Source organism: Pleurodeles waltl, chromosome 11, assembly GCF_031143425.1.
Source record: "Pleurodeles waltl isolate 20211129_DDA chromosome 11, aPleWal1.hap1.20221129, whole genome shotgun sequence".
Lineage (NCBI taxonomy): Eukaryota > Metazoa > Chordata > Amphibia > Caudata > Salamandridae > Pleurodeles > Pleurodeles waltl.
In genome coordinates, this window is record NC_090450.1 from 342,264,332 (window position 1) to 342,336,420 (window position 72,089).

Below are 72,089 nucleotides of genomic sequence, written 5' to 3' on the forward strand. Positions count from 1 at the left end.
CACCCAGACACCTCCACTGCGCGCAAAGATTGCAGAATGTGCTTGTACTCACCCCCTTGTGTCTGCTGTGATGTCCTCATGCACCCATCCAAATCGGGGTAGGCCACCGCCAGGATCCGGGACATCAGGGGGTCAAAGTACGACTGGCACCCCTCCTAAGTTTGGAGGCCATCCCCAGCTGAGCCTCCGCGGACTTCCTGCTCCAGCGTCCGATGTCCTCTCACCTCTTCCGGCAGTGGGTGCCCTGTCTGTTGTGGACCCCCAGGGTCCGGACATCCTTGGCGATGGCACGCCAAATAGCGACTTTCTGGTGGGCGCTGACCTATATGACATGTACAGGGGGAGAAAAAAATCATCACCTTCTGCATGCTCGATGTGAGTGGCCCCCGATCCCCACCCTTGCCATGTGGCTCATGCTCTCATCTGTCGTTTGATGCATGCCTCAATCGCTCCCCTCTCCCCCATCTTTCATTCACCACACTCAACACAGGCATTGGCCACAAAGCATGCTCCCAGTGTACTTACCTGTTGGTCTGGAGGACCGTAGAGTAGCGCATACTGGGGGAGGACCCCATTTACGAGTTTCTCCAATTCTTCAGAAGTGAAGGCAGGGGCCCTTTCCCCAGTCGCAGCAGCCATTGTCCCTTCCAGACCGAGGTCACAGCAGCACTTGCAGTATAGGTCCTCTCCTGTGGAAGATCAGGTATCGAGTGATTAAGCAGATAGAAAATGGCGGTCACGCCCGCTGCGGTGCATACCGCGACCGCCGACGCACATCGTCATTGGCTCCTGAAACCCATAGGGTTCAATGTTAACCAATGCGGCTTTGCGCCGCGGTCTTCGACCGCCTACCGCCACGGTGTGCCACGCCAGCGCATTGACCTCACATCCCACTGTCGCACTTCACAGGTCAGGCAGCCGCCATTTCAAGGGCCCACATGGCTTAATTTCTACTGCGTCACACATACCTAGGCCTTGCATCGACATCTCATACAAGCCATTCAATGCATTGAGAATCGTGTACTGTGCAAGCTGTGGGAACGTACCTGTGGGTTGATTGACTCTGTGCTCCATGTTGTCCTTCCTAGGCTCCGTCCACTGGGACATGCGAGGAGATGGAGGAATCTTACTGTGTACAGACCGCTGGTGGACCTGTCGACAATGGAGGAAGGACATGTCATACTGACATACAGGCTTGACCGAGCCACTGTACGGGAACTATGTACCCAGTTGGAGCCAGACCTGATGTCACCCATCCGCCAACACACAGGGATCCCCCCTCTAGTGCAGGTGCTGTCAGTGCTCCATTTCCTAGCAAGTGGGTCATTTCAAACAACAGTGGCCATATCATCAGGGATGTCCCAGCCTATGTTTTCCAAGGTGTTGTCCAGAGTGTTGTCTGCCCTGCTCAAACACATGCAGAGCTACATAGTTTTCCTTGAGGTGGTGGATTTGCCTACCGTGAAGGAACAGGAAGAGTTATTATTCCATGAATATCCAGGTGGTCTGTTTGGCAGACCATTACATCTCCCATGTTAATGCCAAGTTCCCTGGCTCAGTGCATGACGCCTACATCCTGCGGAATAGCAGCATCCCGTATGTGATGGGTCAACTCCAGAGGCACCGGGTGTGGCTATTAGGGGACTCTGGTTACCCCAACCTTCGCTGGCTATTGACCCCAGTGAGGAATCCCAGGACCAGGGCAGAGGAACGGTACAATGAGGCCCATGGGAGAACTAGGAGGGTGATTGAGCGAACCTTTGGCCTCCTGAAGGCCAGGTTTAGGTGCCTCCATATGACAGGTGGATCCCTAATGTACTCACCAAAGAAGGTGTGCCAGATCATCGTGGCCTGCTGTATGCTTCACAACCTGGCTTTGCGACGCCAGGTGCCTTTTCTGCAGGAGGATGGTCCAGATGGTGGTGTTGTAGCAGCTGTGGAGCCTGTGGAGAGTGAAGAGGAGGAAGGCGAAGAGGACGACATAGAGAACAGGAACACAGTAATACAGCAGTATTTTCAGTGGCCCACAGGTAAGAGTCCAACCCGTCATATTACATTTACTTAAACACTCCTACCTCTCTACTGTCTGACTTTTTCCCCCAGTGTATGGTAACTGTGTTGTGACTTTCCCTTCCGTTTTCAGATATGTGGGCCCCACTGCGTGACATCTGCTTTGTTTCCCCATGGACTACAGCTGTGTGACAGCGGTTTGTTGGCATCACAATGTGAATGAACATTTTGGCACAGTCATGTCTAACACATTTGTTCAAAATCACAGCCAGACTCCAGATTGTTTTGTGCAACAAGTGTGTTTATTCAAGTGCTCTAAATTGGATGGGTGGTTGCAAATCGTTGAGGGGTGATGGTGGAGGATTGTCCATGGCAGAGTCCAGACTATCAGTATCACAGGTGCATTATCCAAATGCCTGTGGGAAGTGGAGCAGGGTCAATTTAAGGTTGGATAGGGTGACAATGTGGGACAGTGGGATGACAATCAGGGGGGTATCCTTTGATGGCGGGGGTCTTGACATCTTACTCTGTCTTCTTCCTGGATCTCAGGGCCCGCTTGCGGGGTGGTTCTCCTTCTGCAGGGGGTGGGGTTCTGGTGGCCTGTTGGTCTTGTGTCGGGGCCTCCTGTCCACTAGCACCGGCGGAGGTGGTAGGCATTTCTTGGTCCATGCTAGTGTCAGGGGCCCTTTGTGGTGCCACAGTGTCCCGCAATGTGGTGACTACCTGATTCAGGGCCACTATGATGGTACCCATTGCGGAACTGATGTTTCTTAGTTCCTCCCTGAACCCCATATACTGTTGCTCCTGCAGAAGTTGGATCTCCTGAAACCTGGCCAGGACCGTCGCCATCGTCCCCTGGGAGTGGTGGTATGCTCCCATGATGGAGGAGAGGGCCTCGTGGAGAGTGGGTTCCCTGGGCCTGTCCCCCCCCTGTCGCACAGCAGCCCTCCCAGTTCCCCTGTTTCCCTGGGCCTCTCTCCCCTGGACCGTGTGCCCACTACCACTGCCCCCAGGTCCCTGTTGTTGTTGGGGTGGTGGGTTAGCCTGGGTTCCCTGTAGTGGTGGACACACAGCTGATTGACGTGTCCTGGGGACAGAGGTATGGGCCCGCTGGGTGGGTGCTGTGCTGGTGTTCCCAGAGGGGGGAAGGTCTGCTGTGGCCTGTGACTGCCTGAGGGGAACCGACTGTGGACCGGGCTGGTCATCTAGATCCAGGTCGACAGAGCTGCTGTCCTCACTGTGTGCCTCTTCTGGGGGTGGAGTGGACATTTGTGGACCCTCCTGCGCGGTGACGTGGCGTTCGGGTCCTGCAGGGGTACAAAAGTATGATTATTGCATCTGTGTGTGCCATAGTGTGCAATGGGTGGGTGCCCGTGTACCCCAGGGCTGGCATTCCTTTGTGGGGGCTGTTGTGACGGTGCTTTGGGAGGGGGGGATGGGTATGTGCAGTGGGCATGCTTTGGTGATGGGTGTCCATGGTTTGTGGTCGGATGCAGGGCCAGGTTTTGGGATGGGTGGGTTGTGATGGTGAGACATTTGCAAGGAGTAGGTGTGATGGGGGTGGGGGTGTCGGTGGGGGTATGAGTTGGCATGCTGGTGGGGTGGGGGGATGAAGTATTGAAGATTTGACTTACCAGAGTCCATTCCTCCAGATACTCCTGCGAGGCCCTCAGGATGCAGGATGTTCAAGACTTGCTCCTCCCATGCTGTAAATTCTGGGGGAGGAGGTGGGGGTCCGCCGCCAGTCTTCTGCACCGCGATGTTGTGCCTGGATACCATGGAACGCACCTTCCCCCGTAGGTCGTTCCACCTCTTCCTGATGTCGTCCCTATTTCTTGGGTGCTGTCCCACAGCGTTGACCCTGTCGACTATTCTGCTCCATAGCTCCATCTTCCTGGCAATGGTGGTGTGCTGCACCTGTGTCCCGAACAGCTGGGGCTCTACTCGTACAATTTCCTCCACCATGACCCTGAGTTCATCATCTGAGAACCTGGGGTGTCTTTGAGGTGCCATGGGGTGGTGTGGGTGATGTGTGGGGTGGTGTGTCTGGTGATAAGTGTGGTGATATGTAGTGGTGTGTGGTGTTTTGTGCGTGGAAGTTGTGTGGGTGATGGTGTTGTGTGCCTGTGGCTGCTAGTTTATAGATGGTGGGGTCTCTCTCTGGCCTTCTGTCGCAATTGTGGTCGTAAGGGTTTTTGGGTGATGTGGGTGTGTGTTTTATATTGTAATGGGTGTGTGGGTGTGGTGTGTGTATGTGTATCAGGTGTGCGTATTTTGAATTGTCCAATGTGGCTGTGTTTTGTAAATGTGTGTGTATTTCGAGCGTGGCGGTGTGTACCGCCAATGAAATACCGCGGTTGAAAGACCGCTGCGTGGATTCGTGTGTCGTGATAGTGTGGGCGTATTTCTGTTGCCGTGACGGTGGAGGTTTGGTCATCGCCAGTTTATCGCTGGCCTTTGGTGTGGCGGACTTTTGTGGATGTCGGGATTTTGGCGGTTTGCCTTTTGTGGGTCAGAATGACCGTGGCGGTTTACCGCGACCGCGGCGGTGTTATGGCGGTCTTCTGTCTGGCGGTAAGCGCCTTTTACCGCCGAGGTTGGAATGACCTCCTCAATTATGCCATATACAATGAGATCTGGAAGCTTTCTCAAATAGAAACAGCTGCGCATTTAAGGCATACTGATAAGGAAAATTTGGAAAAGGTGTTAGCTATTGTCGATAATGGCATGAACAATCTGTCAAACAGAATATACTCCCTTAATAACACAGTGTCATCTGTAATAGACATCATTCATAATGACATGTCCTTTTTACACCATGGACAAAGTCAACTGCGTTCCATCATGCAGTTAGGTTGGATACTGCAGATTCTGAAAAATGGCCATGTTCCCTGGAAATATATTAACAGTAGTGACCTTTTTGCTGCTTTTAATTTATCCAGGGAACCACAGACAATGACTTAAAGGGAAGCATGTTTCCCCATGCTTCATATAGAAAAATTGCCTTTCATGGTTGCAGAAAATCGATTGACGGTATGGCTTGTCCATGGTATTATAAATCTGCTTATTTCCACCTTTCGTTTTTCTCAGTGCTTGAAACATCTTGCCGTGGGCAGATGTGGGCAGCTAGGCGCTAGCTATATATTAAAGAAGAGAGGGAGTTGCCCTTTGAATATAAATGTCTGAAAGGCGAAACAGAGGTCTTTCTCAGCGGAAGCAAATGTGAGATTACTGTTAGTCATTCAATGATTTGCAAACAGGTGCCCCTTCATATCCTTTGCAATGCAGGAATCACAAACTTGGCCTGTTTTCTGGAGGGTACTGCCGTCCCTTTGATTCGTCCAGCATTTCATATACCTTCGAATGGAAGTTATGTGGTCCTGAACGAACAGAGCTGTTGCGGTATGAGACCAGGAATTGCCTACGCAATTTCAGTCTCCAAGATTGTAACTTGTTACGGACATGTTCTATTCCCTCCACCCCACACAAGAGATAAGAGTGCCTCCTGTGGACCAAGAACTGTTGATGTTCCTGATGAGGGTTCATTCACGGTCATGCTCCATGAGACTGAGGTTGATTAGTGAGGCCACTTACAAGCAGCCCTTGATGGACTATCTGGCTCCCTCATGCACTTTGGATGGTGCTGCCCTCGCCGGTGATCCTGCCCTTGAGGCTGCTGCACACTACTGCTCCGTGGATCCATCTGCCAATCCTGCCATTAATCTGACATCTGACTGTGTATTCATTCCTGGATGCCCTTCATTTTGATGACTTTGGAGACATTCTTAAAGATCATGAATATTGTTCGATTAATTTGACCATTGGCTTTATTCTACAATTCCAAAGTCATGCCAAAAAGCCCTTTTTGATCGAATTAACTTTGGCCTGCTGCTGTCATGTTTGACATTTTGTCTCTTTGTATGTTTTAGCTATTTTTAACTGTTTTCTAATTAGATTGTGCTTTTAGTTCACAGCATTTTAGCTTGGGTTCAGGCTCCTTCTCTGGCGTCATCATTATGGCATCATACTTCTCTTGGCAATGGGGAGGGTATAGTGGATCCTATTTAGTTTTTAATGGAATCAGGAGTTTAGCTTAGCTTTCTGTCTTGGAGGCCTGTGCCCCCGTCACCTAGTGACTTTTAACCTATTCTCTGTTTTAGCGCATTTATTTAGTTATTTCTTCTAAGATGGCTGCTGTGTGTATTGTTAGGAAGATGTTTTGATTTCACGATATAAGGGCCACCCTGTGAAGGCGTCACTATCAGCGTCAAAGACAAGAAATATACGTAGGTATTCACATCATGTCCCTTTCCCACTTGTATAAGGAACATAATGTACTTTTGGAAAGAATTGTTTATGTAATTGCCGCTCCAAGCATGCTTTCCTATCTATTGTTTGGGAACATACCTGCGTCAGGAGTCCTACAAGATCTGTATAAATACACCTCACACAGACAGGTTTATCAGAGGGATTCTTACCAGATGTTATCAATCCTATCTATGCTACACATCGCCTTGATGCAGACCTAGCCTTCATGTCCCCACGGAGTCTGATCTAGAGACCTCATTCCAAGGGTTGGGGGGCTCTTCTCATGGAAATGGTACTGGCAGATTAGGTTTAACACACCTATCTCTCTTTAGGTTAGAGATTAAGTTCATCATGCTAGGATATTAGGGCCTATTTCACATCTCATGTTATTGCAAGATGGTGGGGATCTTCATATTCACGACTCTCCTTTTTACATTTCTTGCAGTGCTCATTATCCTAATCATTGCAGCTCATGCATTTTACAGTAGATTGCAGTCTTGTTAATAAAAACGATTGAAAACTTTACTGCATCTTCTTCATTGCCTGCATGTGACTGAGACTTGTTGCTCATGTGAGATAAGGGTAATCTCTGTTTAGCCACAACTTCCCTGAGATGTCTCACTCTTGAGCCCGTGCATAAAGGAGGGTTGGGTCGACAGTTGCGATTTGTTGCAGGATTGGCCTAGTAACTGTAGTAGGCTGGCTTGGTTTGTAGTGGGTACCCAAGGTACTTACACCCTATTCCAGGTCCAATTATCCCTTATTAGAGAAATGTAGGCAGTGTTCTAGAAGCTTAGGCTGTCTAGGGGTAGCTGTAGCAGAGCAGCCAAGGCCGAACTAGGAGACATGCAAAGCTCCTGCAATACCACTATAGTTACACAGTACTTATACACAATAAAAGACAATACTCAGTCTTACTAAAAATAAAGGTACTTTATTTTAGTGACACAAGGCCAAAAATATCTTACAGGCAATACTCCTTCTGGAGGTAAGTATTATACACAATATATACACTAATAACCAAAATCAGGTAAGTAAACAGTTACAGAATAGTGCAAATAGTAGAAAATACAATAGATTACAATGGGCCTGGGGTAACACAAACCATATACTAAAATAGTGGAATGCAAATGTTGAATTTCCCCCTAGGCAGGTGTAGTGTGTAGAGGGGTGCTGGGAGTGTAAGAAAACACAAAAGGTAAGTAAAGTGCCCCACCCCAGAGCCCAGGAAAGCAGGAGTAAAGTACAGCAAGTTTCTGCAGAACACACTACAAATTGTGATGAAGAATTATGCAAGAACCAAGCAACACTGCAAGCAACAACCAATGGGATTCCTGGACCTGAAGACCTGCGGGTAGAGGAGACCAAGTCCAGAAGTCGAAGAAGAGTCCAGGAAGAACAGGAGCCCCTGCCAACCTAGAAGAAGGTGCAAAAGTGGATTCTCCGATTAGAAGAAAAGTACAGAAGTGCACCAAAGAAGATGGCTGCGGGTATGTGCTTGGTGCAAGAGATGTCCCACGTCGAGATGTTGGATGCAGGCTGTTTGCGTCACTGGATTCCGCCATCAAGCCTTGGTTCAAGCAAGTACGCATTTTGCGTCAAAGAGGAGCTGCTTAGACCCAGGAGGGACCTGTGGGTCTCAACTCAGACCGAGGAGAGGGCTCTCACCACTTCAGAGAGTCCTCAGAAGACCAGACAGCACCCACGGGAGTCCCAGAACATGGGACAAAGAAGATGCAAAGTGCTGTCGTCACAGCACTACACTGGAGGGTCTCACGCCGCTGGGGAACATATAAGTGTGTCGCAGGATGGAGTGCTGGGGACCTGGGCTACGCTGTGCACGAAGAACTCTTATGAAGTGCACAGAGGCCCAAGAAGCTTCAGAAGACGCAGTGCACAGGGTTACTGTCGCAGCACGGGGGTCAAGCCAAATTTGGACAGCTGGACCTTTGGACAGTCTGGGTCACTTAGGTCCACCACCTGTGTTCCAGTGAGCACGCTCATCATCAGGAGAGGAGTACCAGAGTACCGCTCGTCGTTGCAGAAGGGTGCCTGCTGAAGCAGGGTAGTGACTCCGTCACTCCACGGGAGATTCCTTTGGTTTCTATGGTGCAGGGTGAAGACAGACAGTCCTCAGAGCGTGCACACCTTGGAAACTGTTGCAAATGCTCGCTGGAGCTGAAGTTGCAGGTCACAGAAGTTGTCCTGGATACTTTGTTGCATATACAGCGGTTCCCGGAGCAGTCTGTGGTTGATCTGATGGTCAGAAGCTGAAGCAGATGATGCAGAGGAGTCCTGGAGGAATCTTGCAAACCGAATCTGAGGAAACACACAGAGGAGAGGCCCTAAATAGCCCTGAGAGGGGGATTGGCTACCTACCCAGGTATGCACCTATCAGGAGGGGTCTCTGATGTCACCTGTTGGCACTGGCCACTCCAAGGTCTCCAGAGGGTCCCCACACCTTGGAATCCAAGATGGCTAATGCCAGGGACACTCTGGAGGAGCTCTGGGCACCCCCCTGGGGTGATGATGGACAGGGGAGTGGTCACTCCCCTTTCCTTTGTCCAGTTTCGCGCCAGAGCAGGGACTGGGGGTCCCTGAACCGGTGTACACTGGATTATGCAAGGAGGGCACTGTTTGTGCCCTTCAAAGCATTTCCAGAGGCTCTGGGAGGATACCCCTCCCATGCCTGTAACACCTATTTCCAATGAGAAAGGGTGTAACACCCCTCTCAAAAAGGAAATGCTTTGTTCTGCCTTCCTGGGATTGAGCTGCTGGGATTGGCCCCCCCAATACCAGATTTGGATTGGGGGTCAATTCCATGTTTTTAGACACCCACATGTCCATATTCGGAATTATCATTGTGAATCTACATATATGTATTGACATACATGTAGTGCACACTTATAATGGTGTCCCCGCACTCACAGGATCCGGAGAATTGGCCCTGGACAACGTGGGGGCACCTTTGCTAGAGCAACGGTGCCCTCACACACAGTAACTTTGCACCTAGCCTTCAGTAAATGAAGGTTAGACATATAGGTGACTTATAAGTTACTTAGTGCAGTCAAAAATGGCTGTGAAATAGTGTGTGCACTATTTCACTCAGGCTGCAGTGGCAGTCCTGAAGAAAGGTTTGTCTGACCTCTTTCTGGGCAGCAAAAGAAATGCTGCAGCTTGTAAGGATCTCCTGGAACCCCAATGCCCTCGATACCTAGGTATCATATAGTAGGGACTTATAAGGGGGGTCCGGTGTGCCAATCAGAATTGGAATATGGAGTCACTAAACTGTAGTGACTAATTTGGTAAGTAGAGAGAGCATAAGCACTGGAGTTCTGGTTAGCAGAACTTTAGTGACATGGTTAAGCATACTGACAACACACATAGACCACAAACTATGAGCACTGGGGTTCTGGCTAGCAGGATCCCAGTGTGACAGGCAAAACACACTGGCAAATAGGTTTTAAACTATGAGCACTGGGGGTTCTGGCCAGCAGGATCCCAGTGAGACAGTAAAAACACACTGACAAACAGGCCAAAATTGGGGGTAACCATGCTAGAAAGAGGATATGTCCTCACAGTTGCCTACAAACAAAAGTGCTGTCATCCCTAAACCAACAGTCTTGCCTAGAGCAAGAGTCCAACTATGACAAAGATGGAGTAATTGCTTAATTTTGGTAGTTTCGCATTACAAGACTCAGGGCATGATTATGGAAATTACTCCGTCGTAATAAAAATTTTGCCCAGACCTAGTTAAAGTCTGTCCTATTGGCTTTGCCAGAGGTGGGGGAAGTACCAAAAAAAGATTACTTTCTGTATAGAATACCTGCAGGAAATAAAGAATTGAATGCGAGAAATTGCACAATTAGTTTACTTTTCGCATGTTAAGTAGTTCTTTCTGTATTCCAATGGATGCACTTTTTGGAAGGAAGAATGATACACCAATTAGCCAATATAATTAGGTGAGAGAGCCACAGTTCTCTAAATGGAGCAACCTCTATATATACCTAAAATAACTGGTAACAGGTTGTCCCGGAGTCTGCTTGTATGTCAAGTCAAACCTAAAAAGGGATGTTTTGGATGCTCATATCTGATTTGATGTGGTTTGGGATTTCTATTTATGACCTTCATCTATAAGTTTGCGTGTGTCTTGCATTTTACGTGTGGTATAAGCTATTAGATCATCAATTATTTGCACAGCAAAGAACCATTCTGCTGATGACTAGTAGCCTTCCTGCGGCCAAGACCTCTTCATCACAAGCCCACCCAAGAAACATTCTAACTTACTTTTTTTTAAATGAAATTTAATCAGTTCATGTAACGTGCATATATGGTCCTGGTTTCCATTTTATTGTTGCTGCTAGTTCTTGTAAGAAAGAAAAATAGCCACCATTCCTGAAAAATACTAATAACACCTAGCCTTAACTCCTCATTATATCTCTTTAGCTTGCTTTTTTGCATGTTTATCTCTCCTCAGTTTATTTGTCAGCATTTTCCTTTCTTTTGCTTCCTCCTTTTTTCTACTTTTATGTATTTTCTCTCATGCTGTGGACAAAGATGGGTAATAAAAAAATCAGTCACAGTCCCCAAAAAGGAATGCTGATGATCACCACCTGCGACCACTGACACCAGTAAGCACTGCACATTTCGATTCTTTGCCCTAGAAGTTAAGGGCCAGATGTATCAAGCTCCCGGTTTGCATTTCTTAAATAACAAATTTTAAGAAATCACTATATAAGAAATGCAAAATGGGATGTATCAAAACTTCGAGTCGGTAATAGCGATTTCTTAAAATTCGCAAAAGCAATTTGCGAGTTGCACATACCGGATCACAAAAAAATAGCTAATTGGTATTTGAAAATCGCAAATTGCAAAAACGGCAAACGGGAACAGGCTGATGACACCACAACCAGGAAGTGAGTCAGCCCATGCTGTTTCCAGGAACCACAGCCACAGGAGCAGGCAGAGAAACACAGCCCAGCACCAGGGAGGCAGCCCTGAGAGCAACGCAGGACCAAACAGCAACATGGTCACTGATGGGAATGTGAAGGAGAAAGGTGACAGGAAGCACTAGCTCAAATTCAGTAAGCAGGAATTGGAGATGCTCACTGAGTAGGTGGTCAGGAACCACGACAAACTCTTCGGGAAGAACTCACTCCAGGTACCTGAAAGTGAGAAGAGGAAACTGTGGTCAGACATCCAGACCAAAATATGTGCAGTGGGTGTTGCGCAGCACACCGTGGAGGAGATATGCAAGCGGTGGTACGACTTGCGTTCCCGTCCCAAAGAGACGGTGGCCAGCAGGCTAAAGAGGCAAGAAACACCAGAGGAGGACCACCTACCCAGACACCATCCACACCAATGGAAGACATGATGGAATCCACACTGCTTCCTGAAGCACCTCAGGGACACCCAGCACCACCAAAGGTAAGAGCAGCAATGATGTGTATTCCCCATATGGGCATGTACAAATGCCCCCTAGAAAAAAGCTATTAGCTCGATGCAGTGTGATAAATAGTCCATGCCACATCTTACATACAATGCAACAATGCCTTATGGGAGTGGTAGTCCACACCCCTAAAGTGCAACTACCACATAAATAGCATGATAGTACTCAGACAAAGAGAAACAACATAAATGACTCTTAGTGATACGATGTTAGTGTACATTTAATACAATTATGCAACTATTTGTGCAATATTTAAAAATGACATGCTGCACATTGTCGTTGTAGATGTCCCGGGTCCTGACGCAGCAGAAGGTGGAAATGCAGGGGGTAGTGAAACACAGCCGCAGTCCGTCTCAAACACCAGTGAGTCCTTCATTATTGCACCAACTAGACACAGTTCAAGAGTGTTCTCTCTCCCAGAGTATAACCAGGACTCAGACGAAATGCCGGATGAAGTACCCACAACACCCCCAGAGGCTAGAAGCACACACAGACAGCAGTCCCTCGCCCCCAGCGTCAGTCCACTCTGCTCAGGAGGTGTCACAATGCAGGCAGATAGTGCACTGATGCAGGAGAGGGCCCATCACTCTTTGACAGCCTTGAAGCTGCCATCTGGAAAGCTTAGCACCTGCAATGTAAACACATGAGGTCAATGCACAGGCAGTTGGTGTCTTACAATGACAACATGGGAGTACTGCACAAGCAGTTGGAGTCTCTTAATGAAAACATGTGCAAGCTGCAGGAGGGACAGAAAACAGCAGCAGAAAACACAAAGAAGATGACAAACACCATTAGGGAACTCTGCACTGTGATTCAGCAGGAGCGTGTCAGCCACTATATGTGCCATCACCAATTGATGGGCAGGTTGGATGGGTTCTGCAGATTGGTCAATCGGCTCGCTACCTCAACTGCCTTGATATCACAACATGCTGTGGGCATACAAGTGGAGTTGGCACATTGCAGTCGGGACGTTGCACAGGGATTGGTGCAAACCACCAATGTTTTGGATACAATGCAGACAGCACGGAGTGCTACAAACAGCGAACTGGGTGGTTGGGAAGGTGAGGAGCTCTCTAGCCTCAGCATTCTCACAGCCCCTGTGATGGATCCTAGGCGTCGCAGTACCGGACACATTACTGTCTTTGAACCTGCTAAAAGAGGTGCCACTGAGGCCACTAAGCACTCAAGTGGAGTGCATGGACGTAGGAAGTAATGATGAGGGGTATAGGGGGCTAGCTTAACATGTAGCAAAACTATTATACTATAATGCTAATAGTGCGACACTGTTACTCGCACCCGTTTGCGTCTAGTGCATAGCTATGTCCTATTCACACATATGTTACCTGAAGTCAAGGCAATAAAGATGCTACCTACAGCAATACATATAATAGACGTAGTATTGTCATTACTTACATCAGTAATGGTTGCGCGTGATGTCAGCACGTCTTTGTCTGCCCTCTGCTGCACTGCTTCTGTCTAGTGAGTGAAGGGGTGGTAAGGGATCATCATCCCCATCGGAGTTTGGCTCAGTGGGTTCCACAGGTATGCCCCTCATTGTAGCAATGTTGTGCAATATAGCACATGTAGCCACGATTTTGCAGGTTGTTTCAGGGCTGTATTGTAGTGCACCACCACTCTTGTGGAAGCATCTGAAGCGGCTCTTCAGCAGTCCGAAGGTCCTCTCCACAACACCGGGTTGTCCTGTGAGCAGCATTAAATCTCCTTTCGGCTGGCGTTGCGGGACTCAGGTAGGATGTCAGTATGAAGGACCACATAGCGTAGGCACTGTCTCCTGGAATGACATGTGAGAATAATGAGTACTTGTTATACATTACGTCTTATTTACATCAATGCAACATTGTCAACTATTACATTACCCAGTAGATATCCTTCTCCAAACTCCCCAGGTAGTAGCCTTGTGTAAATTCCACTGTGGCGAAAGATGTAGGAGTCATGTGTGCTATCTGGATATCTGGCCACGAGATTGGTTATGATGTTGGAGGCATTGCTAATTACTTGTATGTTCATGGAATGTGAATTTTTACGGTTCCAATAAACATACTCTGTGGCCGATGCCAGACAGATAGCTACATGTGTGCCATCAATGGTGCCTATTACATGTGGGAATCGGGCAATCTGGTAGAAATCAAATTTTGTCTGTAGAAATTCCTGTGGGGTGCTGGGGAATCTTATGTGCTGTTGAATTTTGCTCAGCATGGCATTGAGAAATGCATTGAAAAATCATGAGAGGGCACTCTGAGACCCCTCCAGCTGCTGCTATAACCCCTTGATAGCTGTCTGAGGCTAATAGGTGCAGGGAGCATAATACCCACACCTGGGTGGGTATACTATTGGTCCTGTGTGTTGTGCGCTGCAATATGGGTTGTCAATCAGCTATCAGGTCAAGTATCATGGCTGAGCTTAACGTGTACTTCTCATATATCTCCTCCTCTGTCTGGTCAAAAAGGGTTATGCGCACTCTGAAAATGCACTCCTGTCTCCTCCTCCCTCTCCACAAACCTGCCAGATTCCTCATCCTCCTCGCCATGACGTAGAGTGCGGCCATTGTGGAAAAGGGGCTGAGTCATTCTGGGTTTCTTTACATAGGTTATTTGCGAATTTTTGATGCATAGCATTGCGAGACAAATTTGCGTGTCGCAATCTGGGTTTCGCAAATAGTGACATGATTTTGCAGATCGCTATCTGAGAATCGCAAATCTAGGTCACAATTTGCGTTATGCAGATAGCAATTTGCTAAATCATGTCGTTATTTGCGATACCTAGATTGCGACACGCAAATTCATGTTGCAGTTGCATGGAATCACAATTTTAGCGATTCCTTATATTTGCACTGCAAATGCCTTTCATACATTCTGAAAGGCATTTTTGCATTTGCAAACAGCTGAAATTTGCGATTTGCACCATTTGCGAATGGAAAAGAGTTCAAACTCCATGTCCAGCCTGGTGTTGCCTTATAGTGTCTGACTCTATACCTCATAACTGCAATATCTGTATTCAACTTTATTTGGTTTAGTTACAATGAGTGCAGATATGCTTACTACAGTAGAGTTATTAAGGTATAAATGTTATAGAAATCTACAAGAATCTTTTCCACTTTTGACAGGTTTTGAGTAATCAGATGTTAAAAGAAATGCAAGATAAGCTTATTCCATTCATTAAAAAGAGGTGGTTTTGAGGAATGAAACACATGTTTTGAACTACTTGTTTAAAGAGATAATGGTTCACTAAGTGTTGAAGATGCAATGAAAGGTTTTCATCAAATTTAATTTGCTGTGAAGGCCAGGAAAGTGGCTCTGGAGCATACTATAGGGCGTCTAAAGAGCTCTTAGGGTTGCTGAATAAAATTGAAGTGGGGAGCTCTTCATACTTGGGCCTTAAAATGAGAGTCTGAGGTTCAGCAGACATTCATGGATGTCTGATATTCTAATAGGTCAGCATTCAAAGGAAGCAACAGGGTAAGTATGTTTGACATATATTTATGGTAAACTGGAAACAGTGCTACCACCGTCCACTCAGCAGCTTTCTCCTAGCAATCTCTGGAACTTTTCTCTGAATCTATGTTTCCACACAATTGTCAGTCACACAGCTGACTTGCCCCACCTGAGATCATATTCAACACAGGGACATCAAATTACACCGATGTCTTTATAACTAAAAATTAACACAACACTGGCGTTTCATAATCATAGTACAATCCAGATACATTTTTGTTCGAACAGTTGAACCATAACTCAATTACTCTAATTTCCAGGCATTACACTTCTTCCTTCACAAGCCTTGCCTGAAATTCTTTCTTACCTCTTCATCATTCAAAAGTACAGTGAAGTTCTTCTCTGTCTACAGAAACAACTAATTCTCCAAAAAGCAATGCTGAATCCTGATTCAGCATGTTTCCATCCTGAGACCTCCTGGTTGTACTTATCTCTTACGTCCTCCACATGAACCGGCTTGAGCAATTTGGACTTCTGCACACAATCTTCAGTCATTCACATTCACCCTAAACTACCTGAATATTTTCCTGCATTTGCAAAAAAGCAAAACTCACTTTGCCTCACTAGCCATCTTGATTAAATGCTTGACCACTGCCTGCCACACAATACCTTCTTGTCTATCTTCCTCGTCCCAGTATTTATATCATGAGCTTTAGCCTCCCAGAAACTCTGAAGTCCAAAAAGTTAGCACACTGGTTAATCATCCCTCCAACATGGCTGACTTCCCGCTCCCCCTCACTGTGCATAAAGATCACATCCTGTTTTTTAGTTTCTGGATCATGAAACTTTTAGTCAAGTACTGGAAGAGCCAGGTAAAGATGATACAGGTTGCGGTAGCGGCTGCTTTTTAGGAAAGGGAACTAGGTTCTTCCCCTAAAAAGCTTCGTCTTGAGCCTGTGACCCCTGCAGATTGTGAGGCAGAGGAGGAGGAGGAAGAATTTAAGGGGCAATATGTGCAGGGTCAGGAATTGAAAGGAGTCCTGCAGCATAGCAGGCACAACTTGGAATTCCCTGAGTTGGTTATGCAGGAGGACAGTGAGGATTTTTTCACCCATTATCAGCAGAAGGAACCTGAGTCCCTGCTGCTCCACTCTTCTGTTAAAAGGGTGAGGGAAAATGAATGGAAGGAGGTGGACAAGCATGCTTTTCCTAGATTATTGGCAAAGAGGTATCTGTTGCAGGGCATTGCAGAGCTGTTTTCAGAATCCATCAAGGTGGATTCTTTGATGGCAGGTCTGGTGTCCCAGGGGGCTGTTATTTCTGAAGACACTGCCCTCACAGATCCAGTGGATAGGAGGGTTGATGTAGCGGTTAAATGTTCCTTTGCTGTTAGGGTGACTGCTTATTCCTCCTATGCCATTCAGTCCTTATGAAGGACTTCAGACTCTGGCAGAATTAATGGATCAGGGGAAGATGTTACTCCTACTTTGGCTCGTATGGAGCAGCAGGTGCGTCTGTTGTCAGATATTTGCTTTGATTTCCTGGGGGTCGGCAGCATCCTTAGCTGGTTCTTCCATTGCGATCCAACAACAGTTGTGGTCACCTTCTTGGAAAGCAGATGCTGCACAGAAGGTGTTATTGATGGAAATTTCCCTTTTTGGGGTTAATCTCTGTGGACCCCTTTGGAGGAAATGATCCAAAAAGTTGGCGGTAGACCTCAAGCTGAAGGCCCCAGAAAAAGTGGGTAAACAGAAATTTTTTCACTCATAAAAGGGCGTTCGGGACATCCAGGCAGGGTAAAGTCCAAGAGCCCCTTTGTAGTAGAGGGTATGGCCAGGGTGCCCCTTACACTGACAAATCGGCAGCCGCCTCTCAGCCTTCCTCCAAGCCCTGACTATATGATTGATATTCATGCCTGATGAAGAGACGACTGGCTTGGTTCTCCAAGATTTGGGAGGAGACAGTGTTGGATCAGTGGGTCCTTCAAATTGTGAAGGAAGGTTTCCGGTCTGGGTTCCCATCTTTCCCACCAGATGTATTTCAGCCTACCCCTTGTCCAAGAGACGGAATAAAAAAGCAAACTTTGCAAGATGGAGTTTAAATACTTCTGGAAAAAGCACTCAAGCAACCAAGGCCTGTGATCAATCTAAAATGGTTGAAACAGTTCATCCCTCATCTGAAGTTCAATATGATGGCACTGCAGAAAATTCTTCCCTTCATCAATCAGGGGGATTTTCTGGCATCCTTAGACTTCCAGAATGCTTACCTTAATGTCACTGTCTACCCACAGTAACAACGTTTTCTCTGGTTTTCTGTAAGGAACAGCATTATCAGTTCAGGGTATTACCCTTTGGTTTGAGTTCTTCCCCTAGGGTTTTCACTAAAGTACCTCCCCCCCCTTATTGGTGTCATGCATATGAGGGTGATTAAGGTGTTTCCATATCTTGATGATATGATGATATTTGCCTCTTCTTTCTCCAAGACGGAGCTTCAGGTGCAGGAGATGTGCAGTGTGTTGCAAGTTCACAGACTCTTGATCAATCACAGAAAATCAAGTCTCACTCCAGCACAGGACCTAACTTTCATCAGGCCACATTTCCAGACATTGGTTTGGTGGAAGGGTGTTTCTACCTGTGGACAGGAAACAAACTTCGGTGGCAGAAGTCCAAGGTTTACTGGTGCAGCACTGCCCCCCTGTGAAACAGTGCTGAGGGTACAGGGCCTGATGTCAGCCTCTCTTATGGTCCTTCCCTAGGCATGTCTGAATATGTACTCCATGATCAATCATTTGCTGTCCCACTGGGTGACGAGCACTTTGGATTATGCCCAGGTGGTTCCCATGACATCAGTTGTGAGGGAGGCTCTGAGCTGGTGGTCAGACAATATGAATCTGTCAAAAGGCCAATTTATTCCAGGTAGTGCCATACAGAGCAGTGGTCACAGATGCCAGCAAGCAGGGTTGGGGTGTGATGCTGGGGGACCTGTCAGCTCAAGGAAGATGGTCAAAAGTTCAGGCGGGTTGTTTTTCAAATTACAGGGAGTTGAAGGCAGTTCAGTTGGGTCTCCTGGATTTTTCCCCTTAACTTTGACGGGTCATCATGTGCAAGTCCCGACAGACAACAAGGTGTCATGTGGTATGTGAATCACCAGTGGGGTTGCAGGGTTCCCTCCCTCAATCGCCTGAGTCTGGATATTTGCAACAGGGCAGAGAGGGAACTAGAATCTCTGACTGACATCTACTTACCTGGGAAAGAGAATGGGGTGGTAGGTTCCCATCCATAAGCTCATTGTCTTTGATGATGGAGGTGTTTTGTCTACTGCAGAAGAGGTTTGGGACAAGAAGAATAGACCTGTTCACCTTGAAAGACAATGCCAAACTAACACGTTTTTGCACAATTATTCCTTGCCGTGAGGCATGGTAAGTGGATGCAATGCCGTTCCAGTGGCCGGAAAGGCTGCTTATTTTGTTTCCACAATCCCTATGATTCCCAGGATATTGCAGACAATCAGGTAGGACAAGGCTATGGTAGTTCTGGTAGTTCCAGGTTGGCACCAGCGATCTTGGTTTCCCCTTTTATTGGGATTGGTGATTCGGCCACAGTGGGAGATTCCATGTCACCCCTACCCCCAATGGGTCCCGGTCTCCTGGTCACAGTCCTTCTCATTCTGCATCTTTAAGCCTGGTTGTTGAGAGGTTAGGGCTGATGGATAGGGACTGTTCTGCAGTAGTGGTGAACTTGATTCAATAGTCTCACCAGCCTTGTACCTTGTAGGCTTATGCTATGCATTGGGCGCACTTTGTTACATGGTGTGTTGGGTGGTGTTGAAGTAAGCCTCAGCAAGGCCTACTAGTGCAAGGGGTTCACCCTTCTCTGCACAAAGTCCTCAGACCATATAGGAAGAAGTTGGCACAGAAACTGAAATAAAAGACAAAGTTTATTAAACCTCATGAGGTAGTACTACAGTTCAAACAGCACCCTTCGGTAATGTTTGAAGTAGCACACTGAACTGAGAGAGCATGGTCCTTTTATACCCACGCAGGGGCTAAAAGGAGGTGGTACAATTATAGAAGCAAGACTTGCATACATGTAAGGTCATGTGGAAATGCGCAGTCGACAGGTAGAAGGGGCTAACAGTTTTCAAGGACTAACAGCTGCAGACCTTACTGGGCATGTGCGAAAGTGGGAGATGCTAAATATAACTTGTCACTAGGCAGATTTTCAAGAGTAGTTAACAGAAAGGTAGGACAGAGCACATGGTGAGCACATGGCAGCATGTGGCAGAGAAAATGGCTGCCATGAATACAAAATGGATTCCGCGAAATATTCACAATAGTTACTAAATACAAGATGTCTTCAGCTAATGCTTAATCTAATCGCTATTAAGTTACAACAGTGGGGTCTTGACATGGACAATGTTGATCCTGACTTTTGATGGATTTGATGTAGGTCTGTCCTCTTCGACTCTGAGAGAACAGTGGGCAGCACTACTGGCCTTGCTACTCCTCGGTTTGATCCTTTGGAGCAGCTAGTAGCGCAGCTCTTAAAATCCTGTTCTTTGAAGAGACCTAGACCTATAGCAACAGCCCCTTCATGGGAGTTGCCTTCTGTTTCAAAAGCCTGCAAGGGGAGCCCTTTGAACCTCTAGACTTGGTGAAGATTTCCTCAGCTAGGAGGATTGGTGAACGGGGTGCCTTTTTAAGGTCTGAACCATTTTTGAGAATTTTGGCAGACAGGGTGATTTTGAGGGCTCTCCCTACCTCTTTCCCTAAGGTCTCTTCCTATTTCCACAGGTTGGCAGGGGTGGTCCACCCTGTTTTTCCCCCAATCCTACATCCGATGAAGAGGCTTTGTTACACCTCTTGGATGTTAAAAGGGCATTGTTGATTTACTTGGCTTGGATAAAGTGTTTCAGGAAGGTGGAGAGTCTGTTCATATGCTTTAATCCAGTGAGGAATGGTTTGAAGCCCTCTAATTCCATGCTTAGCTGATGAATCAAGCTGGCATTTCAGTTGGCTTATGAGCCTCGGAGACAGGTGCTACAGTGTAGGGTGCAGGAAGATCCACTAGGGCCTTGTCCACTTCCTGGGCTGCTTTTGATGGAGTCTCTAAGGAGGAGATTGCCAATTTAACCATCAGGGCTACTTCTCATCCTTTTATGGAACTCTATTGGTTTGAAATCTGGGCGGTGCCACTGTGTCTTTCGCCATTTCTATACTAACTTCTAGTATGATTTTATGTGCTGTCATACATTATTTTGTGTGCTATTTCTATATTAAAACATCCTGTTTCTGATTCTGGCAGGTTGGTCTTTGTTCTCTTTTGTCAATGCAGACGATTCTGGCTTGGGTATCAGCTCATGATGTAAATATTGAGGTGAGGAAAACGGATGAGAAGGTAACGCCTTCGTTACTTACCAGTAATCGTCATTACTTCAAGTCCTTGTCGTCCCTGCCCCAGTATGCTTCCCCATTCCTCCCTGCCCTTTGGGAACTGACTTCATTGGGTTTTGTGGCATTGGGATGCAGGATGTGATATGGGTCAACTTCCTCTTTAAGCACGCTGACGGGCAAGGGGAAGTCAGCCATGTTGGAGGGATAGAAACTAGTGTGCCAACTTTATTGACTTTGGAGTTTCTGGGAGGCTAAAGCTAATTATGTAGATACTGGGGTGAGGAAGACCATGACTCGGAGTAATAAAGATTACCAGTAAGTAAGCGTGGCAAGTTTCAACAAACAAGGCACCTTCTTTCCCTTCAATACTTATGTATTTGACAAAACCATTTTCACAGAGTTAAAATCTTTGAAAAACAGTTGTGGAATGTGGTCCACATGTGAGCAAGGAGCACCTGGCACAGGAAAGTACAGGCAGGTAGTCTTCTCTTAATCTCTTATCAACCTGCAAAAGTCCACCATTCTGCAAAAAGTATCAAGTTCCCCAAAAGCAGTGGCAACAATCAAGTACATGCAACACAGGTTTAGTATATAAAATCTAAAAGCAGGTAAATTAAAATAAAATAAAAATGTTTTGCAAAGCAATACCCTACCAAGCCGGAGCCCAACTTTCCATGCATCCATGCAAAGTATGTTCCTTTTTAGGTTGAGCCTGGGCACGGCGCATGCCCTGTCTGTTCAAGACATGTTGTGTTCAGTTTGTGAGGTTTTAGCCCACACTTTACTTGTGATTGGTTATATATTTTATATGTAAAGGGCTTGCTTATATGTAGTTGTTTCAGCTGTAATGTTCCTCCTTTTGTTGTGTTGTTTCCACCCATGGAGCACGCCTGCATTTCTTGTATCCTTTCACTTGAGTGTGTTTATGTTTGTTGTACACACTTTTTTTTTTATGGATTTTGTGTGCCATCCTTGGAGCATGCAGAATTGTTTCTGCCTTCCATGGATCACACCAGTATTACTTGTCTTCTCTTTTCAATTGAGTATATGAGTCTATTTATTTCTAATGGATTCTGTCGGCCGTCCAGTGACCATATCTGCATCACTTGTCTTCTTTGCAATTCGGGGTATTTTTGTTTTTTGTGTGCCTTATTTTTTTTAACGAATGTTATCTTTGTTTTGGCTAGGGGGTGTTATGTTTTTTGTCATATTTGTAATATGGCAAGGGTTGCTGTTTGTTTTGTCATTATGTTTATGCTATGTGGTGTTGTGTTATATAGTATCAGGTTGTTTTTGTTGTTGCAGAATATTTTATATAGCTAGCTATGGGTGTTTAATTAATTTTTCCGTGTGGTTGGAGTAATGTATATTTTTGGGGCAGAGAGTGTTTGGTAGTGACTTATAGAGACTTGAGGCTTATTTAAAACTATGAACCCTTGTTGGTGCTGCGATATTTATATCGCTAGGCAGGGGTGTTTAATATATTCATCCATGTGGTTGGAGTTATGTGTATATTTTTGGCAGACTGTGTGTGATAGTGATTTAAATATTTCTGAGGTTGATGTAAGATTGTGTACCCTGTTTGTGCTCTGATATTTTATACCACCAGCGACAGGTGTTTAATGGCTTTATCCGTGCTGTTGAAGCACTACGTATTGTCGCCAAGGGGGTTTAATGCATTTAAACATGTGATTAGAGTTATGGTTTTTTTGGGGAGGCATAGAGTGTGCAGTAGTTACTTAAAGAGACTCGAGGCTGATTTAAAACTATGCATTGTTGTTGTTTGTGCTCCTATATTTCTCACCGCCAGCCATGGGGGTTTAATACAATTATCTGTGCAGCTGGAGTTATGTATTTTCTGGGGCAGAGAGTGTCTGGCAGTGATTTAAAGAGACTTCAGTCTGATTTAAAACTATGCACCCTCGCTTTTTGTGCTGTCATATTTCACAGTGCCAGCCATGGGTGTTTAATGCATTTAAACGTGTGGTTTGAGTTATGGTTTTTTTGGAGCAGAGAGTGTCTGGCTGTGACTTAAACACACCTGATGCTGATTGAAAACTACGCACTGTCGCTTTTTTGTGCTCCAATATTTCACAGTTCCAACCACAGGTGTATCATGCATTTTTTGTGCAGACGGAGTTATGTTATTTTAGGGCATAGAGTATGTGGTAGTCACTTAAAGAAACTTGAGACTGATTTTCATGTTGTTTGTGTTAGCGTGTCTGTCCTCATTCGGTCTTTTATTGTTTAATTTATAAGGGGACGCGTAAGAGTTTCAATAGACCTTTTGACTACACTTAAAGTGATTCCACCATAAGTCCTCAATTCAATGCAATTATAACATCATAATCAATAAACATCATCAAATACTCTTTGGAGCCAGTAACCTTCACACACCATGACCCATTTAGCCACAAATAACCATACCTTTATGTAGCACAAAGGGTTACAAAGTTGCGCAATGCATACATTGTGCCACTTTTTAAATTTGCCACTGCGATTTTTGCCTTGTTGGGCCACATTAGCATCAAAGGAAATGATGCTAAGATCACTCAAGGATGTGCTAGGGGCTCTTAAATCTGCCCCCATGTGTTTCCGAGGGGTTATCGTTCATTGACCTTTGTTGAGTATTCTTTTCCATTCCCCTATATCAGGGTAACCAATTCCATTGAAGTTTCTGATTTTGGGGGAAAATCCTTGTGTAATGTTAGCCTCATGTGAGTATAATGAGAGTCCCTCTAGCTGTAATCAGATACTGAAGAAAAATCTGGAGACCTTACTGCTGCCTTGCAGTTCAGTTCTGGTCCAGTGCATTGACAACCCACAGGTGAAGTCAGTAACTTGAGAAACACGTAAGCAGGATGACATTGCTTTGTTGAAAAACCTTGCAGAGGATGGAAACAAGGTATCCCCTACAAAACTACAGCAAAGTCAGAGGGAATTTCTTTACTTGGGACACCACATTGAGAAGTGAGTTAGGAGAGTGTCCCAAGAATGTACCTCCACAGTTTTGAGAATGAATGCTCCCATGGCACAGAGAGAGAAGTCAGGATGCTTCTGGAAATGATAGGTTACTGTCGTCGGTGTATTCCCAACTTTTCCCTAGAGGCAAAGCCCTGCAGAGACTTACACACAATGATGTGACTGATCTGCTACCCTAGGACAAAGAATGCATGAGTGACTTCTTAGTGCTCAGAGAAAACCTCTGCCATGCTTCAGCACTAGGAATGCCTGATTGCAAGACTTTTGTTTTGTACTACCTCAAGCATACAGGAAGCATACGATCTGTGTTGACACAGACCTATGGGAAAGCAATACGGCCAATGGGTTACTTCTGTGCTTCACTTGATCCAGTGACTGCAGCACTTCCTGAGTGCCTAAAAACCAAAGCCACTGTTGGTGTTAGCATCCAGCAGTCTGAGGGCATAGTAATGGGCTATTCACTTACTATGATGGCACATTCATTGGAGATCTTACACATGCAAACTCAGCACATGACAAGCAGCAGACTTTGGGAGCAGAAAATGTTTTTCTTAGGAGGTACAATTTTTTTTAACTCTGCTACTCTTTTGCCTCTTCTGGAGAGTGGTTCACTTCACTATGCCTTGTTTGCCTGATTGCCTTGTTGTTGCCGAGTGGTGCACAAAGTCAAGATATGACATTTGAGATGGTCCTCTGGAAGAGCCCAATTTTACTTTGTTTGTGGACAGCTCTTGTTGAACAGATGGGCGAGGGATTTTGAAAGCAGCTTAAGCTGTTTTCCCCAGTGAAAGTGTGGTGGAAGCCTCCTATTTGTGCAATGTAACATCCACATGGGGGCTGAACTAATCATACTTACTAGAGCATCCAGTGGTTCCAATAGTTTGAGTAGTCCACCACATCGGGTAGTTATCATAGTGGGGTTTCCTGACCTCTTCTGCTTCCTCAATCAGGAATCTGAAATGTACCATGGACTTGCTTGAAGCACTGCAGCAATAGCAGTTGTGAAATGTGTAGCAGCCAAGAGTGGGCCAGAAAACGCTATGCAGGAGAAATGGCTATGTATTGTACTTTTGAGCCCTGTACATTTAGCCAGAATGGGCAATGAGAAACTGACAATGACACTGTTTCTAACAATACTGAATTCTGCAAATACATATCTGAAGTTGGGAGAGTTACAGAATGAAATGCCAGAACCTGAGAAAGAAAAGTGAGTGAGCACTGGCGGGTAGAGCATCAGAATGAGATTTCGGTTTCATGGGTTGGATGACCTGTTTTACCTGATGCTATTCTGTCCCCAGTGGCCAGGGATTTCCATGGCTCTACCCATGAAGGAAGAGACACCATGGCTCTAACTCTGTAATTACTGGTATGATTCACATTTCCATGCCATCGCTGAGAATTTGTCTCATAGTTGCATTACTTGCCAGTAGCTAAATGCCGGCAAAAGAACAGTTGTGACCATGAGTCACATAGAGAAGTCCAATTGGCCCTTTCATCACATGCAGTTAGGCTTTATAGAGATGTCCATCTACAATGGACTTCAGTACATTTTTGTATTAGTTTGCCTCTTCTGATGTTGGGTTGAAGAGTACTCATCCAGGAACTGTGATAGCATCATAGTTGAGAAATTATTATTGATTCAACTAGTCTACCTTACATTTTTTTTTTTTAGTAAGATCCAGGATGCATTTCAAGGATAAGGTAATAAAACTTTTGTGTGTAACTTTAAAGATTTACCAAAGATTCTACTGCAGTTAATGACCAGAAGCATCCGGCATTGTAAAGCAAATCAATGGTGCCTTGAAGTCCAAAATGGGCAAGGTGTGCTCCTCTACCTCTTTAAAATGCCAAATGCTCGTCCTCTTGTTCGTCTGAACTTTCAAAGCACTACCAATCGAAAGTCTGCACTCCCCCACCCCACCTCTCAACATCCTGATATGGAGACCCACGAGAATTTCATCAATGCCTTCAGCTTCGCTTGTGGAACATAACTGATGATATGGTTCTTGACTACTGCAAAGGATGAGCTGATGTGGTGGTTTCTGTTTTTTTATCAGTTGACTTGGTGACCACATCTTCGAGACAAGAGTTGCATCATGACCTAAGTGCAGGCGGCTGCGTCCAGGTGTAGGAACACATCAGGAAAATGTGCCTTGATCCCCGTTGGAGAGGACCCTTTAAAGTCATCCTTGTGAGGAAAACTGTTGTTAAGTGTGGCGGATTACTGACTGGATCCATGCATTCCTTGCCAAGAGAGTGAGACAAGTGGGTGAACAAGTGGTGACAACAGCTGCCAATTTCGAAGAGTCAAACTCAAGCTCAGAACAGATGTTTAGAGGGAGGAGACGATTGAACCCAAGACTCCCAAAATCAGACTGTAGCAATTCAACAGAGAATACCAACAAGAATCAGTGAAGCAGCTGAGATTGACAGAGTGCATCAGTAAGAAGACATTGCAAACACTTCAGATGGCAAAGTGCAGGGGGGAGAGAAGTGGCCAAAAGGTGGAGCGAGACTGAGAAAAGTCTTGACTGAAGAACACATTCCAGAGGGGATTGAGGAAGAACCAAAGCCAAGAGAACAGCTTGCTAGTGATAGGGAACCACTAGAAGTCCTTAGACCTAAGAGGAAAAAGGTACCAAATCAAAGATATTCAACACCGGAATGGGCTTCCTTTGTCAAACGCAATTCTGATCTGAGGAGTTATGAAACTGAAACACATGCAAGTGCTTTTGAAAAGTCCCTATGACCAATACTACAGAGCTAAAGATTGAATAATTTGAGTGATGAACTCACTGGCATACATCCTTATGTTTGAAAATTCCTGTTTTATTCTGACTCCATAATCAGCTGATATCCTGTATGTGTTTGAGTGCAGTGCCACTTCTTTTCGGCCTACATATCCAAAATGTTCCAGCCTACCCTGTCTCATAACATTCGATTTTACTGCCTTGATAAAACATTAACGAAGAGTCCATGGAACGCTCAAAAGAAAAATGTGAGCTTCTCCCTACTGTGCTTAAATTACATACAGTTATATGGCCTGCAGTCAACATTCAGTAGATTTGCTAATGTCTGTTTGTTGTTAGTTTGACGGTATGTTTATGGAAGGACTGCTCATGAATAGTGTCTTTTAAGCTTAGAAAATACACCATGGGAGACCCAAGATCTGTTGATGCAGTGTCATGATGACCGCGGAACCAACTGAGGAAACTAAGACCATTCCCAGTAACTGAAGAATGCTTTTTCTTATGAACCAGAGAGCCTTTAGAATTGAAGTACCTCTTCCCATATGCTTAAACCAGCTCCCCTTTTAATTTGGTGGCATTGGATTTTCTGCTTCATATTTGTCCAATGTGCCTACTGTGGGACAGAAGTAAAAAATAGCCATCTTTGTTACAGTTGTGGATCCAGTGCCTGCCATGCCACCTGAGTCAAGCTACCCTGGCTGATGAGGGGTGATAGCCCAAAACCGGACCCAGGATGCTTGTTTCTGATCCACAGAGGACCTGGCCTGGCAGTTCAGTCTGGACTGTTCCCATAGGGAGCAGGGTCAAAATTGATTTGCAAATAGCTGGGTCCAAACTGCAATGCCATGGCAAGCAAAACAACTGATGGATTAATCCCGGGTTTGTGACTTGGGATGAATGTTTGATTTGTTCCACATTATGTCCATCATCTGTTCGTTTTGCACTTGTCGCCCCAAGTTGTCATCTTTGTTACAGTTGTGCAACATTCTCTCCACAGAACCTAGGTCTAAAACACTACAGGTTTTCTCCAAACTTCATGACGCTGATCTCCATTGAACCCACTCTCTGAAATGTCAACTGAATTCAAGAACTCTGTTCATCCACAAGTAAGAGCAGCAGGACTTCCTCATTTCTGAAAAGCCAGGTATTTTTTGCTTACTGAAAATATTGCTCACTTGAAAATCTCTAATAAATAAAGTTTTATAAGAAAATTGCTTCTTGCTTAGGGGACAAATTGTTATGAGTTACAAAATGGCTGCAGAGATCATAATACTAGTGACAGAATGAGAGAGAAAATAGGCCAAAGCCCCATTAGTGAATCATATAGCTAAAAATGGGGCCCATGTTTGCAAATCAGGGCAGTTTTGAACTTGTAAGGACGTTCTGAATAAGTGTTTTGGGAGGGATGAGAGACTGCATGCATTTGTGATTGCTCCTGGTAGTGATTGTGGCAGTATTAGGGGAATCAACAGTAAAACCAGCCCACCAGACCATAAAAAGACCCACAAGCGAAAAGGTCCACGTACCGCCCTTTCAGGCAAGCCCTTCTGGCACTGCCAGATTTCCCATTAATTCAGTCCAACCCTGTAAAAAGCACTAAGCTCACTATGACCTAGGGCTAAGGATTTCTTGGCAATGTAGAAACAGGGAATTAGGAAAATAAATAGTTATATGCGTTTTTACACCTAGGAATTCTGAGTAAACAATTTTATGGATCTGCAGCTTTGATAATTTTCCATCAAACTTCACCATTTGAATTTAGAGATTACAAGTGTCATGTCTGATGAGAATGAACACAAAGACTGATTCAGCTGGTACCAGGTGAATAATATTTTATACAGACAAAAAAGCTAATTTTTAATGGTTCGTAGCCACACAGTAACGTAATGGGTCCATCCTCTGAAGAGAAATGTCTAGGCCTTGAGAAAATACCTGTTGCACCTGCATAATCCTAGGTAATTATAGTAATTGAGCATTACGCTTCTTACTCGAAATTCCTGAGATTTTGAAGTAAGAGCCAATATCGCAGAACAGGAGGTTGAAGCCACTGCACAGACTGGGTGACCTGCTTGTGTTTGGAAGAAGTAATGCAGGCTCCCTCTGCACAGTGTCACATGTTTTTTGACCGTCAGTTGTCGGAGGCTTTTCTGATTGGCTCAAAGAAAGCTAGCTCCCATTGGCTGCAGCTGTTTCTAGCTCCAGGGAGGAAGACTCTGATTGGTTAAACCATGTACAGCCATGATTGCTGTCCTGGAGTGGGGGTAGGTTTCAAACTGGCACTCTTTAAGGAAAAACAAAGACCTGAATACAACATTACAACATTTTGAAAGCTGCATCAGCATAGGTTTCAGAGAAAAGGTGGGTACATAGGGGTTCAGTGATCTAAGAGGAATGAAAAGGATTACCCTATTGAGACAGGGGTGTTTAGGGTTCCCAGACCATCAAAGGAGTTGGTTAGTAGTGTAAGGTCAAGTAAGGGGTTACTTCATGGGGAAAGGTTGTGGAGAGACCTCAATTTCTGTAATAGTTGTCACCCTAAATCCGGTGCATAGCAGTGGCTGTTGGTGGGATATTTAAAAGGAGGTGCACAAAAGGGAAAACAAACATTATATATAAAAATAAGTGACACTTATCTTTCATAGCCGGCCACACGTCCCTGATGTTTAGCAGCACATCCTCGGTGTTGTGTTGCTTGCTCCGGACTCCAGTCCGAGCGCAAGGTCTCACAGACAACAGCTTTTTCCAATCCAGATGCTGCTCTCTTGCTGTTAAGCTGCATGAGTGAAGTGTCTGGATTGGCTGGAGTGGGCTGCCTCAATGCTCTGAAAAGCACTGGTGGCCTCTGTATGACAGCTGTACTGGAGTAGTTTGAATTGCGCATGTCGGTTTGGTCATAGTACGGTAGCCAGCCAAACCAACATGCACACTTCAAACTGAAGTGACCATTCCTCACTGCTGCCAATCAGCAGCAGTGACACACTGGCCCTGCCCTCACAGTCTGTTTGTTGATAAAGAGTCAAAAATAAAATAACAATAAAATAATTTTGTTGCTATTTTATTTTCACACTTTCTGTGCAGCAGTGTGGGGGTGCAATGCTCCTCCGTTCCTATGGCGGAACCGCAGCTGGTTAGTTAGCAATATTCCAGAAGGTTCAGTGTCCCAAGGGCCCAGGGAAGGAAGAGCTCACTGCACTCTGACTGCTTATTTGCTTTTTTTATTACAGAAGCAGGGTTATTCGTAGAAGTTTTGTGTTACAAAACCAGGGATTTAGCCTCAATATCCATCCTTTCTGCTCAGCCCCTGAGTCACAGGCTATGGGCTGCACTGAACACCAGGCTCACTCAGCTTTAGACTCTATGCATACCTCCCAAAGTTTGTACCTCCAGGTGTGGTGAGATTTAGAGGAATTCTGGTAGATAGAAGCGGGGTTGGGAGCACACTGCCTAACATCCCAGCAGAGTCCGCCGTTCTGTGTTATGGTAAATGTGATACACAATTAGCGCTTACTTCAGATTTGTCTGTAGTTTTGCACCAAGGTTGGTGCAGGTAGTGCAGTATACATCAAGATGAATATGCATGTTCCTGGATTTCGTCCTTCATCCATAGATGGCAGTGAAATGTAATGTTGGGTTGCTGGAAAAGCTTCCTAAATCTTCACAGGTCACAGTGCCACTCACAGGCACACAGGTGCATCTCCAAAGCTCATCAGCTTGCTGGCTCAGGTGAGCCTTTTAAACAGAATGGGGGGTCAGGGCACATTGCCTCACAAACCTTCACAGGGACCCTCAGCTGTAAAGACTTTGGCAGCATTTCCAGCAACCTCAGATGAAAGTTTGGTTCTCTCTACAGATGAAGGAAGAACTCCAGAAACATATGCATGTGTCTAGAGACATACAACATTATCTGCACCAACATTGGTAAAAAACTACAGTTATTATTGAAATGAGTGCTACTTTTGTACCACATTTACCATAATGCATTGGGGGAACTGTGCTTGGATGGGAGACAGTCTGCCCCCAAACCTTTCACTTTCTCAAACTGCACACCCTTCGTATACCAAGACCTTTTTAATTGAATTCTTGCCAAATATCACTATTTTGATTTTGTTAAAGTTGATCTTAATTGCATTGTCATTTCAGTATTGTGCCAGGGCTTTGAGAAAACTCTGTAAGCCTACTTCAGTGTGAGCTAGGATAACCATGTCATCTGGCTATTGGAGTATTTGAACCTCCCGATTGACCAACCATGGTGGGCATGATCTGGGGCTGATCAGGTTGCTTTCCAAATCTACCACAAAGAGGTTAAATTACAGGGATGCTAAGATATATCCTAACTTAAGACCTTTGTCTATGGGGATTTTCTCTGAAGTGGACCAGTTTGGTGTCAGTTTGATTTTCAACCCAAATCCCACAGGACAGAAAGTCAATTGCTTTCAGTAGTCGAGGACCAATTCCCCAGCTGTGTAATTTGCCCACAGCCTGCCCCTTGGAGCATTGTTGAAGGTGTTAATGAAATCAATAAATGCTGTGTACAGTAACCATGCTTTTGGGCAAACAGCATCCTAAGTTAAACAGGACAAGGTGAGCAAATTGTCCTCATTGTGGCAGTTTCTTTGGAACCATAGGATGAATTATTATTCATAGGCCCACGCTTCTAATTCCTAATTCAGAAGTTGTGCATAACATTTCCCCTGTACGTCCATTAACACTATCATTTCATAGCTACTCTGATTGTTGGCACTCCTTGTTATGATTTGGAACCAATCTTGAGTGACTGACTATGCACAAAACTTGCATCCTCCCAGCCATTGAGTTATTGTCTGTTGATAGTTGTTAGAAATGGGTTCTTTGGTTGGCAGTCAAGTTACCCCATATCCAAGAAAGGACCCTCACACTAGTCAGGGTAAGTCACACACAATCCAAATTATCCTGTGCCCACCCTCCTGTAGCTTGGCACTGAGCAGTCAGGCTTAACTTAGTAGGCAATGTGTAAAGTATTTGTGCAATAAATCATGCAATATCACAGTAGAACACCATAGAAATACACCACACAGTGTTTAGAAAAATCTATAATATTTATCTGATAAGATGCAGGTCAAAATGATCAAGATTCAAAACGTATACGTTGAGATATCACTGTAAAAAAATTGTAGAAAGTGTCTTTAGTCTTTGAAAAAGCAACAAGTGTCTCTTGCAAGCACAAAGCACCTGGTTTGCTTTCAAATCCTCCGCAAGGTCCAGTGGGCCATGCGTTGAATTTCCTGTCGCAATGCTGGCGCTGTGTCGTTTTCCTCTTCGGGAAGTCGGGCTGTGTCGATCCAGTTGCTCATAGCGATGCAGGCTGTGCGTCGTTTTTTGCAGGCTGTGCATCGATTTGCAGGAATGAAGTATTTTTGGTCCTGAGACTTCAGGGAACAGGAGGCAAGCTCCAGCCATGCCCTTGGAGAGCATTTCCCAGCACAGCTAGAGAGCAGCAAGGCAGCAGGGCAACAGCAAGGCAGCAGTCTTTCTCAGAAAAGCAGTCCAAGTGAGTCCTTTGGGCAGCCAGGCAGTTCTTCTTGACGGGTTGCAGGTTCTGGTTCACGGATTCTTCACAAGTGGTATTTTGTCCATAAGTGTCTGGTAGGGTCAGAGACCCTGCTTAAATACCCAAATGTGCCTTTGAAGTGGGGAAGACTTCAAAGAGTGGCTTGGAAGTGCACAAGGTCCCCTTTCAGTTCCATCCTTTCTGCCAAGGTCCCAATAGAGGGTGTGGCAGTCCTCTGTGAGAGGGTAGGCTACTGTCCTTTGACATGTAAGTGTCAGGCCCTCCACCCTCCCAGCCCAGGAAGACCCATTCAATATGCAGGTGTATGCAAGTGTGACTGAGCATCCTGTGTTTGGGGTTGTCTGAGTGAATGCACAAGGGAGTTTCAACTAAACCTAGCCACACGTGGATTGTAAGGCACGGAAGGATTTAAGTGCAGAGGAAGGCTCACTTTCTAAAAGTGGCATTTCTAAAATAGTAATATTAAATCCAACTTCACCAATCAGCAGGATTTGGTATTAGCATTTTGGCCATACTAAATATGACCTTGTTACTCTTTTCAGATCAGAATCTACCACTCAAACAGTATATGAGGGTAGGCCTATTGTTAACCTATGAAAGGAGCAGGCCTCACAGTAGTGTACAAACGAATTTAGGAGTTTTACACTACCAGGACATATAAACTACACAGGTATATGTCATGCCTTTTATCTACATAGCACCCTGCCCTATGGGTTACCTAGGGCCTACCTTAGGAGTGACATATATATATAGATAAAGGGGAGTTTAAGGCTTGGCAAGTACTTTTAAATGCCAAGTCAAAGTGGCAGTGAAACTGCACACACAGGCCTTGCAATGGCAGGCCTGAGGCATTGTTAAGAGGCCACGTATGTGGGTGGCACAATCAGTGCTGCAGGCCCACTCGTAGCATTTAATCTATAGGACCTGGGCACATGTAGTGCACTTTTCTATGGACTTACAAGTAGATTAAATAAGTCAACTGGGTATACACCAATGTGACCATGTTTTAAGGGAGAGAGCATATGCACTTTAGCACTGGCTAGCAGTGGTAAAGTGCGCAGAGTTCTAAAACCAGCAAAATCAGTGTCCAAAAAGTGTAGGGAGGCAGGTAAAAAGTTAGGGGGGACCACCCTAAGGCTGTCAGGTCTAAAAGTAGTCCTCACCCTCTTTGACCAGCAGTAAGCAGACTCCAACACCCCAGTTTCTCAGGTGGCAAAGTAAGGATTTGCTTGAGCACATTTTTCCAATGAGTGACTACCTCATATTGACAACCCTCATTCCCACTAATAATGTTTGGATTCCCAATCCAATGGATAATTGGGTTGATAATACGTTTTTGACAGTCTTCACCCAAGAGTGACACGCCAAAGGCAGAACTCATACCAAGGTGACAGGCTGTCGACCAACCTTCCAACCCTGGTAACAGGTTACAGCAGGCATCACGCCTGAGTGACATGCTATGAGCAGGTCTCACAACTAAGTGGCAGACTATGGACAGGCCTTCTACACAACACATAGTCTGTAGACAGGCATTGTTCCCTGTACCAGCCTCATACCCTTGTGACAGGCTAGGGATGAAGAAGAGGACTAGGATGAGGAAGAACAAGAGGAGGAGGATGATCAGGAAGAGTAGAACCAAGGGGAAAGAGGACCAGAATTAGATTCAGCAGAACTAGGAGGAGAATGAGGCAAACCATCAAAAGGAGGACCAGGATCTCAGGGAGGACCAGAACTGTCAGGGGGAGGAATCCAGGCAGAAGAGGACCAGAAGGACATTTAAAAAGACAAGAAAAACCAGCACGAGAAGTAAGAGGATAAGCAAGTCGAGTATTCCTAGGACCAGGAAGATGACCAACAGGTGGACCATAATGGAAGATGCACCCATTGCACAAGAATATAAATCAGCAGCAGTCCTGTTGCTGACTGTATTTCCCTATGGCCAACCCTGTAGTCTGGTAGTTGAGTCCTCGGGTCTGCCTGGTGGGTTGTTCGATCCCCACATGAGAGTCCTGAGGTCTAACACAGATCCTGAAGTCCAACAGGGGGTGCAGCAGACAACAATAATAAAAGTGTGAGTTATCTTCCGGGCTGCAGTAACTAGCTAAAGCAATCTGTATTGCCCCAGGAGCAGACGCAAACAGTAGCAGTCACAGCTGCCCTTGAAGTAGTGTATGGTGACATAGGGACTGAAGATGTTAGCAATGGCAGTATTTGCTGAGATAAGGCCATTATCAAGTATCCATTAAAGCGGGTGCTGGCCAGGAGAAGTTACCAGCTGTTACGGTTGTGGCTGAAGGAGGAGCATAAATGGCAATAACATAAATAGCATAAAGAAAGGCATGCCCTAAAGACTTCAATGTCCACCTATAAGAGTGTGTGTGTGTAAATGTTTACTGCCATGTGAACAGCAGTCACCAGCAATAGCACTGCATGCTGTTTTTGGGGCAGCAGTCCCCTTCAGCTGTTATGATAACTGTCCTGGGGGCAGCAGTCACCAGCACTGGCAATGGTCCTGGAGGCCGGAGTCTACAGCAATAGTATTATATGCTGCTTTGAGAGCAGTAGTGCGAGCCATTATTGCAGGTTTTGTCCTAAGAGAAGCAGTCACCACACTTGGCAGAGGTAAATGCCCTGGGGGCAGTGGTTACCAACTATGGTTGTGATAGCTGCCCTGCAGGCAGCATCACCGACCACATCACTGCATGTTGCCCGGGGCACCAGACACCATTCCTGGTAATGGCCTTGGGGGTAGAAATCATCAGCCATTGTTACAGGTTCTACCTGGAGCAAAATAGTTACCAACTATGGCAGGGGTAACTTCCCTGCTTCTAAGGGCTGCCCTGGAGGCACTAGTCACAAACCATCACTAGGGGGAAGCTGTCACCAATCATTGCACTGCAGGCTGGTCTGCCGACAGCAGTCATCAATCATGGTTGTGGTAACTGCCCAGGGGCAGAAGTCACCAGCTATAGCACGTTACCTGGGGGCCAGCAGCCACCAGCCATTGTTGCAAGTACTGACTGCCCTTGGGATAGAGTCAACACCCACAACACTGCACGCTGCCTTAGGGGGCTGCAGTCACCAATTATTTTGGGGGTACATGCCCTTGGGGCAGCAATCAACAGCTATAGTACTGCATGCTGCCTTGGGGGCAGCAAGCCATCCGCACTGCTGAAGGGTCTGCCGAGGGAGCAGCAGTCTCCAGCTTTGGTTGTAGTAATTGCTCTGGAGACACTGGTTATCAGCCATGGTTGTGGTAGATGCCTCGCCAGTCAGAGCACTGAATGATTCTTTGGGGGAAGTAGTCAGTACCCTCTGTTACAGGTTCTGCCCTGGGTGCAGCAGTTACCAACAATGATTATGGTAGTTGTGCTGGGCACAGCAGTCACCAGTCATAGTGCTGCATGTTGCCCTGGGGGCAGCAGTCATCAGCCATTGTTATGGTAGCAGCCCTTAGGGCAGGGGTCACTGGGCTTTTCGTTGAATGCTGCAGTTGGGGCACCAGACAACAGCCATTATTGCAGGTTCTCCCATAAGGGCAGCAGTCTCCAGTCATGGGTGTGATTACAACGTGAGGGCACCAATTATCAGCTGTAGTTGTGGTAACTGGCCTGAGAGCAGCAGTCACGAGCCATACAAATGCAGGCTCCCTCAGGGGCAGCAGTCCCCAGCAATAGCACTGCATGCTGCCTCGGGCCAGCAGTCACCAACCATAGCGGTGGTAACTGCCCTTGGGGCAGCAGACCTCAGTTAATATTACCGGTTCTGCCAAGGGGCAGCAGTCTCCCCTATGGTCGCAGAAAATGTCCTGGATACCCCAGTAACCAACCAAGGTTACATAGGTGCCCTGGGGGCAGAGGTCACCAGCAATAGCACTGGTTACTATTGAGAGGCAGCTGTTACCAGCCCCTGTTGCAGGTCCTGTCCTGGGGCAAGAGTCACAGTTACAGAGCCGTGTGCTGCCCAGGGGGCACCACTCATTAGCCATTGTTATGTGAGCTTCAATAAGGACAGGGGTCATCATTCAATGTAAAGGTGCTGCTCTTAAATCGTAAGTTATTTACGGGCCTATGGACAGCCCCTGCAGTCGCAAGTGAATGCAAGAAAACAAGCTTTGGAAACGCGAATAGGAATGGCATTAGTCGTTAGACATTAGGCAATTCTTGTTATGTTTTTTGAAAATTATTATTCAAGAAGCTGCCAGTCCTTCATCAATCTAAATAAATGGCTAAAGGCAAAAATGTTTTTGGTCTCAAAAAAGCACACATTACCGTAGTACTCCCTAGCACTGAAGGGGTACTTTGTGTGAGGATGTGCTCCTTCTGAAAGGGCAGTATGCCGCAATTCATGGTGCAGTCAGCCAACGGCTAAAGTGGGTTGACGCAGTGCCCCCTGATGTATGCTGGAGTGGATGGAACAACCACAGACGAATGAATGACATGTGACTGAAGCCCCCTATAAGTAATTGTGTTACATTTATAATTTTATTAAAATCCAAATGTTTTGGCTAACGCAGACCTAAAAAAGCCGATCATTCTATAGCCTCTTGGCTTTGGGAAAGAAAGATTGCAAGAGAAAGAAAGAACATGAAAAGAATTAAGGGAAAAAAAGAACTCAAAAGTAAAAGAAAGAGAAAGACAGACAAAGCGTTAAAAGTGCTGTAAATAAAACACAATGAAGGCTGTTTTCTCTGTAAGCAAAGATTATTAAAGAACCTTTGGTGAAACTGTGCAGATTAAAAGTGTTCTGAAGAATTGTTCGCTTATGAATTCATATAGTATAATATTGAAGCTTTCGGTTTATGTACTGCATAGGTAGTGAAAAGCGGATAAATTAATACAGAACAGTTTCAAGTGGCTGCAAACTGTTATTCATTGGCTTGAGAAAGAAACTGATAATGATGTAATGTGCCTTGTGCTGTCATCTGGAAGAAAGTGTCCTGCTATCACATCAGGCTCTAAACACAATTGCAGCATTGAAGTAATTACAAAGTACAAACCAAAAACATGCACTGAAGGGACGTACCCCGTCTGTGGATGTGCTCATTGGGAGAGAGCAAAATACAGTCACTCAAAGTGGAGTTAACCAGTGACTTTATTAATCTGACCCACTGCCTCCTGCTGTATGTTGTACTGAGTATGAGTGACACAACAGACTAATGGATGAAGAGATGTGGCTGAAAGCCCCTTTAAGTAAGTATATTAGACATATAATTTTAGAAAAGTCAAAGGTTCTTGACTAATGCTAAAAAGTGAAACTTCAGTATCTCAGGCCTCAGCCTAGTGGCTCAGCATACCTACGTGACCCAATGACAGAAGGGCTGGGCGAGTTTGCGAGGTTGCTCACATTTTTGGAAACAGTCAGTAAGAGACACCAGGCTGCAGCCAATCCGAGCCTGCGGTGCTCCCAGGGCACAACCGAGGGAAAAAGACCCCAGCCCCTACCCTCACAGAGTCAAAGGGTTGGTGTAGGAGGCTGGCCTAGCTTGTAGTGGGTACCAAGGGGTACTTACACTCTGTACCAGGTCCAGTTATCCCTTATTAGTGTAGAAGAGGTGTTTCTAGCAGCTGAGGCTGATAGAAGGTAGCTATAGAAGAGCAGCTTAGGCTGAACTAGGAGACATGCAAAGCTCCTACTATACCACTGGTGTCATATGCGCAATATCATAAGAAAACACAATACACAGATATACTAAAAATAAAGGTACTTTATTTTTATGACAATGTGCCAAAAGTATCTCAGTGAGTACCCTCAGTATGAGGATGCCAAATATACACAAGATATATGTACACAATACCAAAAATATGCAGTAATAGCAAAAGGAAGTAATGCAAGCAATGTAAAGTTACAGTAGATTGCAATAGGAGCACATAGGTATAGGGGCAACACAAACCATATACTCCAAAAGAGGAATGCGAACCACGAATGGACCCCAAACCTATGTGAGCTTGTAGAGGGTCGCTGGGACTGTAAGAAAACAGTGAGGGTTAGAAAAATAGCCCACCCCAAGACCCTGAAAAATAGGTGTAAAGTGCACCTATATTCCCCAGAGAGCACAGAAGTCGTGATAGGGGAATTCTGCAAGGAGACCAACACCAGCAATGCAACCAAAGTGGATTTCTGGACGAGAGTACCTGTGGAACAAGGGGACCAAGTCCAAGAGTTGCGACAAAGTCGAGATTGGGCAGATACCCAGGAAATGCCAGCTGAGGGTGCAAAGAAGCTGCCACCGGATGGTAGGAGCTGTGGATTCTGCAACAACGAAGAGGGCTAGAAACTTCCCCTTTGGAGGATGGATGTCCCACGTCGTGAAGAAGATTGCAGGGGTGTTCCCACGCAGAAAGACCGCAAACAAGCCTTGCTAGCTGCAAGGGTCGCGGTTAGGGTTTTTGGATGCTGCTGTGGCCCAGGAGGGAACAGGATGTCGCCACTTGGATAAGGAGACAGGGGGGCGCCCAGCAAGTCAGGGAGCCCTCACAGAAGCAGACAGCACCCGCAGAAGTGCCGGAACAGGCACTACGAAGAGGAGTGAACCGGAGCTCACCCGAAGACACAAAAGGGAGTCCCACGACGCCGTAGGACAACTCAGGAGGTTGTGCACTGCAGGTTAGAGTGTCGGGGACCCAGGCTTGGCTGTGCACAAAGGAAATCCTGGAAGAGTGCACAGAAGCCGGAGCAGCTGCAAATCATGCGGTTACACAGCAATGCAGTCTAGCGTGGGGATGCAAGGACTTAACTCCACCAAACTTGGACTGAAGAGTCACTGGACTGTGGGAGTCACTTGGACAGAGTTGCTAAGTTCCAGGGACCACGCTCATCGTGCTGAGAGGGGACCCAGAGGACCGGTGATGCAGTCTTTTGTTGCCTGCGGTTGCAGGGGGAAGATTCCGTCGTCCCACAGGAGATTTCTTGAGAGCTCCTGGTGCAAGAAGGAGGCAGGCTACCCCCAGAGCATGCATCACCAGGAAAACAGTCGAGAAGGCGGCAGGATCAGCGATACAAGGTTGCAGGAGTCGTCTTTGCTACTTTGTTGCAGTTCTGCAGGCGTCCTGAGCAGTCAGCGGTCAATCCTTTGGCAGAAGGTGAAGAGAGAGATGCAGAGGAACTCTGATGAGCTCTTGCATTCGTTATCTTAAGAATTCCCCAAAGCAGAGACCCTAAATAGCCAGAAAAGGAGGTTTGGCTACCTAGGAAGGAGGATAGGCTAGCAACACAGGTAAGAGCCGATCAGGAGGAGTCTCTGATGTCACCTGCTGGCACTGGCCACTCAGAGCAGTCCAGTGTGCCAGCAGCACCTCTGTTTCCAAGATGGCAGAGGTCTGGAGCACACTGGAGGGGCTCTGGGTACCTCCCCTGGGAGGTGCAGGTCAGGGGAGTGGTCACTCCCCTTTCCTTTGTCCAGTTTCGCGCCAGAGCAGGGCTGGGGGATCCCTGAACCGGTGTAGACTGGCTTATGCAGAGAAGGGCACCATCTGTGCCCATCAAAGCATTTCCAGAGTCTGGGGGAGGCTACTCCTCCCCAGCCCTGACACCTTTTTCCAAAGGGAGAGGGTGTAACACCCTCTCTCTGAGGAAATCCTTTGTTTTGCCTTCCTGGGCCAAGCCTGGCTGGACCCCAAGAGGGCAGAAACCTGTCTGAGGGGTTGGCAGCAGCAGCAGCAGCTGCAGTGAAACCCCGGGAAAGGCAGTTTGGCAGTACCCCGGTCTGTGCTAGAGACTCGGGGGATCATGGAATTGTCTCCCCAATGCCAGGATGGCATTGGGGTGACAATTCCATGATCTTAGACATGTTACATGGCCATGTTCAGAGTTACCATTGTGACGCTGTACATAGGTAGTGACCTATGTACAGTGCACGCGCGTAATGGTGTCCCCGCACTCACAAAGTCCAGGGAATTTGCCCTGAACGATGTGGGGGCACCTTGGCTAGTGCCAGGGTGCCCACACACTAAGTAACTTAGCACCCAACCTTTACCAGGTAAAGGTTAGACATATAGGTGACTTATAAGTTACTTAAGTGCAGTGGTAAATGGCTGTGAAATAACTTGGACGTTATTTCACTCAGGCTGCAGTGGCAGGCCTGTGTAAGAATTGTCAGAGCTCCCTATGGGTGGCAAAAGAAATGCTGCAGCCCATAGGGATCTCCTGGAACCCCAATACCCTGGGTACCTCAGTACCATATACTAGGGAATTATAAGGGTGTTCCAGTATGCCAATGTGAATTGGTGAAATTGGTCACTAGCCTGTTAGTGACAATTTGGAAAGCAGTGAGAGCATAAGCACTGAGGTTCTGGTTAGCAGAGCCTCAGTGAGACAGTTAGTCATCACACAGGGAACACATACAGGGAACACTTATGAGCACTGGGGCCCTGGCTGGCAGGGTCCCAGTGACACATACACTAAAACAACATATATACAGTGAAATATGGGGGTAACATGCCAGGCAAGATGGTACTTTCCTACAGTTGGCAGGTCTATTTTATATTCTCAACTTTAACAAAATGTGTCTGAGAATAAATCATGATTTTAAACTTTAATATAATGTGTTAAATATATGAGCTTTTTGCTTCCAGGGACACATCAATGCCGCCCCCAGTGTCAGTGGAATGTGTCCCTTGGATGGAATGCTCACAGCTGCGTCACAAAGACGCCATGGCATTAGCCCCAAAACACATTCTGTTGTGAGGTCACCAGCTTCCTGCACACACTGAAGCCTCCCAGGGGGATGACGTCACAAGTGACATCACAATGGCTGCAGTTTTTGAAAGCGCTCAGAAGCAGCAGTTGGTTCTTGGCTTTTCCTGAGCGGAGTTGGTCAGGAGAGGCAACTCTTGTGGCTGGTGACCGGTTATTTCTGTTTCACGTAAGTTTTATGACCCTTGTCTTTCCTTTTCTGTGTCTTTTGAGTTGTAGGGTGAACTCCTACTTTTAGTCTTATTTTGATTTTGATTTCGCCTTCATTCCATCTCTTTCAGCTTTAAATCTCTAAAAGCAATAACCAAACCAGTGCAAAAGTAAGAGAACTCGACAGATAGTGCGAGGAGGAGAGAGAGGAAGGAAAGAGTGGGGTGGTCCCACGTGTGGGGCGGTCCCACATGTGGGGCCCACGACTGAGTACAGAAGAGGAGCAGGCCAGTCAGAGCATGTGAGTGGAGGGTTTACTAGAAGCTGGTTAGTGCTTGGAGGGGAGAGGGTGTTGTTAGAGAGAGAGATGTACATTGTGCAAACAGCAGAAACGTGAACATGTATTTTATTTACACTTCTGATCAGTCCTGACTGTAACCTGCAATGTGTTTGTTTTTTAAATATGAACTAATATGCAAAAGTGACGGAAGTGTTTCAACATTTAGTATTAATGAGAAAGGCCTTTGATAACCCGGCTCCTCTTGTCTGAAGCCTCGTGGGAGTGTTTGAGCCATTGTAACCCGGAGCAAGGCTGCACCCTGGGCTGAGGAGTACTTGTGCTCCACACTAGAGGGGCTCCACTCGTGCAGGGCCGGACTGGGACCCCAAAGCAGCCCTCACCAACCCGCATAGGGTGCATAGGGAGCGACCATGACCAATACAATGGGGCTTGGGGGGTTCTCTCCTCAAAAACAAATCGGGAAATGTGGCAAAAATGGTGCCTTCTACAACATATTTTTCATTATATCTTGAATTGTATTCGTTTTTAAAACATACTAAATGATGACCTTACAGGGTACCAGGGTATGGCAGTCTTTAGTGGGGTTCTTTGATGGTTCCCTCACCATCACCCTGTGACGGTGCCCCTCATCTCTCCCTAGCCCCTCTCTCATGGATTTAATTTGTTTAATAGCGCCTCTCTAACCAGCGTAGGGTGTGGGGCACTTTACTTCACTCACACATAGAGACAATGGATCCTACAGGTGTAGATCAGTGAATAGAACATGTTACATAAGACAAAGGGGCTGCAAGGTGTAGGATTCACGTCATCCTTTTAAGAGTGCTTGGTCTGGGGAAGTATAAACTCCGGATTCAGACCCTCGCACAGTGGTTAGGGTTGACTTTACTAATAACCATTTATTTCTAGCCAAACAAACCCCTTTCAGCAAAATTAGGATAATCAAAGACTAGTAAAAACATAACCTGTATCACGCGGTTTGCACGCAGCTCTTTGTGGCAGTTCATAGCTCACTCTGATATATTATGATTGTAACTTATAAACTACACAGTAGCAAAAGGTGTGGGGGACAAGAGGTAAGACATGACGGGGAGGGGGTCAGTAATGAGGCTTGTCTAAGGGGAAAGAGGGTCAGAGGAGACACTGTCAGTGAGGAGGGGGACAAAGATGGAGATTCTCTGGACCAGAGATGAGACGGGACAGTAGAGGGAGGGGGTTGTGCTGAGACGTGGCTCCTGAGGATGAGGAACCAGAGGCAGGGGCGTAGCTCCGGGGGTGGGGGTATTTAGGGTGTTACAACCCCCTAATAAATGTATGTTTTGATAAATAGTTAGGCATTGTGAGATATCAGTGTGATCTGAGCAGGATTTTTTGCATACACACAGACAGAAACATGCACATAGTTTCTCAGTCTCTGTCTTGAAACTCCTTAAAAATAAAGCTTATTTGACAAAATACAAAATATTGTGTTTTGTCTCTTGCGACTCCTACCAATCCGCATTCCTTTCCCTTTCCACTGCCCCTTAGGCCCCTCTCATGCACTTTGCTTGTCGTATAATTTATTTAAACATTTAATGCTAGCCTGTTAGAACATCTGAAGCCCCCCATATTACTGACCAAGCTACGCCCCTTACTGGAGGGGAGGCAGGGTTAAATGGGGTGGGCGACAGGAAGTGAGATGAAGCTACAGTATAAAGGTGTCAGACAGGAAGTGAGGTGGGCCCGCATTAGGAGCATGAGCTCAGGAGCCAATGAAACCCCTGGGATATATCACCCCAGAGTCTGGAGTAGGGGGGACTCAGGGGGCAGTATCCCTAGATGACGTTCTGAAGCTAAGCTGCACATCTCCAAGTCTTCCTGAAGCCTGTCACAGAAGCTCTGTGGCCTCTGTTTTGTTAATTATTTCACTGCAGTCTCTGGAACCTTGAGTTTCTCCTACAGTGGTCTTGGTTGTAAGGCCAGATGAGAAGGCCGGGGAGGCAGCGATGCCATTTTATGTTATTGGTACTTCTGGCTCACCTGACTAAAGAAAGAGGATGATTTAGGAGAGGAACGACGCCCCAATGGCTGCAATTAAATAATTGCCAAAAAGCAAAGAGGCCTTGCGGTCCCCACAGAGCTTCCTCCCTTGGGTACAGCTCTTCTCGGAGACCCATGAGAAGTGCAAGATGGCTTCAGACCGACAAGCTCTGTCGCTGTGATTTATCTTCATTACAAATAGAAGAGCCCACCTTTCAGTCTTATGGCCGCTCGTATGGTTGTCTATGAGTGTTTAGTGTCAGCTTGAGTTAAGATGTGATAAGTGTATTCATCGCACTCCATGTACTAACACAAGTTCATGAAGTAACTGAATACAAATCCCGACCACTGGCGTTAAAAGAAGAGAGACGGATGTTACCCTCCAGTGGCTGAAGTGTACAAAGTGCACCAGGAAACCTTGGCTCAAATCCCAGCCCCCCACTGGACCATCTTGTGTGATGATCCGTCCATCACTTTATTACACTTTGCATCATTTCCCTTACTCAGTCAGTCTGAGAGCACATTGCGGTATTTCAGTCGAGGATCTGATCTCTGGTAATAGTTCTCTTGTATATGATTCACATAAAATAATCTTGCCTCACAATTAATAACTATATAGACTACATAAAAAGATAGAACAAACTGACCAAGTTTTAGGGTAACTCGTCTCAAAGATGATAGGGCATGTGGGTACTGAATGTTTCTTTTTAAAAAGAAAATTACTTTCAATAGATGTTACTCAGTGCAGTAATATATAATGTATACTTAACAGATGAATGTTGATATTATAGTCTATCATATTTTGTTATGACATTTGTTGCCTGAGTTACCTCCTTTGATCTTGTGGCTCGTACTTTGAGTCTTAGCGCCAAGACCGGCCCTGACTCTCTCTCCCCAAGGCCTTCTGTCCCACCAGAAACGTAGTCACTCCTTCTGCAGGAGGATGGCAGTGGGTGGGAGAAGCTACAGGGACAGGGGGGCAGAGGTGAGAGGAGACAGCGGGGTAGGAGGGCTGAGATGAGCTGGGGCAGCAGGGGAGGGGGCAGAATCAGGCTAAGGACTGAGGAGGGTGGCAGCGGTGAGACTGCTCTATGGGGGAAGAGAGAGCAGAGGTGACTAGAGAGAGGGAGGCCACAGATGAACTGTGACAGCACAGGGGGTGGGATGCGAGGTAAGTTGGGGAGGATGACAGGTGGTAAAATAGGACAGTGGAGCAGGGGCCAGAAATGACACAGGGCAGAGGGGAGGGGCAGAGATGAGACTGGGCAGCAGGGGAGGGGGCAGTGATCAGCCGTTTGAGGTGGTGACAGGACCGTGGGGGCCGGAGGTGAGACGGGCAGTGGAAGGTTGGTTCATGCGTGAGACAGGTCTACAGGGGTGATGGCCGAGGTGGCACAGGGCCATGAAGGGAGGGGGGGTCAGAGGTGGGACAAGGATATGTAGGGGGGTCAGAGGAGACCGCTCGGGAGGGGTGGTCTGAGGTGAGGCCGGGCAGTGGGAAGAGAGGGGTGAAAGGGCAGACAGGGCACCAGGGCAGAGGCAAGACAGGGCAGAATGACGAGTGGCAGAGGAGACAGAGGGCAGTGGGGGCAGTCAGGTATGAGACAGCAAGGGAAGATAGCGCCCAGAGGTGCGAGAGGAGCCAGAGGTGAGACAGAACAGTGGGGTAATGAGGACCAGATGTGACAGGGGATGGGGTGGGGGGATGCCCGAGTTGAGATTGGGCTACTGGGGAGGGGAACCACAGGAGACAGAGTCAGACTGAGAAGGGGTCAGAGGTGAGACAGGGCTGCAGGAGAGAGGATGGGCAAAGGTGAGACACGGCGGCAGGGGTGTGGGCCCGGTCTGAGTCGGGCAGCAGTGGAGTTGGTCAAGACCTTGGCTGGAACAGTGGGTGGATGGGGTCAGAGGTTAGAGGGGAGGGTACAAGAGGTGAGACAGGGCTACAAAGCGACGTGCAGAGGAGGCACAGGCCTACATGGAGGAGAGGACCAGAGGTGTAACAGAGCGACATCAGGTTAAATAATACTGGGACAGTAGGTGGGGGCTCCAGTGACACAGGAGGCAGCGGGGGGAGGAGGACAGAGTGTGACAGGGAACAGAGAGAGGGGAACATCGGTGAAACAATGTTACTGGGGTGGTCAGAGGAGACAGAGATGAGAGGGGTTAGATGAGGGCAGGGTATGGGCAGAGAGCCGGAGGTGAGCGGGGACAAGGCGGGTGCAGAAGGGTATCAGGGCAGTGGGGAGAAGGAGTCAAAAGTGAGGGATCCAGAGATGAGTAAGGACAGTGGACTGAGGTGACAGAGGTGAGATGGGACAGCGAGGGGGGTGGACGACAGGAGGCTGTAGGGGGCGGGAGGTAACGTGGAGCAGTGAGGAGGGGATCAGAGGTGAAACAGGCCTGCAGGGAAGGCGGCCAGATAAAAAGGTGAGACGGGGCAGTGGGAGTAGCGGGCTTGAGGTGTTATGAGTTACTGTGGAGGAGGAGTCAGAGGAGACAAGTGCTGAGTGGAGGAGGGGGACAGAGCAACTGGGATGAAAGGGCAAAGCAGTGATGGGAGAGGGTGGCCAGGGGTGAGGCCGGAAAGCAGGGAGCAGGGGACAGATGGCAAGGGGCACAGTGGGGACAGGAGCCGGAGGTGAGATGGGACCGTGGGGCGACAGGAACAGAGGTGTAGTGGGACAGTGAGGAGGAGAGGGGACACAGGTGAGCTGGGGAGGCTGGTGGCAGGAGGCCAAAGGTGAGATATGGCAGTCTGTCCAGGGGAACTACATGTGGCCCTAGACAGAGGGAAGGTTTGAAATATGTGAGACGTGTACAGGAGGAGGGGAGAGAAACAGGGGCCAAAGGTTAGAGGGAGGTCAGAGGTGTGATTGGGCTTCTTGGAGAATGGGGCCTGAGCTGTAATGTGAAAGTGGAGGAGAGGAGGTCCTAAGCTGTAATATGAAAGTGGAGGAGAGGAGGTCCTAAGCTGTAATATGAAAGTGGAGGAGAGGAGGTCCTGAGCTGTAATGTGAAAGTGGAGGAGAGGAGGTCCTGAGCTGTAATATGAAAGTGGAGGAGAGGAGGTCCTGAGCTGTAATATGAAAGTGGAGGAGAGAAGGTCCTGAGCTGTAATGTGAAAGTGGAGGAGAGGAGGTCCTGAGCTGTAATGTGAAAGTGGAGGAGAGGAGGTCCTGAGCTGTAATGTGAAAGTGGAGAAGGGTGCCAGAAGTGAGACAGAACATCAGGAGGGGCAGAGGGAAAACAGCACAGTAGGGAGGTAGGATTTGAGATGGGGCTAAGGTGTAGGGGGATTAGAGAAGATACAGTGTTAGTAAAATATGAGGTCATTGGATTAAGGGGTTCTGGTGAAGGGGTTCCAGAAGTTGTATGGTGGAAGGGTGGCTGTTGGGATGTGAACATCCCCAGCATAGTGTAGATCTGGGGTCCTGACCCTTATTTTGGCTCTAGCATCACACCAATGCTATGCCTGCCCCAGACTGTGAAATGAACTGGCGTGCCCTCTTCTCTGGAGTTGGACTATTGTCACTGTTGCCTGCATAATGTAGTGGTTGCAACGTTAGGAGAAATCATTAATGTAATGAGTTTTTTTTTTATCTTTGTCACTAGTTTAATGTTTATCTTTTATGCGTATGCTCAGTTCCTTGCACTGACATCCTGAGTGGATGTGCCAAGCATGTGTATGCGTGTAGCAGGAGTAGCACATGCATGGTGTTTGACTGAGTGAGAGTAATGGAGGCCAGTGGGATCCATTTTGTATACCCCTGTCCTGGCCTGGCCTAGCCTAGCACAAGATGGAAGGTGAGGGCAGTGCTCCCAGGGAGTCAAAGTATATTACGTGCATTCCGGTAGCTGGAGATAGGAGATCAACACACTCAAGTAAGAGGACTGGAGAACGCTGCTTATGAAGGTTCCACAAGGCCTATTGGTTGACAAGGAGCTGCTGATTAGTCTCCCTAAGGTCCACCCTATGGTGGATGTAGGGGTGAGGGGTGGAACTGCAGACTCTGATACGTGGGGAAGCCTATAGGGGTAGCCTGCAGGTGAAGTCTACCCTTTTGTCTGCATCTAGCTGGAGGGAACTCACACCTCTTTGTGACTTTAATGTGGATGCTCCAGGATGGAGATAGCCCCAGTGCTACCTGCTGTGAGAAGCATCACTCTACGCAAAGACTGTGTCTGGAGACCAGCTTGAAGAGTGCACTCAAAAGGAGATCCACTGCAGTCCGGTTCCACGGTTTGTGACAGTGGATCCACGTCCTCTATCTGGTTGTGCATGCACAGGGGACTCTATCCACCTCATTTTGTTCCATCTCTAAGTCCTTTGTGACCAGTAAAGGGAGTGCTCCGCAGTGTACTCAAACAACTGCTGTGCAATCCGGGCTGGTATCAACCTGACAGCCAGTCTCAGAGAGGTGAGCCAACATCATATGAAGTTTTGACTGTTTACCAGAGAACCTGTGGCATTGTCCCATGAAAGTGCCCAGAGCCTGCTTACCTACTGAGTGTGAAGGAGCCTGCGCGGTCTTGCAGAAGAAGAGACTGTCCAGGAGGAGTTAGGTCCAGCAAATACCTGGTGGCTATGGGTGTCGAAGAAGACCCGTTCTACTGAAGAGCACTCCATGGAGGACCCAGGTGCCTGTGAATCCCCACCTCCCACTTTCTTCCAGGTCTTTCATCTGGTGGGAAACGTTGCACTGTGCTCCTCGTTGACCCAATCAGGACTTCAACTGTGTGGTTGCTGTAAGGCTGAATACAGCTGCAACTGTGTGAGTCCCTTAGGTCTGGTTGAGAGCTGAAACTGACTATGAGTGTCGATTCACAAAATGTCGGGGTAGTGGAAGTGACATCATACAGCCTTTGACCTTAATGATGTCACAGAAAGCGATGTCACATGACCTTAATCCTCATAACATCACAATCCATGCACTCACTCTCGCCCTGACTCAGTCATTTGCACCCTCTTGCTCACTCTTACTCTCATTCCACTATACTTGCTCACTTTCACACACACACGTTATCCAGCTTACTAACATACATGCTCACACATACGCTCTGTCACCCAAATTCTCTCTCACACATATGCACTCACATAACAAACTGAAAAATATTTTAATTTACTTACCTAAGATGGCAGTGAAGGTTCTGTTCCATATCTTATCATATCAAAAAGGTACACTGTTCCAAAGAGGTGACACCAGTGATAAGTATGGTTCCCTTAGAAGCAAAGGCCCTCAAGTCTCATCATTGGACTTGCTCCACGTTAGACTGGTGCTGCAATGTCTGACGGGACCCACATTGGGGTCACTAGACCAAACAACTGTGCACACCAACAGCAAAAAAAGGTGGAGAAAAAAGTGAAGTTAAAATTGCCTCAACTCCCCTTAGGTGAATCCCTTTAATTAAAGTCGGTGGGAGTTGGTCAAGATTAAAAACAGAAAAGCGAGTATAGGGGGATAATGACCCTTTTACTCTTGCACAAGTGGTTGAGAATCACTATTTCTTATGCCACTCTGACAGTCAACATGTTTCGCGCCTTACCTTGTCCGTACAGATCTTATGGCGCTTCTTCAGGACTGAAACAAGATCTTCTCCAACAAAAACAGATACAATGATCTATAATAAAGATGATGTTGTCAGAGGTATCTTGTGATGAGACTCTACTCACTCAGTTGTCCAATGAGTTATTTTGCAGATGAACCAACCTGGAGTCACAGAGATCAAAAGCACAAACAAAGTAGACGTAGTATAATGTTAATAAAAAAAAATGTGCAAACCCCATTAATCTGGGCTATCTATACAACTATAATGATGTATTAAAAACTTCTGGAACACGAAGAAAAGGGCAATTGTAATGGGAGATTATTAAAGGTATGCTTACCACCCAATTTTGTGGCCGGTCTTTTGATAAGTCAGGCGGGTTCTCAATTAATCATAATTGCCATAGAAAAATAATATGGGAAAAGAAACCAATATAAATCCACACAGTACAAATGTGTAAGGTAGATATTCTTCCACATACTGAGAAAATTATACTCTCAAATTGTTGTCAAGCAGTATCTGTAGATGTTAAAAACATGGCCACTCTATACACAGAGATTGACTAAAACATTGTGCATAAACGAACTAAGCGAGGGTGTTAGACAGCTGTGTTAGGGCCATCGATACTGGAGACCGATTACATCTCCTCTGTAGATCTTATCACAGGGGAATAGAGTTCTACCTCCGTTGAACAACTGGCGCTCGTGCACCGGAAGGCCCATTGCACGGGCCAACACTTACACCACACAACCACCACTCTTAAAAAAACTATAGGTGGATATACATAACTGAAAATTGCACTATCGAACTCCTGCAAAGGAGAAAGTCTCATGTAAGTAAACAATTTTGTAGTAATTAGATACCGCGTGTATTGCGAATCACGCAGATCTAAACTCAAAACGAGAAAAAAATCAACAGAAACGGAGAGAGCCTCACAACAATAAAATATTTAGAAGTAACCAGGTGCCTTATACCGAAAGTATCGTTGTTACCGCAACCTTAAACTCAGGGGAAAAGTCAATCAACAGTAATTGAAAAACCTCTCACCCGGAAAGGCCGAGCGAGGAGAAAAGTCCTTCTATATCCAGCTAATACGCGTCCAAAGACAGGCCGGCAGACATACATTAAATACCTTCAGGAGCAGGATCCTCATTTCTGGAGTATCCGAGGTGCCGCCAACCTCTGAAAGGAGAGGGACGGGGTAGGGAAGGTACAAATGAACGCTCGGACGGGAAACGTCCAATCAAAAAACAGAAGGGGCAGGACTACCGAGTCAGCTCCTGGTTCTGTTCTATGTCCTGCTGTGCCAACTTTTTTATTACAGTAATAGTTAAAGGTAGAAAATGAATTACTATTATTGTAATAAAAATGGAATATAAAAGGAGGCTGAGGCCAGAAGTTGGTAATGCGAGTCATAACTGTGTTTTTGGCACCAATTATTCCACATCTGGGCCGGGCCTCACAAAGGCCAGGGGTTGCACAGTGCAAGCCAGGGGTCACAGGTGTGACCCCTAAATGACGTCCATGCACCTGCCTGATTGCCATAGTACCAGGGGACGACTGCAATTTCCTTGGCTGCACTCAGCACCGCCATCGCCAAGTCTTTTGCCCCTTGGCTTGAGGGACGTACTTGTTTCGCCAGAATCACCAGTTCTAGGGTGACAGCCACAATCGGGCCCATACCCGCATCTGCTCTGAAACTGGGCCTGGTACTCTGAAAACTGGGTCTGACAGGAGACAAATGTGGGACAGGACAGGTGAGGGATGAAGCCCAGAGGAGGTGACAGAGCATATTAGGTGATGATGGCAAGAAAAACACAGAAACACAGCAAAGAAGAGGTCAGACGGGGCTGCGGGTGGACGGAGACTAGAACTGGGACAGGACTACTGGAGGGGGCAAGAGAAGACGGCATGAAACCAGGAAAGGGCCACAGGGGATGCAACACTGCAGGAGAAAGAGGGGACAGTGGGGTGTGATGGGACAGTGGGGTGTGATGGGACAGTAGGGTGTGGTGGGACAGTGGGGTGTGATGGGACAGTAGGGTGTGATGGGACAGTAGGGTGTGATGGGACAGTAGGGTGTGATGGGACAGTAGGGTGTGGTGTGATGGGACCGCAGGGTGTGATGGGACAGTTGGTGTGATGGGACAGTAGGGTGTGGTGTGATGGGACAGTGGGGTGTGATGGACAGTGGGGTGTGATGGGACAGTAGGGTGTGGTGGACAGTGGGGTGTGATGGGACAGTAGGGTGGGGTGTGATGGGACATTAGGGTTTGGTGTGATGGGACAGTGGGGTGTGATGGACAGTAGGGTGTGGTGGACAGTGGGGTGTGATGGGACAGTAGGGTGTGGTGTGATGGGGCAGTGGGGTGTGATGGACAGTGGTGTGTGATGGGACAGTAGGGTGTGGTGGGACAGTGTGGTGTGGTGGGACAGTGTGGTGTGGTGGGACAGTGTGGTGTGATGGGACCGCAGGGTGTGATGGGACAGTGGGGAGTGGTGTGATGGGACAGTAGGGTGTGATGGGACAGTGGGGAGTGGTGTGATGGGACAGTGGGGTGTGATGGGACAGTTGGGTGTGATGGGACAGTGGGGTTGTGGGGGCGGGGGGGGTCAGAGATGAACCATGAAAGCTTGGGGGTGGGGACCAGAGGTGACAAAGGATGGGGGGTGGGGTAAGATGTGAGCTGGAGCAGCGGGGGGAAGTACCAGAGCTGGGAAGGGGAACGGGGTGGGGAAGACTACAGGAGACAGGGGTCAAAGAGTGAATGGGGCCCCAGATGAGAAAAGGTGGCTGAGTGAGAGGGGCCAGAGGTGAGACTGGTCCATCAGTGTGAAGCTGTAGGAGACAGCTTCACGAGGGGAGACCATGAATAGTCCAGAGCTGTGGGGTGAGCGGGAGCAGTGGGCGGAGTATCTAGAAATAAGGTGGACAGTGCAGAAGGGGCAAGAGGAGGGTGGGGCAGAGAAGGAGGGGGCAGAGGTGAGTCAGGACCCGGATCAAGGACAAGAGGAGACGTGGGAGAGCGGAGGGGCATCCAGTGGTGATCAGGGCTGCGGAGGACCAGAGCTGAGCTAGATGAGAGGGGGGCGAGAGGCAAGAAAGGGCTGATGGCGGGAACCAGCCCCAGAGACCAGGATCTGTGGGTAGAGGAGGCGAGGCACAGAGCCAGAGGTGGTGCCTGGAAGGAGGGGCTCAGAGGTGAGGAGAGGAGAAACAGCAGGGACGGGGGCTACAGTGATACAGGACAGGGTAGAGGGGCTAGAGGGGAGAAAGGGCAGCAGGAAGTGGGGGTTCAGAAGGAAGACAGAGCAGTGCGGGGGCATAGACTAGAGGGGCAGATGAGAAGGGGCAGATGTGTGACCGGGCAGCAGAGGGAGAGGTGCTGGAGTTGTGCGGGGCAGTCACGGGGAGAGGGGAAGAGGTTAGATGAGGCCACAGTGGGAGGCCAAAGGAGACACCAGGTGATGGCCGAGATGGACACGAAGTGGCATAAAGGTCGGGGGTCCGACTGCAAATACTGCAATATCGGGAAATTCACCATCAAAACATATCTGAATCCGAATTCGAGGATGTAGAAGACACCGACGACAGCACCACCGCCGATCCCATACCACAGTACAACCCCACCAGGTGATCAGAGATGCCCCAAACCCACCGAGACTCATTGCAGAAATGTGATTCACTAGAAGGATGGGAAATCTCAAGGGCCAACGAGGGGAGATGTGATGGCGCCAGCTGAAAGACACTAAGGGCCTGATTCTAACTTTGGAGGACGGTGTTAAACCGTCCCAAAAGTGGCGGATATACCACCTACCGTATTACGAGTCCATTATATCCTATGGAACTCGTAATACGGTAGGTGGTATATCCGCCACTTTTGGGACGGTTTAACACCGTCCTCCAAAGTTAGAATCAGGCCCTAAGTGCTCCACCTGATCAGAGGACACAACAACAAAGGACAACAAACAAGCGGGGGACAAATGTGAAAGTGCGGTGGACCCCGAGAGGAAGGTTGAAGGCACAAGAGAGGAAAGGCGGTGGTACCATAAGGGGTGGGCACGAACTGCACATGGAAAACTGTATTCTGAAGATCTCAGAGTGACGTCCCCATACCTGCTCAGTCTGGTGTTCAAGGTATCAGAGGTGGGGCAGTGAGGGGACCACACCGGTGTGATGGTGTAGCAGGGGGAGTGGTAAAGAAGTGCGATGGGACAGGGGACAGAAGGGAGAAGTGACAGTGAGGCAGACGAGGGCCAGAGGCAGCAGGGCACAAGTCGGGGTACACGTGGGTGGGCAGCATTCACCCACTAATTTCACAGCGAAGATGCCGCCCACTGCGTGGCCAGTACTTAATTTGTGCTTGTTATTTCCGGTGCTGAGCACCGGCTCTTATTTTTTAGGGCCGACGCTTATTCTTCTGCCTCAAGCATTTGCTGCGAGCAAAAGAGACATATGGCAAAGACGAGGAAGAGAAAAACTAAAAAGCGTCACAAAGGTAGAAAGCAGAAAGCTGCAAGAGTGAGCTGAAGGGGCAGGGAGTGGCTTTAAATGGACTGAAGAGGCCAGAGATGGCTTCAGGATTACGCTGCCTCAGTATTCCGTGTTCGCACATTTAAGTGCAGCAGCCGCGTGTTTAACAGGAGGGCTTTGGGCACCTGCACGTTTTTATTTACAAATTAAGCACAGGTTGGGCCTCAGTAAAATAATTGTCCACGTGTAATTTGCGGACGCCGGACCCAGCAGCATCTGCACCTTGTCTGTTTTCCCTTCACAACAGCAACGTACTGGCAGGGAGGGGGCGCCCATGTTTAAAATTCCAGCTGGGCCCAAGCCAAAGATGGCATTTAATGGGCCATAAGCTCTGCTGCTGTTTCAGACTGATCCTGGATGGGAGCTACCGGGACCTCACACATAGGTGCCACTGCAATTTAGAGGAAACAGAGGCACAGGATATCTTTTCACAAGTAGTTCAAGAAGCTGTGATTTGGAGGCAAGCTTTTGACTTTGTTCAATTGCTGTGCATATTGATGTGCATGCACCTTTAGAATGTGGAATGCATTCCACTGGACCAGTATTTACACACACACCCAAAAAATTTAAATAGCACTATTTTTTTACATTATCTTTTTTACATCACTACTCATCCCACCGAGGTTGTCTGGCTGCTTTACTTCACACACACACACTTTAAATTATCAATAAATCATAGAAGTGTGTAATTCAATGTGTAGAATGTAATTGTAATTATATTTATATAATAATGCTTACTACTCCTGGCAAGGCGTCAATGTACTTTTCAGGGAGTAGCAGGCTACTGTGGAACCCCAAAAGGATTAGTGGTGGATTAGTATGGGGAAATATCACAATGTTACAGACTGTAAGGATCACAATTTGAACGAGTCACATGTCATTCATAGACCATTGTGCTATATTAGAAGGGTTGCAATTTATGAACTGCAGGTAACACAAGGATCTTTGTTAAATTCAGTAACCCACTTACCTTTTTACATAAAATAAAAATCTGTCATCTGCATTTACAAGGTGTGCTTTGCAAAAAACACATGAACGCTATATGCTGCTTTGAGTCAAAACTGTGACTTGAAAAACTTTGATCTCTCCAGCAAGTGCATTAACCACCAGAGTTATCTTACCATTACTATTATGCCATTAGATTTACCGGACACACAGAGATCTCTGCGCAGGTGCCTTGAACCCAACAAGATATTTTAAAATGTAGTCTTTGCCACCAATTAAACCAGAATTGATTTACTGTCACGTTTCTTCTTGTTGCCATTTTTGTTGTAGCAGTTTAAAAAAAAAAAGTATAATTTGAATGTCAGACTCCATTCCATGACTCTGCCACTTGTGATTCTACCCCGTTCCATTGCCACATCTTGATCCCAAACATATGGGTGTCCAAAGTAAAGATTTTCAAACTCCAGCTCTGCTGTAAGAATTGCACGCACAGCAGTCGCAAAGCTGCAAAGCCGTTTCAGCAGCGGGACGTAGCTTCAGGGGATGGAGTGGGGTACTCCTTTTATTAGTTTTTAGTCAGATCTTGGCCTGATAGTAAAAGTGGGATCCACTGTGCGCTGCAACAGTGACAACAGTGACCTCAAATTACTAGAGACCGAGTATTGATGGGCGAGTCACTATATTAAAAGGGACAGCTGAGCAAAGAGTCTGGCTTGGCTCTTGGAGCCCAGCATGAGCAGAGCCATGAAAATATTTGCCATGTAATTAAAGCTATATCTGTATATGTGACAAAGTTTCCTCAACATTTCAAAACAGTGCATTTTTGTAACATGTGGATGCTTTTCACCATCATATTCAGATTAGATTAATGAAGTTCTTAACAGAAATAGTTCAAAAACTTGAACTTAGACATATTGAGTCATCCCCACATGCTGATAATGCCATTAGTGAAATCACACTGAAGTTTACGAAAAAGTGATGGATGGAATTAATGCTTGTGGGTATTCTGGTGGTACAGATTACAGGGAGAGCTATCCTTTGGCTGGATTAGTGAATGTGAGTTTGGTTTACCTATAGTTCTGCCAAGAATAAGAACAAGATAAATATCTGCTACTAAATGTGGGTGAAAACCTTTTGGGGGCAGTGTGTGTGCCTAGCTTGCAGCACTTAGTGGTTTATCTACTGTAGGTAGTGAGACACCAAATGTCATCCCCATGTGGGCTGTTATTTCCTTTAGACAGAGAACTCAAGTCACAGGCTTAAGTAGTGATCAGCTTTCATTTGTTGCATCTTGTGGGGGACTCGAATGTACTCATGACATACCTGCTAAAGATATGTGCGAGGTCTTAAGCTCTGACGTCACTTCTTATGATATCACCTCCTCTGAAGTTATGGGTTGTGATGCCACTTCCTGTAATGTCATGCTCGATGTAGCAGGACCAGAGGTGACACAGAAGAGCGGGGGAATGGTGAGACAGGGCTGGTGATGGGTGAGGGGCTAGAGGTGAGGCAGGACTACTAGGACCAGTGTGCAAAAGCCGCCTCAGACCTATTGGAGGAGCAGGGCCAGTAACAAGATGGAGCTATAGGGGCCTGAGAGTACATGGAGGGGTGGGGGTCAGAGGAGTGACAGGGCAGTGGTTGGAGGGTGGATAGGATAGGAAGCAGGGGAGGGCCCTCACATGACATAGGACAACACTGGAGGTGCCTAGAACTGAGAGGGAGCAGCAGGAGTGGACGAGAGTTGTGATTGGGCATCAGATGTAGGAAGGCTACATAGAAATGGAGACAGTGTAAAGAGGGGCCCGAGGTGAGACGGACAAAAGGGTGAGTGGGGTCAGAGGTTTGACAGGTCTGTGGGTGTGCTGATCAGACAAGGCGGAAGGCTATGATGGGTGGGCAATAGAGGTGTGACAGGACTATCGGGCAAAAAGGGACCAGCGATGGAAAGGGGCAGTGGGGGAGAGGCACAAAGGTGAAATGGGTGGGAGAAGCTGGCAGGAAGGGAGGACAGTGGGGGAGAGGGCACTCATTGGTGACCAAGGACTGGAGCATTTCTGAGGTGAGAGAAGGCAATGGTGGGAGGGGCCCAGATGGGGGTGTAAGATACGAGGGGAAAAGAGGGCAGAGGAGACACAGCACTATGGAGGCGGGGGGCAAAGGTGTTATAGTCCCTCTGGGGCACGTATTCAAGAGGTGACCTAAGGGGAGGGGTCTTAGAGTTATGATTGGTCATTAAGGGGTGGGGGCCCAGGTGAAATTGGACACTGGGGAGATGGGGACACCGGTGACAGGACAGAATTTGGAAGTGTCTAGACATGAGAGGGCAGGAGGAGGAGCACAAGATACAGAGTGCTCTTGGGGGCAATACCAGTGGGGGGAAGGTGCTGGTATAGGAGTGGGGCAGGGGGAGGTGGACTAAAGGAGACATGGAATGGAGGGACCAGAAGTTAGATGGGACAGAAGTGTGACGGGGCTCTAGGTGGATCGGTGCCTGAGGTGACGTGAGACTGTGAGTGGAGGGGTCAGAGGCGACACAGGCAGGGGATGGACTGGGACAGAGTTCAGAAGAGGCTTCAGGTGGACCACAAGCACTAAGGGAGCAGATGCCACAATGGGGAGCTAGACGTGAGAAGGGACAGTGGTTGGAGGGTGAACAGGACTGGTATGGAAAGGTGGAGAGGGGGCTAAGAGAGGAGGTAGGGCAGAGCGGTCGTGGTGGGGTGGATGCCAGTCAAGACAGGGTGCCAGTCCTTTTCCTTCTTGCCAGTGCAGGCTTGGAGTCACACCCACCTCAAGCTTCATAGCATCAGCAAGGAACATCTATTCTGCAAATGGAGTAGTCGTGTGCTGTGTGCGACATAAATTATATTCATTCATGCATTCAATTATTCATTCATTAATTCAGTGAGAGGTTAAGACCAGAAGTGAAACAGGACTGTGTTGTAGGGGGGGTGCAAATATGAGAAAGGTTATTAGAGGGAGTGGACCAGAGGGGGCACGGGCAGTAGAGAAATGGTAGCCAGTGGTGACCTAGGGCAGTGGGAGATAACTATGAGACATGACAGCAAGGTAATGGGGAATCTAGAGGTGAGACAGTACTATGGGGAAAGGGTAGATAGAGCAAGGTAGGGGCTACTGGGCAGGGGGCAGATGTGACATACGGAGGGAGCTAGAACTTAGACAACACAGCGAGAGAGAGGGAACAGTCACAAGATGGGTCACCGAGGTGGGGACGGATTTGAGGGGGACCAGGAGATACACTGAGAGTAGCGGGGGTAAGTGGAGACATTCGATGTCGGACACTGGGGAATGGAGAACACATTTGAGACTGAACTCCAGAGCAAGAGGAGCGATGGGGCAAACGGAGGTGGAAGCAAAAGGTAAAATGGGACAGTGGGGAAATGCAGTGAGGATGTGGATTGGGGCTGCAGTGGGACAGGGTCCAGAGGAGAAACAGGGCTACAGGCACAATCACAGGTGACACAGCACAGCAGGGGGCAAAGGAGAGGCAGATCAACAGTGCTGTGGGCTCTAGCAACGAGATGGGGTGAGAGGGGAAGGGCCACACTAGACACAGTGCTCCATGGGAGGAGTCAGAGTGGGAGGGTGAAGGGGGCAAGAAGTGAGACAGAACAGAAGGATTAGGGTGGCAGAAGCAAGGCCGGAGCTGGGAGAAAGATCCAAGATGTGAAATGGGACAGCAGGAAGAGCCTGAAGTTGAGACAGTGCAGCGAGGGCTGGTGGGGGTCAGACATGAGGTGGTGCTGTGAGTGAGGTGGAGCCAGCGGTGGGGTGGGACAGGAGAGCAAGGGGTCCAGAGATGACGCAGGACGGCATGCAAGGAGATCGGATTGGTGGCAGCGTGCAGCATGGGTAGGGGCTGCAGGTAACAGGACAGTCGAACCGCCCAGAGAATAGATCATCCTATGTGAGAGACGCCCCAAGAAGACGCAGTGTAAGAGGGAGAGGGTCCGGAGGTGCGACAGGGTTACTGGTAGGGCAGGACTAGAGGTGAGAAGGAGTTGAGAGGGGACAAAAGTGAAATGGGACAATGTGGGAGGGGCCAGATGTGAGAAGTGAAAGCGGAAGGAGGGGTCAGATGTGAGATGGTGCAGTGGGTGGGGGGACCAGAGGTGAGCTGTGACTTCCAGGGGAGGGGACAGAGGTGTGATACAACAGTGGTTGCAAAGGGTGGTAGAAGTGACAGCCCACAGGGAGGGGCCCAACATGATATGAGACAGTGGGTAGAATGGAGCTGAGCTGGGAGAGGCTTCAGAGGGACAGTCAGAGCAGCGAGGAGGGGAGATGAGACATGGGATGCTTCTTTTGGGAGCCGGGGCTAGAAACATTTGTCATGAGAAGTGTACTTGATGTGAGAAGGCGCTACTGGGGGAGTGGGTCCAGAGGTTTGACAAAGCTGTAAGAGTGGAGGGGGGGGAAGCTGAACAGCGGGATATCAAATACAAGATACAGTAGGGGAGCAGACATACCAACTTAATAAATAAAATATTTTGCTGTGGTGGGGGGGGACCTTGGGGCTTGTAGCCTCAAGCTGAGAATTACCTAAGAAGCACGTCCGCCCCCTCTCCCAACTAACCAATCTCCTCTCCTAGAAAGAAAGCTTGCTGAGGTTGGCACTGATGTCTTGGGGTGTTTTCACAAAGGTGAGGCCGGGCAGCTGGGCGAGGGGATTTGAGATAACTTGAGACAGTCCGGGAGGTGGGCTGGAGGTGAGACAGCTACTGGGAGAGGGGGCAGCGTTAGATGGCCTAAAGACCAAAAAAGAGACATGGGACTGAACTGAGGGGGGCTGGTATCAGTGGTGAGACTGCACAGTGGAAACAGGGAGGCTAGAGGTGAAACAGGGCAGCGTGGGAAGAAGGGGCAGAGGTGAGACAGATAAGGTGGGCAGGGGGCAGGAGTTCACATAGGGCTTTTGGGTGGACAGAGCCAGCATAGAAATGGAGGTACTGAGGGCACGAGAAGAGCAAAAGAGGGGACAATATTGACACCTATTTTAAGCATGGAGAGGGAATTCTAGGCTGTGGGTGGTGTGTGCAGAGGTGAGGGGGTAATAAGCTGAGGAGAGGGGCAGAAGTGAGAAAGGGTAAGAAGGAGCTGCTGGTAGGAACCAGTGAAGTCACAGAGTTAGAGGGGTGAGAGGACAGATGGATCTACAGTGGTGGGTAATAGAGTTGAGGCTGTACAGCAGTGAAGGTTGTTTAGGGGTGAAGGATAGCAAGGAAAAGCAAAAGTTGGAATGGGGGCTAAGGGGAGAGGGACCATAGGAGTTACATGTCTCCTAGTGGGCTTGCCTGGTTGGGCGGTGGCCTGCCCATATGTGCATGGGTTGGTGTTGAGTAACTGTATATTGAGGCAGGGCCGACTGTTGAAAAATGGCCTCTCTGAAGGGTCACCTCAAACTTTTTGTCTTTCTCCTCTTCTTTTTGTCACCTCGATTTTGCTGGCTTTAGGATTCTGGACACTTTACAACTGCTAACCACTGCTGAAGTCCATATGCTTCCTCCCTAAAAACATGGTAACATTGGATCACACCCAATTGGCATATTTAACTTAATTGTAAGTCCTTACTAAATCGCACTACATGTGCCCATGGCCTTTAAATTAAATGCTACTAGTGGGCCTGCAGAACTGATTGTCCCACCCACATAAGTAGCCCCTTAACCATGACTCAGGCCTGCCATTGAAAGGCATGTGTGTGCAGTTTCACTGCCACTTCGACTTGGCATTTAAAACTACTTGCCAAGCCTTAAATGTACCTTTTTCTACATATAAGTCACTACTAAGGTAAGCCCGAGGTAACCCATAGGGCAGGGTGCTAAGTAGGCAAAAGATAGGACATGTACTTATGTGTTTTACATGTCTTGGTAGTGAAAAACTCATAAATTGTATACTACTGTGAGGCCTGCTCCTTTCATAGTCTAGCATTAGAACTGCCCTCACATACTTTTGAGTGGCAGTTTCTGATCTGGAAGGAGTGGCCCTGTCATGTTTGGTATTGCCAGAATGGTAATAGAAAATCCTACTTACTGGTGAAGTTGGAATTAACATTGCTATTTTAGAAATGCCACTTTTAGAAAGTGGGCATTTCTCTGCACTTACTACCATCTGTGCCTTACAGTCTGTCTCCAATCCACTTCTGGTCTGGGCTGGTTGACAGCCCCCCTTGTGCATTCCACCCAGACAACCATAGACACAGGACACTCAGTCACATCTGTATACTGAATGGGTTTTCCTGTGCAGGAAGGGTAGAGTGTCTCCCTCATTCATTTTACAGGCCAGTGACCTGCCCTCACACAAAGGACTGATAACCCCCAACAGGGATCCTGGCAGACGGGCCTGTGCTGAAAGGGGAACGTATGCACTTCAAAACCACTCTTTGAAGTTTCCTGCACTTCAGATGCATTTTTGGGTATATAAACTGGGTTTCTGACCCCACCAAATCAGACACTTCTGGACCTACACCTGCAATCTGTCAGATGAACTGCCTTGCTGCTCAAAGGACTCTTCTGGACTGCTTTGCTGAGAAGGACTTTTACCTTGCTTGTTGTCCTGCTGCCTTGCTGTTCCTTTAACTTTGCTGGAAGAACTCTGCCTTCCTCCTGAAGTGCTCTCCAAGGGCTTGGATTGAGCTTCCCTCCTGTATCGTAATTCTAAAGGGCCAACAATGACTTCACCTCTTCAAGAAAATCCCCGTGTGTTGAAAACCGGTGCAATGCCTGCAGAAATCAACGCAAAGCCTGCATCGTGGCTGGGAAATCGCTGCATCGCCGACCTGAACAACGCAGCACTGAATCCCGAAGGAATATTCAACACAGCTCCTACCTTGGGATGGAAAATTCTACACATCACCTACTGTAGTGATGCAGCACCTGCTCCTTTTACTAGCAGGTGAAAGATTTTCAAGGCATTGTCCCTGGGCGTCAAAATATCCCTTCATCGCAGTGAGGAACCAAGCCTGTGTGCCTGAAAAATGACTCAACCCGTTGCAGCGTAGAGAGAAATGACTCCTCGTCTATGCCATGCCGGAAAAACCAACACAAAACCTTATTTTTCCACACATTGCCTCCTCTGTGGTCTCCATGGGTCATTATTATTGACGTCTCACAGGTACTGTGTGTTACAAAGAAACAACTATAGATTTCTAAGGATTGAGACTCTTTTAAAACATTTAAATGTGATATTTCAACTTGTGCTTATAGGATTTATGTCGTTTTCACCTTATTTTATTCAAATAAATATGATCTATTGCTCCAAATCTGTGGACTGTATTTTTGTTATGTTTTCACTGTGTTATTCTATGATTTATTGCACAAATACTTTACACATTGCCTTCTAAGTTAAGCCTGACTTCTCAGTGCCAAGTTATTAGAGGGTAGGCACAGGATAATTTGGATTGTGTTGTGACTGGCACTGACTAGGATTGTGGTCCCTACTTGGATAAGGGAGTATACTTCTGCCAACTAGAGACCCCATTTCTAACACCAACTAAAACCTCAGAGGTCCCTGTCCCTGACAGCAAGTGAAGCGGAAGAGCAGCCGGTGGTTTCCAGCCCTGTCAGCCCTGTCAGGGCGGTGAATGCCCCAGGGCCCCTGCTCGGCTGATGGCGGCCTGTGGGGGGCTGTAAGGAAATGGCTTCCTGTTGCAGTTACCCCCCACTTTTTGCCTGATACTGATGCTGACTTGACAGAGAAGTGTGCTGGGACCCTGCTAACCAGGCCCCAGCACCAGTGTTCTTTCACCTAAAATGTACCATTGTCTCCACAATTGGCACAACCCTGGCACCCAGGTAAGTCCCGTGTAACTAGTACCCCTGGTACCAAGGGCCCTGATGCCAGGGAAGGTCTCTAAGGGCTGCAGCATGTCTTATGCCACCCTAGGGACTCCTCACTCAGCACAGACACACTGCTTGCCAGCTTGTGTGTGCTGGTGAGTAAAAAATGACTAAGTCGACATGGCACTCCCCTCAGGGTGCCATGCCAACCTCACACTGCCTGTGGCATAGGTAAGTCACCCATCTAGCAGGCCTTACAGCCCTAAGGCAGGGTGCACTATACCACAGGTGCGGGCATATGTGCATGAGCACTATGCCCCTACAGTGTCTAAGCAAAACCTTAGACATTGTAAGTGCAGGGTAGCCATAAGAGTATATGTTCTGGGAGTCTGTCAAAAACAAACTCCACCGCTCCATAATGGCTACACTGAATACTGGGGAGTTTGGTATCAAACTTCTCAGAATAATAAACCCACGCTGATGCCAGTGTTGGATTTTTCAAAAAATGCACACAGAGGGCATCTTAGAGATGCCTCCTGTATTTTACCCAATTGTTCAGTGCAGGACTGACTGGTCTGTGCCAGCCTGCTGCTGAGAGACGAGTTTCTGACCCCATGTGGTGAGGGCCTTTGTGCACTCTTGGGACAGAGACAAAAGCCGGCTCTGGGTGGAGATGCTTCGCACCTCCCCCCTGAAGGAACTGTAACACCTAGCAGTGAGCCTCAAAGGCTCAGGCTTCGTGTTACAATGCCCCAGGGCACTCGAGCTAGTGGAGATACCCGCCCCCTGGACACAGCCCCCACTTTTGGCGGCAAGTCCGGAGAAGATAATGAGAAAACAAGGAGGAGTCACTGACCAGTCAGGACAGCCCATAAGGTGTCCTGAGCTGAGGTGACTCTGACTTTTAGAAATCCTCCATCTTGCAGATGGAGGATTCCCCCAATAGGGATAGGGATGTGCCCCCCTCCCCTCAGGGAGGAGGCACAAAGAGGGTGTAGCCACCCTCAGGGCTAGTAGCCATTGGCTACAAACTCCCCAGACCTAAACACACCCCTAAATTGAGTATTTAGGGGCCCCCAGAACCTAGGAAACTAGATTCCTGCAACCTAAGACGAAGAAGGACTACTGAGCTGAAAAACCTGCAGAGAAGACGGAGACACCAACTGCTTTGGCCCCAGCTCTACCGGCCTGTCTCTCCACTTCAAAAGGAGTGCTCCAGTGACACGTTCCACAGGGTCCAGCGACCTCTGAAGCCTCAGAGGACTACCCTGCATCTAAAAGGACCGAGAACTCCTTAGGACAGCGGCTCTGCTCCAAGGAAGAAGCATCTTTGCAACAAAGAAGCAACTTTGCAAGAACACACATTTCCTGCCGGAAGCGTGAGACTTTGCACTCTACACCCGACGCCCCCGGCTCGACTTGTGGAAAACAAACACTACAGGGAGGACTCCCCGGCGACTGTGAGCCCGTGAGTAGCCAGAGTTGACTCCCTGAGCCCCCACAGCGACGCCTGCAGAGGGAATCCCGAGGCTCCCCCTAGCCGCTACTGCCTGCTTCAAAGACCCGACGCCTGGTAAGGACACTTCACCCGCAGCCCCCAGGACCTGAAGGATCCGACCTCCAGTGCAGGAGCGACCCCCGGTGGCCCTCTCCCTTGCCCAGGTGGTGGCTACCCTGGGGAGCCCCCCTTGCCTGCCTGCATCGCTGAAGAGACCCCTTGGTCTCCCATTGAAACCTATTGCAAACCCGACGCCTGTTTGCACACTGCACCCGGCTGCCCCTGTGCTGCTGAGGGTGTACTTTTTGTGCTGACTTGTGTCCCCCCGGTGCCCTACAAAACCCCCCTGATCTGCCCTCCGAAGATGCGGGTACTTACCTGCTGGCAGACTGGAACCGGGGCACCCCCTTCTCCTATGAAGCCTATGCGTTTTGGGCACCACTTTGACCTCTGCACCTGACCGGCCCTGAGCTGCTGGTGTGGTAACTTTGGGGTTGCTCTGAACCCCCAATGGTGGGCTACCTTGGACCCAACTTTGAACCCTGTAGGTGGTTTAGTTACCTGCAAAACTAACAAACACTTACTTCCCCCAGGAAGTGTTGAAAATTGCACTGTGTCCAGTTTTAAAATAGCTTATTGACATTTGTGTGAAAACTATATATGCTATTTTGCTAATTCAAAGTTCCTAAAGTTCCTAGGTGAAATACCTTTCATTTAAAGTATTGTTTGTAAATCTTGAACCTGTGGTTCTTAAAATAAACTAAGAAAATATATTTTTCTATATAAAAACCTATTGGCCTGGAATTGTCTTTGAGTGTGTGTTCCTCATTTATTGCCTGTGTTTGTACAACAAATGCTTAACACTACCCTCTGATAAGCCTACTGCTCGATCACACTACCACAAAATAGAGCATTAGAATTATCTCTTTTTGCCACTATCTTACCTCTAAGGGGAAACTTTGGACTCTGTGCATGCTATTTCTTACTTTGAAATAGTACATACAGAGCCAACTTCCTACATTGGTGGATCAGCGGTGGGGTACAAGACTTTGCATTTGCTTGACTACTCAGCCAATACCTGATCACACGACTAAATTCCAAAAATTGTCATTAGAAACTTATTTTTGAAATTTGAGCTATTTTTCTACATTTTTAAAGGTCCTGCTAGGGCATTGTGTTAGTCCCTGTTAGCATTTCCTTTAGAGTTTAAAAGTTTTGTAAAAGTTTGAATTAAGTTCTAGAGATAGTTTTAGATTCTTAAAAAGTATTCCAACTTTTAGAAACTATGGGGGTGATTCTAACTCTGGCGGGCGGCGGAGGCCGCCCGCCAGAGTTCCCCCTCCAGAATACTGCTCCGCGGTCGGAAGACCGCTGCGGTGATTCTGGGTTTTGCACTGGGCTGGCGGGCGACCGCCAAAAGGCCGCCCGCCAGCCCAGTGCAAAACAACCTTCCCACGAGGACGCCGGCTCCGAATGGAGCCGGCGGAGTGGGAAGGTGCGACGGGTGCAGTGGCACCCGTCGCGAATTTCACTGTCTGCAATGCAAACAGTGAAATTCTTTGTGGGGCCCTCTTACGGGGGCCCCTGCAGTGCCCATGCCATAAGCATGGGCACTGCAGGGGCCCCCAGGGGCCCCACGACACCCCATACCGCCATCCTGTTCCTGGCGGGCGAACCACCAGGAACAGGATGGCGGTATGGGGTGTCTGAATCCCCATGGCGGCGCAGCGAGCTGCGCTGCCATGGAGGATTCAAAAGGGCAGCGGAAAACCGGCGGGAGACCGCCGGTTTTCCACTTCTGACCACGGCCGAACCGCCGCGGTCAGAATGCCCTGCGGGGCACCGCCAGCCTGTTGGCGGTGCCCCCGTCATTTTAGCCCTGGCGGTCGATGACCGCCAGGGTTAGAATGACCCCCATAATGTCTGCTGCAGAAGAGATTGTGATGGAACTCAACCTCACCACTTACCTGCATGTTAGGATGTCAGAGTTAAGGTCTCTCTGCAAAATCAAAAAGATTAAAACTGGTTCAAACCCTACCAAAGTACAGCTGCAGGAGCTTTTGGCAGAGTTTGCTAAAAACAACACCTCTGATGATGGCCTCACAGAGGGGGACCCTAGTGACATGGAGGATTTCCCACCTCCAGTCCTAGATAGGGAGCCCAGGGTCTCTCAAACCTTGACTCAAAATGTGATAGTCAGAGATGCTGCTTCTCTCACAGGAGAGTCCAGCAACTCTGGAAACATTGAGGGCAGCCTCAATGAAGATGACCTCCTGTTAGCCAGGATGGTCAAAAGATTGGCTTTAGAGAGACAGCTCCTAGCCATAGAAAGGGAAAGACAAGAGATGGGTCTAGGTCCCATCAATGGTGGCAGCAACATAAATAGGGTCAGAGATTCTCCTGACATGCTAAAAATCCCAAAAGGGATTGTAACTAAATATGAAGATGGTGATGACATCACCAAATGGTTCAAAGCTTTAGAGAGGGCTTGTGCAACCAGAAAAGTAAACAGATCTCACTGGGGTGCTCTCATTTGGGAAATGTTCACTGGAAAGTGTAGGGATAGACTCCTCACACTCTCTGGAAAAGATGCAGAATCCTATGACCTCATGAAGGCTACCCTGATTGAGGGCTTTGGATTCTCCCCTAAGGAGTACAGGATTAGGTTCAGGGGGGCTCAAAAATCCTCGAGCCAGACCTGGGTTGATTTTGTAGACTACTCAGTGAAAACACTGGATGGTTGGGTAACTGGAAATGAAGTGCATGACTATGTTGGCCTTTATAATTTGTTTATGAAAAAACACATTTTAAGTAACTGCTTCAATGAAAAGTTGCATCAGTATCTGGTAGACCTAGGTCCAATTTCTCACCAAGAATTGGGAAAGAAGGCAGACCACTGGGTCAAGACTAGGCTAACCAAAACTTCCACTGGGGGTGACCAAAAGAAAGGGGTTAAAAAGTCTCCCCAGGAGAAAGTGGGTGACACTAGAAACAAAGAAAAAGAGTCCTCTGTAGGCCCCCAAAAACCAGAACAGGTGGGTGGGCCCCAAGACACAACCCAAAACAAAGGTGGGTACCAGGGTAAGAACTGGGATGCCATTAAGGCATGGTGCCAAAACTCTAGACAGACAGGGCACCACACCAAGGACACTTCTTGTCCCAAAAACAAACCCCTAGCAAAATCCCAGGGGTGACCAGTGTAGCCATTGGGGATGACTCCTCAGATGAGGAGGTCTTCATAGCCTTCAACTGGAAAAAGGGCCCCACAGGTGAGTTGGAGATTCCAGAGGGAAGTATACACTTCCACCACCTACCGGTGAATGGAATCCCAGCCACTGCCCTGAGAGACACTTGTGCCAGTCACACTATTGTGCATGACAGGCTGGTGTTCTCAACCAGTACATCCCAGGTGAGATTGCCAGAGTAAGAGTTAGCCCAGACAGGGTCACTGATAGGCCTGTGGCTTTTGTGCCCATAGAAGTGGGTGGGACTTTTAGCTGGAGAAGGGTGGTAGTCAGTACAGACCTCCCCCTTGATTGTCTCCTTGGAAATGACTACCCAGAGGTTAGTCAGAGCCCAAGAGAGGAACTGGTCCAGTGCCAGCCCTCTCCCAAGGATTCTGGAGGTGCTACTCCTGCATTACTGCAAGTAGGCCCCAGAAGAAAAAGAAAAGACAATAGAGTAGGAAGGGTGAACAACCTTTAGCCAAGGTTCCGGCAAGCCAAGGGGATTCTGCTCCAGTAGGGGAGAGCTCCAAAAGTGGCACTGGTAAGGTCCAACCTGACCCACAAGAAGTCCTGGCTAGTCAGGCAACTGTTAAACCTGAGTGGGTGGCTCCTCAGTTAACAGAAGAGAGAGTGGAAGAAGGGTGTTTACTATAAGATGTAATAACCCCCCACTCTAACACAGCAGACAGGCACCCTGAACAAAAAGAAGCCTGTAACTTAGCTCCTTCCCTTGTAGGTGAAAAGCTAAAGGTGTGGTTCTGGGCACTGACATCTGTCAGTGGCGTCTGCTGGGTGTTAGCCTTTATGGCTGCACTATCCTTGGCATGGTGGTCTGACCCCATGCCAAATAGCAAGTTAGGCCCCCTGACCCTGTTGGTCATGGTGGGGTTACTCCAGCTCTGGGTAACCTCTTTGGGTAAGCTAGCGGTGACCCTGGCTAAGATAAGATTAGCAGAGGTGGATACCTCTAACCCCAAAATAGAGAGAATGGGTGAAGACATTAAAAGCACAGACAAGAGACAATTCAGACTAGGTCCTATCACTGTGGAAGTGGGCCAGTTCCCTAGAGGGAATGACCTGAACAGGAGGATGTAAGGCAGAGTAGGCCCTGCAAAAAAACAGCCTATTTCCTCTACTCTTCCTCGCCTGACAGACTAGGAAGACTCTCCCAGCTTTGGCTGAGTCTCCTGGCCTGTGGGCTGGGGGGTGGGGGGTGGGGGCGCTTGTGTAAGGAAATGGCTCCCTGTTGCAATTACCTCCCACTTTTTGCCTGATACTGATGCTGACTTGACTGAGAAGTGAGCTGGGACCCTGCTAACCAGGCCCCAGCACCAGTGTTCTTCACCTAAAATGTACCATTGTCTCCACAATTGGCACAACCCTGGCACCCAGGTAAGTCCCTTGTAACTGGTACCCCTGGTACCAAGGGCCCTGATGCCAGGGAAGGTCTCTAATGGCTGCAGCATGTCTTATGCCACCCTAGGGACCCCTCACTCAGCACAGACACACTGCTTGCCAGCTTGTGTGTGCTGGTGGGGAGAAAATGACTAAGTCGACATCGCACTCCCCTCAGGGTGCCATGCCAACCTCACACTGCCTATGGCATAGGTAAGTCACCCCTCTAGCAGGCCTTACAGCCCTAAGGCAGGGTGGACTATACTACAGGTGAGGGCATAGGTGCATGAGCACTATGCCCCTACAGTGTCTAAGCAAAACCTTAGACATTGTAAGTACAGGGTAGCCATAAGAGTATATGGTCTGGGAGTTTGTCAAAAACGAACTCCACAGCTCCATAATTGCTACACTGAATACTGGGAAGTTTGGTATCAAACGTCTCAGAATAATAAACCCACACTGATGCCAGATGATGGATTTATTAAAAAATGCACACAGAGGGCATCTTAGAGATGCCCCCTGTATTTTACCTAATTGTTCAGTGCAGGACTGAATGGTCTGTGCCAGCCTGCTGCTGAGAGATGAGTTTCTGACCCCATGTGGTGAGGGCCTTTGTGCACTCTGGGGACAGAGACAAAAGCCGGCTCTGGGTGGAGATGCTTCACACCTCCCCCCTGCAGGAACTGTAACACCTAGCAGTGAGCCTCAAATGCTCAGGCTTCGTGTTACAATGTCCCAGGGCACTCGAGCTAGTGGAGATGCCCGCCCTCTGGACACAGCCCCCACTTTTGGCGGCAAGTCTGGAGGAGATAATGAGAAAAACAGGGAGGAGTCACTGGCCAGTCAGGACAGCCCCTAAGGTGTCCTGAGCTGAGGTTACTCTGACTTTTAGAAATCCTCCATCTTGCAGATGGAGGATTCCCCCAATAGGGATAGGGATGTGCCCCCCTCCCCTCAGGGAGGAGGCACAAAGTGGGTGTAGCCACCCTCAGGGCTAGTAGCCATTGGCTACTAACCCCCCAGACCTAAACACACCCCTAAATTGAGTATTTAGGGGCCCCCAGAACCTAGGAAACTAGATTCCTGCAACCTAAGACGAAGAAGGACTGCTGAGCTGAAAAACCTGCAGAGAAGACGCAGACACCAACTGCTTTGGCCCCAGCTCTACCGGCCTGTCTCCCCACTTCAAAAGAACTGCTCCAGCGGCGCGTTCCACAGGGTCCAGCAACCTCTGAAGCCTCAGAGGACTACCCTGCATCTAAAAGGACCAAGAACTCCAGAGGACAGTGGCTCTGCTCCAAGGAAGAAGCATCTTTGCAACAAAGAAGCAACTTTGAAAGAACACACGTTTCCCGCCGGAAGCGTGAGGCTTTGCACTCTGCACCCGACGCCCCCGGCTCGACTTGTGGAAAACAAACACTACAGGGAAGAGTCCCCGGCGACTGCGAGCCAGTCAGATCCAGAGTTGACCCCCCTGAGCCCCCACAGCGATGCCTGCAGAGGGAATCCCGAGGCTCCCCCTGGCCGCGACTGCCTGCTTCAAAGACCCGATGCCTGGTAAGGACACTGCACCCGCAGCCCCCAGGACCTGAAGGATCCGACCTACAGTGCAGGAGCGACCCTCAGGTGGCCCTCTCCCTTGCCCAGGTGGTGGCTACCCCGAGGAGCCCTCCCCTTGCCTGCCTGCATCGCTGAAGAGACCCCTTGGTCTCCCACTGAAACCTATTGCAAACCCGACGCCTGTTTGCACACTGCACCCGGCCGCCCCGTGCAGCTGAGGGTGTACTTTTTGTGCTGACTTGTGTCCACCCCGGTGCCCTACAAAACCCCTCTGGTCTGCCCTCCGAATATGCGGGTACTTACCTGCTGGCAGACTGGAACCGGGGCACCCCCTTCTCCATTGAAGCCTATGTGTTTTGGGCACCACTTTGACCTCTGCACCTGACCGGCCCTGAGCTGCTGGTGTGGTAACTTTGGGGTTGCTCTGAACCCCCAACGGTGGGCTACCTTGGACCCAACTTTGAACCCTTTTACACATGGAAACAAACACAAATGATGGACGGAATGCGGAACTAATCAAACATTCACCCCCAGTCACAGATCTGGGTTTAATCCGTCAATTCTTTTGCTCACCATGCCACCCTAGTTTGAACCCAGCCATATGCAAATCAGTCTTGACCCTGTTCCCCATGGGAACAGTCCAGCGTGAACTGCCAAGCCAGGTCATCACTGAACCAGAAACAAGCATGCTGGGACCAGTTTCAGGGTATCACCCTTCATCAGCCAGGCTAGCTTGAATCCAATGTTACAGTGAGCCCGGGACCCACGTCTGGGCATACCCGGTGCACTTATGGCGACAAAAGCAAAGAAACATAAATGAAGGGTCACAGCTTTACAGTTCTCTGGAGACAGTCTGATTCCCACATCACATTAGATAGTAGCAACTCCTCCTGTCATTTGGGGTTGCTGCAGTATTTCCAAATGAGGCACGCGCTTTTACCGCATGGGAGGCAGGGTCGCTGAAATGGTGCCTCACAGGCTTCACTCTCCCTGCATGGCAATTAGTTCATAGCTATCTTTAGGATGCCCTCTCCTGACATATGAGGCTTGCTGACTTGGATTTGCCCATGTCCATTTACCAAATTGGTGCAGCAGGCATCTACTCACACCTCACACCAGGAGTCCTCTTAATAGGGCTCCCCACTGGACCTTGCTCCCTCCCACACTCTCCTCTTCCTCGCAGGGCACACTAGTGTTGGAAAATAGACACTGGTGCTCCAGAGCAGGTAGTCTCGGTTTCCCAGAGTGGCGTCCGCTCACCCACCAGGAATACTAGCAGGCCTTGGCCCCTTAGTCCTGGTATCAGGCAGAAGTCTTGCAGAGCTATCCTTCCTGACACAGCCCCTTTGGCTGCTTGGCGGATGGCCGATTCTTGGGGTCTTAACCTCCTGTTCTTATAGCCATTTCCAGACACCAAATGTATTTTAGAGTCTGGGTCTATATAGGTTTATGTTGGGGTTCTGCTTCCTTTGTAGTGTACACTTCTCCTCTCCCTCTTCCTCTTAAAATGCCTTCTGTCATAGCAGGAGAGATTCTGAAGCTGATGGTCTCACAACACAGGCCAAGAAAGTGACTAGAATTCACATCTGGATGTCAGCCACAGTAATATGTGCATCAAAGGGTTAATCCCAGGCTTCCAGCCCTACTCTTTACGATTCCCATATTATGCCAATCTTCTTCCTGAGATGTGTGCATGCAGCTTTCTTCAGTGAAGCAAAGAGGACCCTTTAAAGTGAAGGGACGTCTCTCTCTCCCTTCTCCAGTGTGCCCCACCGAGCTCACAAGAATCCAGCTATACACACACCTGTCTAGGGGATTCCTCTGCCTCCTCATGTTTTCATCAGACAGGCTTGGGCTTCTCAAAATTGATCCCAGGGTCCTCCCTGTAATATACTATTACAGGCACAATTGCAGTCTGTGTATGCACAAGACATTCACAAAGTCCAGCACTGTTACCTTGATGTATTGTGCCACCTCATGCACATATAAATTTTACACACACACTCACTCTGCACACACTGCTCAGTACTGTAACCTTTCTGCATTGTGTCACTTGCAGGCACACATACAGTCAGCATGCACATTCCCCTTGAAGGCGCTGCACAACACTACACTCATCATGTATTTACTCCTCGCAAGTATACGTACACCTCGTACTAGCGCTCACCATGCATGCACCGCCTAGCTTTACATCTCATGTCATGCACTTCTTGCAGGTTCACATACACCCAGTGCATGTCCTCATCATGCGTGCACTGCACAGCAATACATCTCTCATGTATTGTACTTACCCCTGGTACACATACACCCAGAATGAGCACTCACTGCAAGGGACTGCTATAACTCTCTACTGTACAATACCTGGGCACACATACAACCACTGCAGAGCCACCTCTCCTGCACGGCGAAGCACTTCACATCTAACTGATGTAGACCTAGGGTGAGTTAAATACACAGCAGCAAAACTTTAAAAAGTTGAGTGAGCCCTTGGGTGCCACTCTAGTGACACAGGTCAAAAAGGACCTGTTCACT

The 72,089-nt window shown here is 47.8% G+C and overlaps 1 long non-coding RNA gene across 1 annotated transcript; it reads right to left on the bottom strand.

The window, feature by feature from the left end:
• Positions 1-13,187: 13,187 nt before the first annotated feature.
• Positions 13,188-49,707, bottom strand: LOC138266614 (uncharacterized). The gene is made up of 3 exons (XR_011199576.1): positions 49,647-49,707; positions 48,600-48,763; positions 13,188-13,559 (listed from the first exon to the last, which is right to left on the bottom strand). It is a non-coding gene; the product is annotated as an uncharacterized lncRNA (long non-coding RNA).
• Positions 49,708-72,089: the final 22,382 nt, after the last annotated feature.